Raw genomic sequence first — 72,089 nt, forward strand, 5'->3', positions numbered from 1 at the left:
TCACTGACTGACGTGACAACGACACTGCCAGTGATTGGCTAAGTGGGCTGGAGGCAGTTGTGATTATCGGGGGAGCATGAACAGGTGAGCATGCCCTTTTTTTTATGTGCTTTAATTTGTGTGCCCACCATGTTTACGAACTTGTAAGGTGCGGAACAAAATTTGGTTCATATTTGGTTTGCTCATCTCTACTCTACATATTTAATTATGTATTAATATAAGCAATTACACACACTTTGGAGTAAAAATTTATTATTAAAAAAGATACTTTGCAAGACATTCCTCAGACATACGACAGGTTTAGACTTGTAGGTAGGATGTGGGTATCAGGACACTGCAAAATGTCAACTCTGTCCAACGTCAATAAATTATAATGCCATAGGGTGCAACCAGGACCCAAGCTTGTCAGCTGCCGATGGGCTAAGCTTCAGTGTCAGGCAGTGTGAACGTTCTGGGTGTTGTCAGATATCAGCTTCCTGCACATCCATTATACAAGTCCATTATAGGACTATTTTATGTCGCTTTAAGTGTAACCAGATGAGGACTTGGTTTCATCTGAGGAAACTTGTGAAAACGGGAATCCTAAAAACATGAAATTGGGCATAAATTAGAATATATACAGCAAGAGTCAATAAATCCAGTCATGTCTATGTCAAGTGCAAGATATCTTCAAATAGTTTAAGATAGTTTATGGATGGGTGGGGGAAGCAGGACTCACAGGCTTTCTCTATGGATGGGTGGGAAGCAGGACCCACAGGCTTTCTCTATAAGTGGTGTGGGAAGCAGGACTCACATGCTTTGTCTATAAGTGGTGGGGGAAGCAGGACTCACAGGCTTTCTCTATGAGTGGTGTGGAAGCAGGACTCACAGGCTTTCTCTATGAGTGGTGGGGGGCAGGACTCACAGGCTTTCTCTATGAGTGGTGGTGGGGGAAGCAGGACTCACAGGCTTTCTCTATGAGTGGTGGGGGGCAGGACTCACAGGCTTTCTCTATGAGTGGTGGGGGGCAGGACTCACAGGCTTTCTCTATGAGTGTTGTGGGAAGCAGGACTCACAGGCTTTCTCTATGAGTGGTGGGGGAAGCAGGACTCACAGGCTTTCTCTATGAGTGTTGTGGGAAGCAGGACTCACAGGCTTTCTCTGAGTGTTGTGGGAAGCAGGACTCACAGGCTTTCTCTATGAGTGGTGGGGGAAGCAGGACTCACAGGCTTTCTCTATGAGTGGTGGGGGAAGCAGGACTCACAGGCTTTCTCTATGAGTGGTGGGGGAAGCAGGACTCACAGGCTTTCTCTATGAGTGGTGTGGGAAGCAGGACTCACAGGCTTTCTCTATGAGTGTTGTGGCAAGCAGGACTCACAGGCTTTCTCTATGAGTGGTGGGGGAAGGGCTCACAGGCTTTCTCTATGAGCGTTGTGGGAAGCAGGACTCACATGCTTTGTCTATGAGTGGTGGTGGAAGCAGGACTCACAGGCTTTCTCTATAAGTGGTCAGGAAAAACAGGACTTACAGAGCTCGGTACTTACTAAAAATACTAAAGAAGACTCCCAGTTTTAAAGCAGCAGAAAGGATGACTGAAAGGCACAGAAAACCAATCCGGGACGGTTCTAGTTCCAGGATTTGATCTAAAATAAGAACAGCAACACGTAGATATTTAGACTGTGAGCCCCTCGCAGGTATTCAACAGAACTTTTACCTTAAAAATGTGATCAATTATGAGGGAGATGTGAGGTCTTCTCCGGACACTGTACAGCAGCCTTGAGAGCCTCAAACATCAAGGTTCCCTAAGAGGTAATGGACTATTTCCCAATAAACCAAAGGCCGTCCTGACTAGTAACATAACATCGGCCCATTGTGGATCTGACAACAACCACATTAGATAATTGTGACTCACCGAACGTATTGTACAGGAGTCCTACAAAGACTGCAAACAAGATCTGGATGAGCAATAGGATGGTCTTCCACATCGTCTTACATCCGGCATCCATGTTGTTCACTAAAAAGGAGGAAGCAAATGCATAAACCTTGCTGTGAGGCCCAGCATGTTGTAGTTACTCCCCTGGCTGGGTTACAACCTTTATGGAAGCCATAACAACGGCCAGAGCAGGATGTGTAGCACAGACCTTTACTTATAACTTACCAATCTGAAGAGCATTTAGAACACGTTCAGGTAGCTGCTCTGTAGAAACACAGTAATGGAAGTTCTCAGTCATTTATTACAACAATCCATGAAATAATGATGTGTTGGCCCAGTGTAGGATCTGCAGGGGCGGAGCATAACACAGGCACTCACAGAACCTCTGTAACATTCTCCGCCCCTGCAGATCTTGCGCTAGATGTAACCAAGCATCAATTCTACCCAGAGCGTTCCCTTAAAGTGAATTGTGACTCTTTGACACACCTTGAACAAGCAAAATAATGAGCATGTATCCTACTGTGGATAACTTACCAAAGTGTTTCAGTATGTGGACCAAGAGACTGATAGGAACCAACAGAAGGAGCCAACCATAAGCGTTTCCTGATAACCAAAAGATTTCTCATATGATTGATCATAACGGGAGATTCTGCTCTTATGTAAATAACTTTACAGTATACTATATGTACTGTTTCCTTATCTATTTTATTATATCTTTTCGCTCCCAGTGAATAGGAACATAGGAACAGGTATAGGAATAGGTATTTTTAGTGTGAGGGGGCACAAATATTCTAAAAGTGTTGGTCACATTTCAAAGAGGAGACCAGGAAGTGATCAGAGTGATGGGGATTAAAACACGAGGGATGTAAGCTATTATAGTTTAATACAGCATATATATATATATATATATATATATATATATATATAAATCCAAGAATTTTGCGGCACATCCGTATAGTGAAAAAAGTTGTGGTATTTATTGGTACATCAAAAAGCAAGTGCAACGCTTTAGTCTCATCTCGAGAACTTTCTCAAGCATGCTTGAGAAAGTTCTCGAGATGAGACTGAAACGTTGCACTTGCTTTTTGATGTACCAATAAATACCACAACTTTTTTCACTATACGGATGTGCCGTAAAATTCTTGGATTTATTTAGTGGAGATTTTTATCCAATCTCCGTTGCTTGGCACTCCAGCACTGGAACTGGGAGTGCGCTGTATTGTGGACATTATATATATATATATATATATATATATATATATATATATATATATATATATATATATATATATATATATATACACACATTTCACATCTGATTTTACCAACTTTGCTTTATAGGACAACCACTTTAAGGAAAAAGAGGAGGAATATCAGTAGAGAGAAAGTAGGAAGCCAAGGAGCCTGGACAGAAAACTCTGAAGAGATGAGCCATAGCTGGGAGAAGCCAACATGATGGTCTGAGCTGCATGAAGAAGAAGTGTACGATCAGAGAAGATGCCCACCTGTAGTCACTGGACATGCCTGCACTGTAATCACTCATATGGTCAGCTGAAGCATGCAGTTAGGCTATACATGGTGTTTTTTCTGCTTTTGTAAGGAATTTTATTTCATTTAGGGGTGTCAGTTGTAATAGATATTACAAACCTAGTGTGGGTATAGCCATCTACTGTACATGTATGGTGTATTAGGTGGACAAAAAGATGGAAAATGGAATAATGAATAAAAGATGGGAAAAGATAGAGGATGATACCACACATGATACAAAGCAGAAAGTAAAGACTTTAGAGCAATGTATATAGGCGCTATGAGGTAATATCTGCTAAACATGATACATAATGTGTTATATATCACATATTTACCAATTGACATGAAGACGATACTGAAGACTTGAAATGCGATGGTGAAACAAGAGTTGACGTGACCGGCCAAATCCATGGAGTCTCCATCCAGATTGTTATACTTTCCTGGCAATAATAAAATATGTGAAAATGCTGAAACCTTTAACATATAGATTTGTTGTGATGTCATGAATACAATGGGCAGTGACATTAAAGGACTGATCCAGACCTCCGTGTGTCTGTATGAGTGGTGATAGCCGAACTTATGGCTCTGACTATTTGAGTGGTCATGACCATGGATGGCCTTAAGGCCCTATTACACCAAACGATTATCGGCCGCACTTGTAGAATTATTGGCCATACTTGTACGATTATTGGCTGTAATAAGGCCTTTAGACTGTGTGTGTATGTGTGTATGTGTTGGGTGGGGAAAGGGTGCAGAGGGTTGGGCGCCCATACTATATGCACTACCCTCCGACCTAGTGTCCTCTGCTGTTGACAAGGAGACCCAGCATCTGGTCTTATCTCCTAGTTATGGCTATATGGTCCAAGATGGGGCAGACACACCAAGAAGATGATCTCTCCCCCAGTAGGAAACCCTGATGTGTGGCGGCCTTGGAGCAGATGGCAGGAGACATCCCAGGTGCACATCGGTGTGTATCACATACAGACACCTGTCAGATGAATAAGCGCAGAGATGGCACACCAGCCCTTTTTGTTATTATGCAAATGAGGCCCAGAAGCCCAGATTTTGGGTTGGGAAGGGGGTAATAATATTAGATTCCTGTATACAAGTTACTCACCTTGTATTAGCCAACACACCAATAAGGCTATGGTGTTAACAGGAGAGTCCAGCGATAGGCAGAATGAGACAAATGTGAGGACGCCATCAGTAGAGGACGAGGTCACGTTTTTTATGGAATGCTCTGAAACAAAGCAGAGAGATGTCGAGAAGACTATACAACAGAACCATAAAACTCTCCCAGAAGCACACCTCTTGTCATGTATTATTGTAGTCATGAGGGGGTACTGTTACTGCTTATGGAGACCACCAGCGGACAAAGCTCTCTGGGAAAAGAGTATGCAAATGAGCTCTACTCCAGAAGGAAGAAAACTGTCTCTTTAACACCACATGTTGAAAGAAATCTCCTTGTAAGTCACCATCTTGTAAATCTCCTTGTAAGTCACCACCTTGTAAGTCTTAAATCTAGAAGAAGAGGGAAAGGGTAATGCATGTAGTGATGGGGGTCGATCCATGATGACAGAAGAGATGAGCAAACCTGTAAACCCAAGTTCGATTTGCATAAACTTGAACCTTGGGTTCTTAGTCTTAGCCTTGTATTTAAAGGAGAAGGCTGGCTTTTTCTAAAAGCCTTCAGGGGAGGGGGGAAATTGATTACAAGTAACAACTTACCTGTCCTTGTGCCCGCGGTGAGCATTGGCAGCAACCGCATGACCCTCGCCAGGCTCCGGGATCCCCATGTCATGACCCAGCCAATGGACTGGCCGCTCCGCCAGTAGTGACTGGGGAGGGATGCTGATTGGCTGAGTGGCCAGTCAATCAGCCAGGACAGGCATTTCCCCCACGAGTCCTGACTTCATCACAACTTGGGGGAAAATTACTTCTGGCGGGGGTCCAGTGGCCACTCCAGCCACTTACCGCGGCCACAGGGAGAGGTAAGTTCCTACTTGTAATCAATTTCCCACCTCCCCCTGAAGGCTGCCGGTTTTTTGAAAATGCTGGACTTCCCCTTTTCATGCACTTTTCATAGTAGCACCCCCTATTGTTGCATCAGAAAAGAGCTAGATTTATGCCTTGGACAACAATTGTTTAGCTGTTTCAATGAGCTGCAGCCAGTGATTGGCTCAGCAGGTTGTCACTCTCAAGGCAAGAGTGACAGCCTGCTCAGCCAATCACTGGCCATGGAGCTGTCCTATCTCAGTTAGTAATTGCCTGACTAGTCTGGAGGCCCGAGGACATGGAAGAGGACATTCACTTCGCTCATCCCTAATCCCCAACAATCGTTAGTGAATGGGTAGAAGTGAAGCCCTTCTCTCCCCCTCTCTTTCCATAAGACAGACTACATGGACTTTCTATGCAACAAACACATCTCCTGTCTCATTGTGCCAACAGAAAACAGGCATCCAATAGGGACAGGGAGGTCTGGAGGAGGATAGAGGAGACAAAGAGGGCTGGAGAAGGATAGAGGGGTCTGGGGGGGGGGGGAGACATGTGCCTGGAGGAGGATAGAGGGTTCTGGAGGAGGATAGAGGGGTCTGGAGGGGAGAGATGTGCCTGGAGGAGGATAGAGGGGTCTGGAGGGGAAAGATGTGCCTGGAGGAGGATAGAGGGGTCTGGAGGGGAGAGATGTGCCTGGAGGAGGATAGAGGGGTCTGGAGGGGAGAGATGTGCCTGGAGGAGGATAGAGGGGTCTGGGGGGGAGAGATGTGCCTGGAGAAGGATAGAGGGGTCTGGAGAGGAGAGATGTGCCTGGAGGAGGATAGAGGGGTCTGGAGAAGGATAGAGGGGTCTGGAGAGGAGAGATGTGCCTGGAGGAGGATAGAGGGGTCTGGAGGGGAGAGATGTGCCTGGAGGAGGATAGAGGGGTCTGGAGGGGAGAGATGTGCCTGGAGGAGGATAGAGGGGTCTGGAGGGGAGAGATGTGCCTGGAGGAGGATAGAGGGGTCTGGAGGGGAGAGATGTGCCTGGAGGAGGATAGAGGGGTCTGGAGGGGAGAGATGTGCCTGGAGGAGGATAGAGGGGTCTGGAGGGGAGAGATGTGCCTGGAGGAGGATAGAGGGGTCTGGAGGGGAGAGATGTGCCTGGAGGAGGATAGAGGGGTCTGGAGGGGAGAGATGTGCCTGGAGGAAGATAGAGGGGTCTGGAGGGGAGAGATGTGCCTGGAGGAGGATAGAGGGGTCTGGAGGAGGATACAGGGGTCTGGAGGGGAGAGATGTGCCTGGAGGAGGATAGAGGGGTCTGGAGGAGGATAGAGGGGTCTGGAGGGGAGAGATGTGCCTGGAGGAGGATAGAGGGGTCTGGAGGGGAGAGATGTGCCTGGAGGAGGATAGAGGGGTCTGGAGGGGAGAGATGTGCCTGGAGGAGGATAGAGGGGTCTGGAGGAGGATACAGGGGTCTGGAGGGGAGAGATGTGCCTGGAGGAGGATAGAGGGGTCTGGAGGGGAGAGATGTGCCTGGAGGAGGATAGAGGGGTCTGGGGGGGAGAGATGTACCTGGAGGAGGATGGAGGGCTCTGGAGGAGTATTGAAGGGTCTGCAGGGGACAGAGAGGCCTGGAGGAGGATAGATGGGTGTGCATGGGGAAGAGGGAGGAGAATACACCAGCGGACATTTGCCACCAAAAAGTAGTAATTATTGGATTTTTTTTTTTTTTTAAGTTTAAAAGTACTTGACTACACTGCTAGATGATGCACCAGGGCTATTAATTCTCGTAATTCTGCCTGCCTCACTTTTTTAATGTAATGTCTCCTGCCCAGTGGCGTAGCTATAGGGGTCGCCGGGGTCGCCATGGCGACCGGGCCCCTACGCTAGGGGGGCCCGCACGGCCCCCCTTGCCACTTGTTTTTGAGCATCCAGAGAAGCTGCGGCCGCGCAGCTTCTCGGGATGCACAGATCGCTTTGATGTTCCACCCGCACAGTGAGCACAGTGAGCGGGCGGAACATTAAAGCGATCAGAATACAGGAGCAGGACCTGTCAGCGTCCTCCTCCTGTATTCTCTCCCATAGGCTGCCGGCACTTCATACCAGCAGCCTATGGGAGGCCGGGACGTGACCTCTCCGGCAGGCGTGATCATGTGACGTCATCACGCCTGCCGGAAGTCCCGTCCCTGCGGCTCGCAAGATGGAGCCCGAAGAGGAGGAGGAGAGCTGCTGCCTGCAGCTACACAGCGCGGATTAGGTGAGTAGGATGTTTGTTTTTTTAGTGGCACCTCTGGGGGCATTATTATTGTATGGGGGCACCTCTGGGGGCATTATTAGTTCTTGGGGGCACCTCTGGGGGCATTATTATTGTATGGGGGCACCTCTGTGGGCATTATTAGTATATGGGGGCACCTCTGGGGGCATTATTAGTGTATGGGCGCACCTCTGGGGGCATTATTAGTATCTGGGGGCACCTCTGGGGGCATTATTATTGTATGGGGGCACCTCTGGGGGCATTATTAGCTCATGTGGGCACCTCTGGGGGCATTATTAGTATATGGGGGCACCTCTGGGGGCATTATTAGTATATGGGGGCACCTCTGGGGGCATTATTATTGTATGGGGGCACCTCTGGGGGCATTATTAGTTCATGGGGGCAACTCTGTGGGCGTTATTAGTTCATGGGGGCACCTCTGGGGGCATTATTAGTATATGGGGGCACCTCTGGGGGCATTATTAGCTCATGGGGGCACCTCTGGGGGCATTATTAGCTCATGGGGGAACCTCTGGGGGCATTATTAGTTGATGGGGGCAACTCTGGGGGCATTATTAGCTCATGGGGGCACCTCTGGGGGCATTATTAGTTCATGGGGGCACCTCTGGAGGCATTATTAGTTCATGGGGGCACCTCTGGGGGCATTATTAGTTCATGGGGGCACCTCTGGGGGCATTATTAGTTCATGGGGGCACCTCTGGGGGCACTATTAGCTCATGGGGGCACCTCTGGGGGGCGTTATTAGTTCATAGGGGGCAACTCTGGGGGCATTATTAATTCATGGGGGCACCTCTGGAGGCATTATTAGTTCATGGGGGCATTATTAGTTCATGGGGGCACCTCTGGGGGCATTTTTAGCTCAAGGGGGTAACCTCTGGGGGCATTATTAGCTCATGGGGGCACCTCTGGGGCCATTATTTGTTCATGGGGGCACCTCTGGGGACATTATTAGTCCATGGGGGCACCTCTGGGGGCATTATTAGTCCATGGGGGCACCTCTGGGGGCATTATTAGCTCATGGGGGCACAGCAGGGGATCCTACATACAGGGGGCATCCCACATTCCTACTCGCTTCACTGCACATTACACCACACAGCGCAGTTACTATGGGAGCCTACAGGAGGGAGAAAGGAAAGGAAGCTGCTAGAAATGTGCGGAGCCTAAATTGTTTGTCTCGCAGGTTCTAAGGGGATGAAACGTATCTGGAAGGACTCATCATGGAGGTCTGGGCCGGATGGAGAGGAAAAGGGAAAGTGACGCCTCAGATCAAAGAAGACATCACCGGTGAGTCACTGTATGACGGTTTTCTTATTTTGTAGAACATCATTTAGTAGGGGCGCCCCGAGGTGGAAAAGGTTGGGAAGCACTGCGCTAATCTGTCCCGCTGCGCCCGCTGGCACATGCTGTCATCTGATTGGGCCTCTTACCTAATCAGATGACAGCAAGTACCAGCGCCCCCTCCTCCAGACATCTGCCTTGGCGGCCCAAGCTATGTCCTATGGCCGTATCTTTACCGCGCTGAGCTCCAGCTTGTGCTGCATCTACATTATCTGTACTCAGAGATATCACTGTGTTATCTGTGGTGTTCCATAGGACTGCAGGGGACATCTACTACATTATCTGTACTCAGAGATATCACTGTGTTATCTGTGGTGTTACATAGGACTGCAGGGGACATCTACATTATCTGTACTCAGAGATATCACTGTGTTATCTGTGGTGTTACATAGGACTGCAGGGGACATCTACTACATGATCTGTACTCAGAGATACCACTGTGTTATCTGTGGTGTTCCATAGGACTGCAGGGGACATCTACTACATTATCTGTACTCAGAGATATCACTGCGTTATCTGTGGTGTTACATAGGACTGCAGGTGACATCTACTACATGATCTGTACTCAGAGATACCACTGTGTTATCTGTGGTGTTCCATAGGACTGCAGGGGACATCTACTACATTATCTGTACTCAGAGATATCACTGCGTTATCTGTGGTGTTACATAGGACTGCAGGTGACTATTACATCATCTGTACTCAGAGGGATATCACTGTTATCTGTGGTGTTACATAGGACTGCAGGTGATATCAGGTGACTTCTCCAGGTTGCAGAAGTTCAAACTTCATCATGCCCTGCTGACAGTTTATAATGGGAGTTGTAGTTTTCCAGCATGTGGCTCTTCAGGTTGCAGCACTACAACCCCCATCGTTTCCAACTGGCAGTTCATGATGAGAGTTGTAGTTTTTCAGCTGTAGAGTCAAAGATTGGAATACAATGATTAGACAATGACACAGTACAGTCCATTAATTATAGGGGGCAGTAGTGCAGTACATGAGGTGGAGGCAGTGACAGGGCATTAGAACATGGTGGCACATTAGAGTAATTGGATATAACGTTAGATAGGACTTTGCCTGATCGGGGGGGGAGATGGGGGGGCCCCAAGCTAAAATTTTGCACCAGGGCCCATCAGCCTTTAGCTACGCCCCTGCTCCTGCCCCTCCGCTCAGAAAATTGACATGTCACACGAGACATCACAATGAGACAGTGAGGCAGGCGGGATTACGAGCGGAGTCCGCGGCGCGGGTTCCATTCATAATTCCGTCTATTTTGCTCAGTGTGAATAGGCCCTAAGTCATAATTTATTGAATGAAATCTCAGATTTGTCCATGCCTAGGAGTCCAGTGAGCGGTCCTATCATTGAGTGACACAAGACTCCTTAGGATAAAAATATAAGTTACAAGTTATCCTAAATCTTCCCCCCTCATAGATATCTATCAATCGGCTCGGCTCTTCCTGCTCTATAACCTGATACCGAGAGATCAGAGAGCATTTCATGGTGCAGGTTCCCTTTAAGATAACCAATAGTTGGCACTAAGGATTAGTTTTAGTAAATTTGGCCCAGTTTTTCCTAGTGTACACGTGACAATATAAATAGGGTCAGTGTCAGGCACCTTCAGTTCACCCCCTTATGTAGTTGGTCACATATTGTTCCTCCTCTACAGTACCACTAGTGTATCCATCATGGTGACCACATAATCGTTGTCACTAAGCGCATTAGATAGACAATAGTAAGAGCACGAGACCCCAAAATAATCATGTGCAGTAACTGTAGGATTGACCCCGAGAATTAATCCCATAGGTCGGACCCGGTCCGTCACTGCCCTCCCATCGTACTCATAGTTCCTGCTCTTATCCCCAACGACTGAGCTGGATACGAAGATTGTGAGCAATGACCAGGTATTACTGACCGCCCTGTAACACATACTGACCTGCTTGTGTTTCCGCCTCTTCTTCTGTGTTTGGAGGAGATGAAAAAAAGAAATAAAAAACAAGCGTTGAAACAAGCAAATGAAACATAAATCTAGGCACAATGTGTACCATTTAGTTCAACTCCCCCTCCAGGCCTGGTAAGTATTCAAGGGTTAGGCCCCGTTCCCACTGAGGAAAGGTAGCGGAATTCCGCGACGGAATTGTCCGCCGCGGAATGCCGTTAGCCTCCCGCTCATAATGGGAGTCTATGGGAGGCGCGCGCTCCTGCTCTGTACGCGCTGAAGAATGAACATGTTCATTCTTCAGCGCGGACAGGGCAGGAGCGCGCGCCTCCCATAGACTCCCATTATGAGCGGGAGGCTAACGGCATTCCGCGGCGGACAATTCCGTTGCGGAATTCCGCTACCTTTCCTCAGTGGGAACGGGGCCTTAAAGGGGCACGCCAGCAAAATCTTTGTTTATTTCATATCAACTGGTGTCAGAAGTAATTTTCACATCTATATAACTAATCTGTTTCCAGTTTTTCAGTACTTATCAGCTGCCGGAAGTGGTGTGGAAACAGTCTGACACAGTGCTCTCTGCTGCCACCTCTGTCCATGTCAGGAACTGTCCAGAGCAGGAGAGCTTTTACTATGGGGATTTGCTGCTGCTCTGGACAGTTCCTGGCATGGACAGAGGTGGCAGCAGGGAGCACTATGTCAGACTAGAAAGAATACACCACTTCCTGCAGGACATACAGCAGCTGATAAGTACTAGCAGATTAGATATTTTTAAATAGAAGTAAATTACAAATCTATATAACTTTCAGACACCGGTAGATTAGAAAGGAGGGGAAAAATAGCTGAAGTCCCCCTTTAAGTAAATTGTATCTATTCACTATTATGTGTGGACTTATATTTGCACATCTTACAGTCTTCTATAAAACTCTTCCTCTCCTCCTTTCTCAGTCTCTGATGGGATTTTCCTGGTGACCGTCTTGCCCTTGAACCCTATAATATCTGCTGTTCATTTCTATGGATTTATATGCGGATTTTATACTACAGTATAATTATATACTGTATATACTATATGTATAATAGGAATGGCCGTACCCTTACTGTTTAGCACCACGGCCCACCTGCCTTTACACCCCAGCTTTCTCAGTTACCTTCAGTCTCGGCAGACAGTATCGGGCAGGCTGGGCTTAGATACAGAATGTATCACACAGGCCAGGCTTAGATACAGTGCCTGAGCAGAGTGAATCACACAGGCCAGGCTTAGATACAGTGCCTGAGCAGAGTGTATCACACAGGCTTACATATAGCGGCCCCCTGTCTCTAGGATGTTTGGGGTGCTCACCATTGATGTTGATCAGGTAATGTAGGATCTGTGACCTTAGTTGGTTGTTGATGCTCCTTTGCAAGGTGACATTGAATGTGATCCCGTCCCCCTCGGTCAGCCTGTCCAGGGTGATGGTGCCGTTCTCCTTATTATATGACAGGCGGCCATTGTATCCATTCAGCCCCTGTATTCCGTCATCATAGGAGCCGATCCGACTGCTGCTGGAACTGAGGTCGAATCTATAGGAAGCCTGGGACCGGTAGGCCTCACCTATAGGAAGGTGCAGGGGGAGGCCCAGGTGTCCAGTTATATTTATGGGGTCCTCGGCTATAACAAGACCTGAGGGAGCGAGAAGAACACAAAAAGACATGAGATATATTAATATAATATCTAAGCCTATATCTATATGATACGGTCTTCTTAGCCATGTATCTAAGCCTATAATATGTGATACTGCCTGCTAAGGTGTGTATCTAAGTCTATCCTGTGTGATACAGTCTTCTGAGCCATGAATCTAATGCTGCGTTTACACGTAACGATTATTGTGCGAATTTGTGCGATAACGATCGAATTCGAACGATAATCGTACGTGTAAACGCCCGAACGATCAAACGACGAACGAGAAATCGTTCATTCTGATCTTACAACATGTTCTCAAATCGTCGCTCGCAAAACATTAGCATATAGTTCTGTGTAAACAGTCGTTCGCCGATTTAACCAATGTGTGAGATAGGCTTAAGCGATCGCAAATGATCGCAAAACAAATTTCCGTCTAAACGCTGATCGTTATGAAAAAAATAAAACGTTACTCCGACATCGTTAATCGTACGATCGGGCCAATTATCGTTTCGTGTAAACGCAGCATTAGCCTATGCTGTGTGATACTGCCTCCTGAGCCATGTATCTAAGCCTAACCTGTTTGATACTGGCTGCTGAGCCATGTATGTATCTAAGCCTGTAATGTGTGATTATGCCTGCTTAGCCATTTATCTAAGCCTAACCAGTTTGATACTGTCTGCTGAGCCATGTATCTAAGCCTGTAATGTGTTAGGGTGGGTTCACACTACGGAATTCTCGCGGATAAACTCCGCAGAATTCCGTCGTGTGTCCGCGCACACGGCCGCGCGCCTTTCCGCCGGCTCCATAGACACCATTCTATGGGCCGGCGTATTCCACTATCCGCCGAAAGAAGTGACATGGAGCCGGCGGAAAGACGTGCGGCCGTGCACGCGGACACAAGACGGAATTCCGCGGAGTTTATCTGCGAGAATTCCGTAGTGTGAACCCACCCTTATACTGCCTGCTTAGCTATGTATCTAAGCCTATCCTGTGTGATACTGCCTGCTGAGCCATGTATCTAAGCTTGTCATGTTTGATACTGCCTGCTGAACCTTGTATCTAAGCTTATCATGTGTGATACTGTATCTAAGCTGCCTGGCACTTATCCCTATAGATGCGGTTCCTGACCACCAATACCCCAGTCCTCCCAGCAGCAGTGTTACCTGTGGATTATTATTTAGCAGTCATGCACCTGGTTATAGTCTGCCCTGTTGGCCTCTATGGGGTTGTACATTATATCCTGGGCTGTCTCTCACTTTCTAGCAGGGTTACAGGAAGTTTGGTCAGCACATTCTTGATGCTATATCTGGCTCTGGGAGGGTCCTGAGGAGCGCTGCGTCCTCTCTCACATACTATTCTACCGCTGCTACAGAAAGAGGGATCCCACCCTGGACTGCTTGTTTCTTTGACATTTTTGACAGTTTTTTTCCCCCTCACAATGTTTCATGTCAGTAGCTATGGATTTTCTGGTTGCTATGGATTCTCTGGTTGCTTTCCTCTATGGTTGCTATGGATTCTCTGGTCGCTATAGAGTTTCTGGTCCCTATGGATTCTCTGGTCGCTATGGATTCTCTGGTCACTATGGATTCTCTGGTCACTATGGATTCTATGGTTGCTATGGATTCTATGGTTGCTATGGATTCTCTGGTCACTATGGATTCTCTGGTCGCTATGGATTCTCTGGTCACTATGGATTCTCTGGTCGCTATGGATTCTCTGGTCACTATAGAGTTTCTGGTCACTATGGATTCTATGGTCGCTATGGATTTACTGTTCTCCTGGGAGTACGGAGACTCTGTGTTATACGTGTGTAGACATAGCGCACTTCTTCTTTCTTAGCCGCACACTCAGGATTTCTCGACTACACGATGTTTCTACCTATAATGCCTCCTTCCTGGTAGCTGTAAAGCAGAGATAGGGAACCTTCGGCCCTCCAGCTTTTGCGAAACTACAATTCCCATCGTGCCTGGACAGCCAAAACTAAAGCAAAACTTTTATTTGTCCAGGCATGATGGGAATTGTAGTTTCACAACAGCTGGAGGGCCGAAGGTTCCCCGTCCCTGCTTTACAGAATCTCAGCAAAAAAAAACAGCAAAGGGCGATACTTCCTTCCTTTCTTGGATAAAGAAGGATATGAAGAAAGGAGGCCGAAGCCTGATGAAGATGGCGGCAAGGTCATTGAAACACATTGGGGGAGATTTATCAAACATGGTGTCAAGTGAAACTGGCTCAGTTGCCCCTAGCAACCAATCAGATTCCACCTTTCATTCCTCACAGACTCTTTGGAAAATGAAAGATGGAATCTGATTGGTTGCTAGGGGCCACTGAGCCAGTTTCACTTGACACCATGTTTGATAAATCTCCCCCATTGCCTTTGTGTAATTTAGAACTCACCCCCTGTGAAATATGGGGGGGGGGGTCATTCTCTTTTGATTTCTAGGGGGGGATAGATGGTCCCCCTCACTCCTGGGGAATAGTGCTGGTGATATCCACTGTTCTTCATATCCATTGTTCACTGGGTCTCCTTGGGATATCACCATCCCTATAAGTAGTGTTGTGCCTATGATGTACGACCACTATAGGTAAGTACGCATGTCAGTAGGATTTGCCCTGAATCTTTCACCTTTAGTGTTGGGCAGACTTACCAAACTGTTCTCCGAACCCGAATGAGAAGCCGGAGAAGTTGGATGTCCTCTTAGTGAAACCTGGAAAACATGGCTACAGCCTATGTAACTTTGTCCATGTTATCCTGGCAGCCCTAGGGCGACATCCAACTTCCCCAGCCGCCAAGAGTCAGATGTCCAGCGGAGAACATGGCTGAACCCCAACAGTTACTGAGTGACAGAGTTACTGAGCACATCCAGAGTGTTCTCTTTTCTTCTATATCTTATCGCTTCCTTTGTATGAAGGCAGCTAATAAATCTGACTGTATATAAGGAAATACATACGGTTCTGCTTGTACAGTCATTTCCCAGATGATGGGCTGATCAGCTCTTATTACGCTGTCAGCTTGTCATGTAATGAGTTCTAAACATACAGATATAGCAGAGCTGAGTTTGTCGTTCGTCTGTACTTTACCATGTATATATATACAACACGCATGTAGGTCAGGATCACTCTATGACTTTGTATATTGCTATTCTACCTATGTGGTCACGGCTGCGTTCTACATGTATACATACAGCTCAGTGTATTGCTGCGCCCTGCAGCTTAATAACTATCACTCTTACAACAGTATATAGGCTACAAAGTCTATATACCATAGTAACAGAGGGAATAGGGGGAGCACTTACCGATCCCCGTCAGGAGCAGCACTGGCAGCAGCAGCATCTCCTCAGCATACATGTGTTTGATGTGCCGGGCCAGTAGATGGCACAATACCGGTATGACAGGAGGGGAGGGGATTAGACCAGCCTCCATGTGGGTGAGTGGTCTGAGGTGGGTGACATCATATTGTGTTGTCACTAGGGCCGTACTTCCCACTGGGGGGTCAGGGGTGTGTGGCATCACATTGTGTACTTCCCACTAGGCACACATGGTGCGGTGACTAAGGCAGCAGCACCACCTTGCAGGGGGAAGGAAACAACTTTTTTTAATTGTTTTTATTTTTTTGAGTCTCCCACCTACTGTTCAGTACTGGGCAGTAAATCTGGTGTCTTTCTGGTGGTATTGGTCCGGTCTGCAGACCGCTGTAATAGCAGCAATAGGGAGAAGCGTTAGGAGGAGGAGGGATGATGATGATGATGATGATAATGAGTAATAATAATATTGTAGTATTTTATTAGTAATAGATGATGATGATGAGTAATAATAATATTGTAGTATTTTATTAGTAATAGATGATGATGATGAGTAATAATAATATTGTAGTATTTTATTAGTAATAGATGATGATGATGATTATTAGTAGTAGTTGTTGTAGTAGTAGTAGTAATAATATTGTAGTATTTTATTAGTAATAGATGATGATGATGATGATGATGATGAGTAGTAATAATAATATTGTAGTATTTTATTAGTAATAGATGATGATGATGATGAGTAGTAATAATAATATTGTAGTATTTTAACAGCATTATTTCCAGTAACTTTGGCTATTATTAATGGTATTAGTAGGGGGAGACATAATAGCAGGAGACAGTAATGTGGTCTTATAACAATGTATATTAGACGCAGTAATAATTCTTATTTTGATAGAATAGTATGACCACAGGTAATATCAGTAGTAGAAATATTACTACTAGCAGTAAGACTATGGTCACACATGGTAAAATAAAGGATAAATATGGACGTATTTTCAATATAATAACCCACTCCATTGAAGTTAAAGGGGTTGTCCAGCGAAAATCTTTTTCTTTCGAATCAACTGCTGTCAGAAAGTTATATAGATTTGTATTTTACTTCTATTAAAAAAATCTCAAGTCTTCCCATACTTATTAGCTTCTGTATGTCCTGCAGGAAGTGTTGTTTTATTTTCAGTCAGAAATACTGCTCTCTGCTGACATCTCTGGCCGAGACAGGAACTGTCCAAAGCAGGAGAGGAATCCCTAGACAGTTCTGGACAGTTCCTTTCTCGGCCAGAGATGTCAGCAGAGAGCAGTGTGTCTGACTGAGAATAAAACAACATTTCCTGCATGACATACACTAGCTGATACTTATGGGAAGACTTGAGATTTTTTTAATAGTCCCGCCCCCAGTGCACCAAAACACCTCATTACAATAAGAAATAGACGGATAATATCATGAAAAAAAAAATGCTGAGGGGGAAAGTAAGTAAATTACCCTTATCCCCATTTCCCTGCGCCCTATAGGAAGATGGCAGCAGGTTATATACAGATATATACAGAGGGGTCAGACTGATATACAGATATATACAGATTTATACAGAGGGGTCAGACTAATATACAGATATATACAGAGGAGTCAGACTGATATACAGATATATACAGAGGAGTCAGACTGATGTCATTATCGTATGGGCACCGCTACATTGATGAAGCCATTATCGTATGGGCACCGCTACACTGATGAAGCCATTATCGTATGGGCACCGCTACATTGATGATGTCATTATCGTATGGGCACCGCTACATTGATGATGTCACTATAATTTGAGCACCACTACATTAATGATGTTATTATCTGGATGAAGTTGCATAGAGCAATGCAATGCGTTGGGCCAATTCTCCATCTCTGTCCGATTCTATTACTCAGTGGTGCAGGTTATATATACTTAATACCTAATTTAGCACCTGGTTTAGTGTGTTTCTTTACAGGTTGGGTTGCAGCCAGGAGTCACATTTGTATTGTTACCTGTTACTCTCTGCATCAACCTGTGTTCCCACTCATCAACCTCTTTTTTCTCCCCTATCCGGGATGTAGTTCGCTGGGCTCAGCTGCTGGGACAGGGATATTAGCAGTTTGTTTTTGGTTTTAATTGTTTTTAAAATGTTTTTTTCTGTGCTATAATAAAAATGTATATTTTTTTATTACAAGGTGTGCTGGTTTCCAGTGCTTTCTTTTTATTTTAGTGTATTGATTTTTTTTTTTTTTTTGCAGTTATTATCATATGGGCACTGCTACATGGATGATGTCATTATCGTATGGGCACCACTATATTGCTGATGTCATAATCGTCTGGGGACCCAATGTGGTTCAGTATGGCTGCTACATAGATGATGTCATTATCGTATGGGCACCGCTATATTGCTGATGTCATTATCATATGGGCACCCAATTTGGTCCTCTATGGCCACTACATGGATGATGTCATTATCGTATGGGCACCCAGTGTGGTCCTGTCCATCTGCCACATTGATGATGATGATGATGATGTTATTATTGTGTGGACGATCCGGGTGAGCTCTGTCCATGAGTCGTATCCCGATTCTACCTGACTTCAGGCCACAGTGAAATGGGACGTTTTATTGGATGGGACGTTTTATTAGAGCTTTGGGCCGGGAACCAGCAGGCAAAACCAGGAGTCAAACAAACACTGATTAACATTATAATGGAAAGATCAGCGGTTTCTCTGTGTTCTGGAGCCGTTCATGGTTGTGGCCAAAAATACTGGTCAAATATTATGTGTGATAATAATAACTAACAGCACTATACCGTATCTAGCGTCTGCACAGGATAGGGTATAACTACAGGGGCTCCGCTGATCACGAGAACGAGGACTACGAAATCCCCGCAGAATAGAGCTCCGGGCCTCACATCCATCCATTCTTTTCAGTCTGGGGAGCAGAAGAGGTTTTCTATGGGGATTTGCTGCTGCTCTGGATAGTTCCTGACATGGACAGAGGTGGCAGCAGAGAGCACAGTGTAAGACTGGAGAGAATACACCACTTCCTGCAGGACATACAGCAGCTGATAAGTATTAGAAGGCTGGAGATGTTTTAATAGAAGTAAAATACAAATCTCTGTCACTTTCTGGCACCAGTTAATTTGGAAAAAAAAAAAAAAAACTATTTTGGTGAACTACCCCATGAAGTCTGCACATACCGGAGCTCTAGTGGGTTCAGCCTATAATACCATCACCAGCTGCACATCCTGACACATAGAGAGTGAAGAGTGCGTCGCCCTATACTGTCCCCACAGGCAATAGACCACAAGTGTCTACTGGGAACAATGTCCCTGGGGACAGAAAGACAAACTTCACTGATACTATTCTCAGAATCGAGATTATTTTGAACAAGAATAAGGACCTATGTGAATTCTTAGAAAGTACAGAAACCATGACTTGCATCTCCCTGGTGGGTTATGTAGATGTTATTAGACCATAAACACGTCCCGAGTGTCACATCTGTTACCGTAACACTTGGGGGTTGTAGCTCCGGCACAGGGACACAGTCAGCAGAGGTTTCTTTGGGTTCTCCAGTGTATGGAGGACATTAGCCTGGAGGACAGTGACCATCCACCCGTGTCCAACACCCGATGGCCATCTATCCATACATCAGTGTGCTGGGAATCTCCTTAGTTCAGTAGTAGGTTTATAGGATTGACTAATGCTGACCGACATCTGACATTACAGTCCCTGGCTCCTCAGGATGAGATACGTCCAACCTCATGGAGATCTCCAACAACAAAGCTCAGGAAGGTGTTTGGGTGAGACGACCCCGGGCCGAGGCCTCATATATAGGATGGGAAACATGTGGGGCAGCTAATCAGGGCAGCCATCAGGAATTTCAGGGCCCCATACAGCTGAAGTGTCTGGGCCCCCCATTAACAAAACAATCTGAAACGTATCTTTGACTGACGTCTCCGGAGCGGTGTGCAGAGGCAGATGCCACTGGAAGATTGCTTTTTTTCGGATATGTCTCACACCAGCCAATTTCCATGCACAAGCCCTATTATATAAGCACGGATATGCACATATTAGAGCTGCCAGTTTCCAGTTACCTGCATTGCATTTTCTAGGTGACTAGGAATGAGGCGGATCTATGACACTGTTCACACCCGCCCAGTTCTTGGACCACTGCTCTGCCTCCAGACCACCCTCCAAGAATGATTGGCAGCTGGCTGTGCAGCAGTAGCGTAATTTGGTGGGGGCAGAAGGGGCGGCTGCTCCCGGGCCCACACAGGGAGGGGGCCCACTGAAGATTTGGCCAGTTAATGCTGTCCACAAAAGCTATTGCTTTTGCAGACAGACTTAACAAATGTCTATTGGCTGTAGGTGGCCCCTGGCCAGCAACCAGTGCTCCTGTTAGGCCCACACGGCTACCGATTGTTGTGTCTGACCATTTAGCTGCATGCGCTTGTATGCGAGGAGAACATACAGTTGAATGCAGCAGGGTGATTGACAAGGCGAGGAGAGCATCGGCTCTCTACCCTGCCAATCACTGTTGTGGCCACAAGAGGCCGTTCCCTCCTTTAGAGCTGTGGAACATGAGTGTGCTCACAGAGTGGTGAGAGAGTTGACATACATTGACTACAGTACTGCAACCGCACAGCAGGTAAGTATGTTTTTTTCTCTTAGTTATAGAGGGGGAGACCTATGTTGGTGCAGCTAATACCTGGGAAGGATGATATCTATGGGGGTTGGGGTATGGGATGTGCTGGCTAACTGAAACTGTGGTAATGAGCTGCACTACCACATCCAAGCTTTGGAGGAGAGTGGCGCTGTTTCTGGAAAAAGGCAGCTAGGTTTTTGCAATTCTGGATAACCCCTTTAATTTTTACATGGTTATATATGTGAAATGTAGAAAGTCTTTTCCACTGTTCTCAGTCCCTGTTTACTATGAATAATGTAGTAGAAAATACCCTTTACTATTCGGAAAGCATTGTCATCTACTGAGGTTCCCTATGGGTAACATAATCGGTTGGGGGCCCACTGAGACTCACTCGCCCCCCCAGGCTGGACACCTAGCTACACCCCTGCTGTGCAGGATTTCAATATAGAGATGATATATTTCAATATAAAGATGAGCTGGCTGTCAATCGTTTTCGGAAGCAGCAGCATAATGACAGCGCCATAGTTGAAGAGCAGGGTGGGCACAGTACCACAGACCCACCTGACACTGTCACAAACAATGATAGAGGTCCCTACACTGACCAGATATCAGAGACTGCCAGTTACCATGTGACTCAGGCATCTGCAGGACAAGTACATGGAGTTACATTGCCATGAGTGGATGAGACTCCACACGTATCGTCTCACTAAGTCATAAACTAAATTGGGTCCATTATTTACACAGTACCGCAATAATAATTTACAATGATTCTACAAACCTGTGTGCGGTCAGTGTACGAGCACCATGGGGGAGATTTATCAGACATGGTGTAAAGTGAGACTGGCTCAGTGACACAACTACTCCCAGCATACCTCCTTGTGCACTACAACTCCCAGCATACCCTCTTGTGCACTACAACTTCTAGCATAACTCCTTGTGCACCACAACAGTTGTAGTGCACAAGAAGGTATGCTGGGAGTTTTAGTGCAAGTGAAGGTATGCTGGGAGTTTTAGTGCATGTGAAGGTATGCTGGGAGTTGTAATGCACAAGTAGGTATGCTGGGAGTAGCAGTTGTGCAGCAGCAGCCGCCCAACACACCTCCTGGCATACCTCTTTGTGCACTACAACTCCCAGCATACCTCCATGATATGCTAGGAGTTGTTGGGCTGGTAGTTGTTGAGTTGTTTTGGGGGGTGGGTGGGCCTGGAGGTGCGAGGGACAGCAGGCTACTGTGACGGTTCCAGGGGAGGATGGGAGTGGACCTGGGGTGCCAGCGGCAGATCCAAGAGGGAGATGATAGGGGACGGGACCGCAATGATTAGATGATCGTGGGCCACAGTCATCAGCAGTGGTGGGTGCTTCATATGCAGCAGACCCTTGCTGCATATGAAGCTGCTCAGGAGCGGTTAGATGCCGCTGTCAGTTGTGATAGCCGCATGCACACTGTAAAAGGATCCTGGATGCGGAATTTGGTCATTGGGGTCTTTTGTTTGTTATGGAACCAAGTATCAGACTTATAGTGAGTTTTCTGTATGTATAATAAAGCTATACATGTTTTCCTGAGTTTGCTTGGATGTACATTCTTTGCTGTGTGCTTGTGTATACACATGTGTATCATCCATCCATCATACACACACATACACATGTATATCATCCATCCATCATACACACACATACACATGTATATCATCCATCCATCATACCCACACATGTACATGTATATCATCCATCCATCATACCCACACATGTACATGTATATCATCCATCCATCATACACACACATACACATGTATATCATCCATCCATCATACACACACATACACATGTATATCATCCATCCATCATACCCACACATGTACATGTATATCATCCATCCATCATACCCACACATGTACATGTATATCATACATCCATCATACACACACATACACATGTATATCATCCATCCATCATACACACACAACACACATACACATGTATATCATCCATCCATCATACACACACAACACACATACACATGTATATCATCCATCCATCATACACACACATACACATGTATATCATCCATCCATCATACCCACACATGTACATGTATATCATCCATCCATCATACCCACACATGTACATGTATATCATACATCCATCATACACACACATACACATGTATATCATCCATCCATCATACACACACAACACACATACACATGTATATCATCCATCCATCATACACACACAACACACATACACATGTATATCATCCATCCATCATACACACACATACACATGTATATCATCCATCCATCATACCCACACATGTACATGTATATCATCCATCCATCATACACACACATACACATGTATATCATCCATCCATCATACACACACATACACATGTATATCATCCATCCATCATACACACACATACACATGTATATCATCCATCCATCATACACACACATACACATGTATATCATCCATCCATCATACACACACATACACATGTATATCATCCATCCATCATACACACACATACACATGTATATCATCCATCCATCATACCCACACATGTACATGTATATCATCCATCCATCATACACACATACACATGTATATCATCCATCCATCATACCCACACATGTACATGTATATCATACATCCATCATACACACACATACACATGTATATCATACACCCATCATACACACCCAACACGTGCTGTATACACTACAGTCACACTTTACACAGATTTATGCACTTATGCACAATACATATCCATGATCCATACTACTGACACACACACACACACACTATACTTACTCAGCAGGGAAGCTACAGGGGGTCCATGTGGTGCAGGTCTCAGCTTCAGCTCTTCTCCTCACAGCCGCTCCGGGCCCCTCCCCCTCTTCTCTCCCGGCATCATAGAGAGCAGGAAGCTAGCAGAGAAAGTAGTGAGTGTGTGGGGGAGGGGCCCGGGGGAGTGAGGAGGGGGCCCTGCTTGTGTCTACACCTCCCTGTCACCCTTCTTTCCTGTCTCTTTATAGTACGATTACTGTATAGAGACAGTGAGCAGGCTGACAGGGAGCTGCAGTGTGCGGTACAGCTGGCAGGAGTCTCTATGCAGGGAGGCTGAATGGCCGGGCCCCCCTGATTCCAGCTTTGCCTCGGGCCCCTGACAGCTGTACCGCCAATACTGCCCTGATGGCGGCCCTGCAGCTAATTGTGGACTCCTAAGGTTCTCGGCTGTGGTTCCCGAGCTTCAGTGCACCTATATTTGTCACAGCTCAATAGTTCCTTGTTCTGAGTATTACTCTGTCTTACGCAGTATTGTAACTCTCTGGAGAGAGCAGGAACAGGCGAACCGTGACCACCCCATCAACCACGTCCCATACAGACAACATTTCTGGTTTAAGTCATTTAGCAACCAAATATATCAGCCATGAACTTGAGACCTCACAGTCTTTCTGGTGGCATACTGCCATTGTGTACCCTCTGAGTACAGACAGCCAAGGTGCCCTCACCCCCTGACCACCAGCATCATCAGCACCACCATCATTATTACTATCATCACCACCATTATCATCACCACCAAAACCATCATCACCACCATCATTATTACTATCATCACCACCATTATCATCACCACCACCACCATCATCACCACCATCATTATTACTATCATCACCACCATTATCACCACCACCACCATCATCAGCACCACCATCATTATTACTATCATCACCACCATTATCATCACCACCAAAACCATCATCACCACCATCATTATTACTATCATCACCACCATTATCATCACCACCACCACCATCACCACCACCATCATTATTACTATCATCACCAGCATCATCATCACCACCACCACCATCATCACCACCATCATTATTACTATCATCACCAGCATCATCATCACCACCACCACCATCATCACCACCATCATTATTACTATCATCACCAGCATCATCATCACCACCACCACCATCATCACCACCATCATTATTACTATCATCACCAGCATCATCATCACCACCACCACCATCATCACCACCATCATTATTACTATCATCACCAGCATCATCATCACCACCATCATCATCACATCACCCCCTCACCATCCTCACCACCACCATCGCTGTACATGTATCTCTGCTTGCTAAAGCAAGGTGAGCCTCAGCATCCTCTCCTTTCACAATCTGATACATTACTCTTTGAAACCAACTTTTTTGGGTTTCCCTGGAGGAAGTAGAGAAAACTGCTCACAGCGACCACAAGTAAGAATTGAAGAAGGTGTTCTTCAATCCATCTATACTGCATAAAACACGATTCAGATGTCACAACCACTGCGTTTTGGGTACACTTAACTCTAAATCATGGGCAATATGTATGTATGTATGAGAAGGTGAAGCCATCTTAAGGCTATGTTCCCACACAGTATTTTGGTCAGCATTTTTGTCAGTATTTTGCAACCAAAACCAGGAGTGGATTGAAAACCCAGAAAGGCTATGTTCACACACTGCTGTAATTTAGTTGATGGCCGTCATTTAAAGACAAATAACGTCCGTTGTTTTAAAATAAAAGTAATTATTTGCCATGAATAGCGGCCATCCACTAAATTTCAACAATGTGTGAACATAGCCTTTATGTGTTTTCAATCCACTCCTGGTTTGATTTGCAAAATACTGTGTGAACATAGCCTGAAAGTGAATCTGTCAGGAGCAAATCCCATTCCCAACTGCTGGCCTTATTAGATAGCTGTTCCATCAGGGAGACACATGGTAGCTTTCATATACACGTCTCTGCTTTCAGAATGTAAAAACATGCTTATATTTCCTAGGGCTTTATCAAAGGTCATGTAACACCTACTGTACATCTCCCAAAAACACCCTCCAAGAGACTATCCTCAGGTACTCAGAAACAAGAAAAGCAGTATTATACAACTATAATGGAATATGGAAATTACACCACCCATTTATCATATTATATAATAGTGACACATATCTAACAAACAAGATACAAACATCTAGAATGTATCATCTATTGGAGGTCAGAGGTCAGCTCCGTACTGGGCTAAGTGCTCAAACATCATTATGTGCAAAAGTAGTATGATTACTTTTTCAAGTACAGGGGTGTGTACAAGTGTTTAAACAGGGGCGTGTACAGGGGTGTGTATAGGGGCGTGTGCAGGGGTGTATACAGGAGTGAGTACAGGGGTGTGTATGGCTGATAGCCAATCAGCATTCATCTTCACTCGGCCAGTCTGTGCAGAGCAGAGGGACAGCTGACATCACTTCCTGCGTTTGGTCTCTTTTCTGCTGTTACTTAAGTCCAAATGTCCTTAGTGACATAACCTGAACAGCAGATTTCCAGTAAGTGAGACACCTAGTGGCTGATATTATAGCACTGAATTTCACATAGAAAACAGGCAGTAAAGTGAATTGAAACAATGCAGAATATCCCCTCCCCTGCTGATGTAACAATATGTATTGGTGGCGTCGGTTAAAGGGGTAGTGCACCAAAAAAAAATTTCTTTAAAATCAACTGCTGCCATGAAGTGCCAGAGATTTGTTATTTACTTCTATAAAAAATCTCAAGCCTTCCAGTACTTATCAGCTGCTGTGTGTCCAGCAGGAAGTGGTGTTTTCTTTCCTGTCTGACACAGTGCTCTCTGCTGCCACCTATGTCCATGTCAGGAACTGTCCAGAGAAGGAGCAAATCCCCATAGAAAACCTCTCCTGCTCTCCAGACTGAAAATAATACCACTTCCTGCTGGGCATACAGCAGCTGATAAGTACTGGAAGGCTTGAGATTTTTTTAATAGAAGTAAATTACAAATCTCTGGCCCTTCATGGCAGCAGTTAATTTGAAAGAATTTTTTTTTGGGTGCACTACCCCTTTAAGGCCGTCTTGTGGCTAAAAAGTTTCCCTTTTCAACTGCCTAAACCTTTATCAGGGTTTTGTGAGTCTAATATGTATAACCTGCCATATTTTTGTGTCACTGCTATCTCTGTCATAAAGATATATAAAGGACAATACAATATAACGATACAGAAGGAGATAGATACCGCATAAAACCCCACAACACCAAAATAAAGAGAGTTCCTTCTAAAAGGGTAAAATAACAAGCGGTCCGCACCTACTGTACCTTATAAGATCGAGCCATCAAACATCCACCGGATAAGAACAGTCTTGTTGGCACCACATCAGGCACTGCACCCAGGAGACGTTTGTCTGGAAAAAATACATTTCTGTAAAAAAAGAGGAACTTTTATTACTGTAGAGTATATATTACACAATGACATGACCGCAAAATCACATTTAGTAATAGTCTAACCGGAAGAAGATCTGGATCAAGAACATGGCAACGTACGATAATCACTGTACAATGTAAGGGAAGGAGTCTCGTGAGCAGCGAAGTGGGAACATTAAAGGGTTATCTGGCATGAAATACTGCTGCTATATAGCTGCCGTTTTATAGAAAATAATAAGGAGGCGGTACTAACCTCTCCAGGTCAATATACAAACAATTTATAAAGGAACCAAGGGGTCCAAGATGTAGTCTGATGTGGTCCTATACGGCCATTACATTGATGACGTCCTTATCGTGTTGGTGTCCAATGTATTCCTATACGACCATTACAATAATGACGTCCTTGTTGTGTACTTTCCCCAATGTAACAGAGGATGTGCAGCCAATAAGTGGGGGCAGCTAAGGAGCCACATTTACTCTCTATTAGGGCCCTGTGATTGGTTGAGCAGATAGTTCCTGCATCCACAAAACATCATTGGAAGCAAGAAAAAGAGGAAAGTAGCAAAGACCAGGCAGCGCCAGCAGCCAGGGATCGGGGGCAGGTGAGTACACGGGCCAGGGATCGGGGGCAGGAGAGTACATGGGGCAGGGATTGGAGGCAGGCGAGTACATGGGTCAGGGATCGGGGGCAGGTGAGTACACGGGCCAGGGATCCGGGGCAGGGGAGTACATGGGTCAGGGATTGGGGGCAGGAGAGTACACGGGCCAGGGATTGGGGGCAGGGGAGTACATGGGTCAGGGTTTGGGGGCAGGAGAGTACATGGGGCAGGGATTGGAGGCAGGGGTGTACATGGGGCAGGGATTGGGGGCAGGAGAGTACATGGGGCAGGGATTGGAGGCAGGGGTGTACATGGGGCAGGGATGGGGGCAGGTGAGTACACGGGCCAGGGATCGGGGGCAGGGGAGTACATGGGTCAGGGATCGGGGGCAGGTGAGTACACGGGCCAGGGATCGGGGGCAGGGGAATACATGGGTCAGGGATTGGGGGCAGGGGAGTACATGGGTCAGGGATTGGGGGCAGGAGAGTACACGGGCCAGGGATCGGGGGCAGGGGAGTACAAAGACTAAGAATTATTATCAGGAAGGTTTGTTACCTACTGGAGAGAACCGATCCCAGGCTCATTGGAAAAACAAAGAGTAGTAATACAATTCCTAGTATGTCGTACAATATATGGAAGATGTCATATTGACGCTGACAAATCCATCTCGATCTCTAGAAGAAACCATGTCCATCATCTTCTTTTATGGCTCCCTATCACATTATCGATTAAACAAAACCAAAACTCAAGCATTAGGCTTCGTTCCCACTGAGCAAAACTAGCGGAATGCCGTTGTTATGGATAAAATGCCGATTTTCTTTAGATTTATATATATATATATACACACTTTGATAAGCTTACACCTATACACTTTTGTATGCTTACCCCTATATACTGTGTAAGCTTACACCTATACACTTTTGTATGCTTACCCCTATATACTGTGTAAGCTTACACCTATACACTTTGCCTGTTGAAGACACCACCAGGTGTAGAAAGATGGCACCTTCACCGGAGACTACACCCAAGATAATTTCATCTAAGTCCAAGAGGAAGAACGGCCATATGAAGAAACAACCAATCCTGAAGTGACCCGTCCACTATGGATGTTTATGCTTTGCACACAACACAGACCCAGCCACCTATATAAACAAGTGTAACCCACAATAACGGAGAGAAGTCAGTGTGGGATTCTTCCAGTGCATGCACCAATCTTCACCTATTTGGACGGGGGCAGACATTTGCAGTGTAGTACATTAAAGTACTGATCCAAAACAGCTGGCGCCCGAACAGGGACTTCGGGTTGTGGACCAGGAGACAGCCGAACCAGGAGGCACTGGGACTGGCCAACACGGACACGGACGGAGACGTAGTACGGTAGGAAAATTTTATAATCTTACCCGAAAAGTCCTGTCTCCGCTGTTGGTCTATCCCTGTGACTTATACGGCTGCCTTGTGGCCATCAAAGACAGGTAATACTTGCCCAAAGTCTCTTAGAACCTGTCCTTATGACAACTGTCTGCCGCCCGGTGTGTGATAATTGTTGATCACCTGAGAGAGGGGGAGGTAGAGACGTGACAAAGGGGTATTGACACCGGTTCCCTGCAGTCGCAGCGCGGTGTGCGCGTGGCTGGCAGGGAGGTGTTGGAATTTGACGCTGGTTCCCTGTGGCCCCAGGGAGGCGTTGACACCTGTTTCCTTGGTCGTAGCGCGGTGTGTGCACGGCAGGAAGGGAGGTGTCGGGTGCGCAGGTTACGGAACAAGTAACGCGCAGAGAAACAAATTATTTTGTCACGGTAAACTCCAATGTGGTCCTTTGGTGGTCAGATGTCATGTCCAAAGTATGTCTGTGGGTTAATGTTCAGGATTCATGAGGACGGCCAGGGTTTATTAAACATGAAACAAGGAGGTTCAGTCAGGAAGAGTCAGTGGTTAGGGTGCCGTCCTATTATTTTAGGGGAGCCCCGATGTCTTGTTTTCCGCCTTACCACACACTTTCCGGTAGAGTGAGTGGTCCCTAGCTGATATCGAGGGGAAAAGTAGAGCGGTGTCCTGATAGAAAACAGAACTGTCCATTAGAGCAGTGTAGTGGAAAATGACGAATATGTTTGCTGATTGTGAATCCAGCAAACAATGGAAGCTTGAATGTAATTGTGAGCCGCAATGTTGAGAAAGCTTAGCTCCTTGGAAAGCTGGGTTGCTGGATGGAGTGATGTCTTTTGTTCTCTGTGTGTTTTGTTCGTCGCAGGGTCTGAGGCTGATTCATTGCCTATGTCTGTAGCATGGAGTTTGTGGGGTAATACTATTGTATAGCAAATATTGAACCTACTGAAGGAAATGATCAGGGATCTGTTGGTAAGACAAAATTAATATGTCATAGATGGCATTGGATTTGTTTGTACTTTGTTTTGAGCAGTATGCCGTCCTGCAGAAGCCGGGGTCAGACAGATGGGGGGATCTCAGCAGGGGGGCTCAGTGATATCTCTGTTGTCTGAGGACTGCACTTGATAGTGATATTTTGGGGTAGTGAAGTTGTGTGTTATTTCTAATAGTTGTAATTAGATTGTGTAAGATTTGTACAATTGTAGGTTTAGAAGATTTTGAGAATTAAAAAAAAAACAAATAGAGTGACTGCTGTTTTATTTCAGTGATGCAACTGAGTTGGGAAAAAGAGGGAGGTATATGTACAAAGTCTAGAGTTGTGGCCTAGTGATTATTGTATTGTAGTGACTATTGTATTGTAGTGACTATTGTATTGTAGTGACTGTTGCCTGTTTGCCTTCTGATTGGAAGCCTGCTGTTAGGACATAAGCGATTGAGCATAGTGTAACTGGGACCTTGCATGTGTTTGTCAGTATGTTCTCAGAGATGATCTCTGTCCTTGGGTGACAGGTTGTAAATTGAATTGTTTGTTGAGCATCTAAGCTATCATGGTCCATGGTAGTAAAACTGTTTTCTCAGCAAACATCAAACCACTACTATGGAGTGGTACAAAGTATCATGTGGAACTGGTTATTGAAAGTTTAAGGAAAAGAAGGACCTAAGGTTTAGCCGGGTGAAGAAACATAGGTGTATTGTTCTGTTGTTATCTGTGCAGGAGATTGAGGATTTATGGATCTCAGAAAGAAAGGAATTGGTGTATTTGGTCTAGAGGAAGGGTTAATTGTCTTGTGTGAAGACGGATGTATGATCTGTCCAATGGGAAGCACAGAGATTCCACCAGTGGGATACATAGCAGCCAATCCTCTGTATCTGTTAGTAGTGAGGACGTTAATGTTCCTAAGGGTTGTTATCTTATGATAGAAATAATATGTTTGTGTTTTCTCTGCAGGTCATTGAAGGAGTTTTGCTATATATACAGTCTGTGTATGTAACATGTGATGTAATGGATCCAGTTAAATTGGTAAATGTAAACTGTGGTATAGAAACAGAACAATCCACGTGGTGATGATACTGATTGTATCTTGTTTGATTTGAAAAATAATAATGTTCCTAACAATGAGTTCTGTTTGTTCCCACAGCTGTAGGAGAGTTTTGCGCTAATAAAATGTTAATTTTTTCCCCCACAGTTCTGCGGGATGGAAACGGAAAACTGAAATTATGTGAAAATGCCATTAACCCCTTAAGGTCAAAGCCAATTTTAATTTTTGCACTTTTTGCTTTTTCCATTTTATGTTTAAAAGTCCATAGCGCTTGCATTTTTTCACCTAGAGACTTATTTGAGCGCTTATTTTTTGCGAAACCAATTGTACTTTGCAATGACATGCATTATTTTTCCATAAAATATGCAGCGAAACCGGAAAAAAATCATTTGCTCTGTCAAATTGAAAAAAAAAAAAGAATTTGTTTTGAGTTCGGGGAGTTTTGCATTTACGCTGTTCGCCCTATGGTAAAACTGACTTGTTATGCATGTTCCTCAAGTTGTTACGATTACAACTATATGTAACATGTATAACTTTTATATTATCTGATGGCCTGTAAAAAATTCAAACCATTGTTAACCAATATACGTTCCTTAAAATCGCTCTATTCCCAGGCTTATAGCGCTTTTATCCTTTGGTCTATGGGGCTGTGTCAGGTGTCATTCTTTGCGCCATGATGTGTTCTTTCTATCGGTACCTTGATTGCGCATATACAACTTTTTGATCACTTTTTATTACATTTTTTCTAGATTTGATGCGACCAAAATTGCGCAATTTTGCACAAAATGTTTATTTATTTATTTGTTTATTTAATAATTTATATTTATAAAATGGGAAAAGGGGGGGGATTTGGACTTTTATTAGGGGAGGGGATTTTTTATTAATAAAAACACTTTTTTACTTTTATTTTTACATAAACTAGAAGTCCCCCTGGGGGACTTGTATATACACAGCAATGATCCATCATATCGGTGATAGATTGCTATGGCCTGCTGCAGGCCACAGCAATCTATTGCCGAGCCGGGATCAGCGTCATTCCGAAACCTGAAGGAAAATAATATTAGGATTGAGAAATCAGAATTGTCTTCAGATACCTACTGGGTGCTCCACAAGTGATGTACCTGGACGATGATTTGAATGTATTTTATGGAATTTGGTTTTGGGGATAAATAGTAATCAATAATGAGGTGATAAATAGCAAACATTCCAAGGGTTAAAGAGACTCTACAAACTAGAAGGATAAAAGATCATATTGAAGATTGGTGGATTGTGCTTATATTATTGGTTGACAACTTGGGTAATTGCAAATATGTATGGGTAACCATTACTGAGAAACTGCCTGCATTGTATAATCTGGAGGAAAGGAGAGAAAGGGGGATATAATGGAAATATATATGTGTTACAGGACTAAATAAGGGTCAGGAGGGAAGTGGTTAGGAAAAAAAACAACTAAATAACAAGAGGAAACAGTGAGAGGTTAATGAGGGAAAAAACTAAAGCAATGTGAGAAAATATTACTTTACTGAAAGAGTAGTAGATGCTTGGAGGAAGGCTGGTGGGGAGAGACAGGAGGACAGCGCTGGGAGCCGGCTTCTTTACAGCCTGTCCCCGCAGTGAGAGGCAGGAGCGGGCGGCTATTTAAACTTGCTGCCGGGGACACCCTGTAAAGAAGTGGGGAATCCCGATGGGATTCCCCACTTCTTTACAGGGTGTCCCCCGCAGCTGAATGGAGCAGGAGCACGGCGGCAAGTTTAAATAGCCGCCCGCTCCTGCCTCTCACTGTTCCCCTGGTTTTGTTCGGATACCGAGCAAAACGTCAGGGGGAAATTTAGTTCGAAAACCAAATTGTTTGAACTCCGAGGTGTTGGGGAACCAAGGTTCTACTGTATATACAGTATATATTACTCTTTTCTACTTTCTAATGTTCAGTTCGGAAGGGTTACAAGTCACAGCTGGCGGAGAAAACCTGCTTTGCAGTATTGGGGAATAGCGGTTGTTCGTGTACGGCGGGAGTCCGCCGGCGGCACATCGAGGCTACCCCACTGGTGAGTTGACACTCTCGTGCCTTGGTTAATTAACGGTTAAGAATGGTTAATAAAAGCTGTGGCCGGCCATCACCCAGCAAAGAAAATCACTGATGTCTGTCGTTATTCCTGGCGGCGGTGGGGATTTATTTAATAAATGTTTGGTCATGGAGCTCTATACAGTCTGTAGGATTATTTATCAGGGTAACATGATCCATGAGTGAGGGCCGTATTACACAGGGGGTATTGCTGCAGACCATTACTGCCAGTGTCTTTGCCATTATTTTTTTTTTTATAAATGACATTTTTTTTAGATCAGTTACTCAACTGCGCACAGGAGTGTGTATAGGGGTGTGAAGAGGGTGTGTGTACAGGGGGCATGTACAGGGTGTGTGTAAAGGGTGTGTGTACAGAGGTGTATATAGGGGTGTGAAGAGGGTGTGTGTAAAGGGTGTGTGTACAGGGGTGTATATAGGGGTGTGAAGAGGGTGTGTGTAAAGGGTGTGTGTACAGGGGTGTATATAGGGGTCTAAAGAGGGGGGGTGTACAGTGGTGTGTAAAGGGTGTGTGTTCAGAGGTGTATATAGGGGTGTGAAGAGGGTGTGTGTACAGGGGTGTATATAGGGGTGTAAAGAGGGGGTGTGTACAGTGGTGTGTAAAGGGTGTGTGTACAGAGGTGTATATAGGGGTGTGAAGAGGGGCTGTGTAAAGGGTGTGTCATGAATGCAACTTTGGCGCAGTCCTCGGTGCGTAAGGTATGACCGAGACTGCGCTTTTGGCCATAATCTTCCATTTATTCTGTGTTTTGTTTGCCTTTTGTTTTTGCCAGTCTGAACTGTGTCTTATTTCTTCTGGTCTGCTAATTGTTTTCCCTGCCCCACCCATGTCTGTTCTTCTAAACTTCCCTGGTCATGTAATGGTTAACCTGCCTTTGTCTCAGTGATTGACAGCTGGTCCCTCCAATCATCTTCTGTATTTGGTTCCTGGTGTCCTATTTAAGTTAGCTGTTTCTGCCTGTGCCTGGCCGGTTATTACTTAGTCTCTGCCTGCTTGTGGTTCTGTTTCTTTGCTTCTCCTGATTTCTGCCTTGTATCTTTTGACCTCGCTTGCTTGCCGCCTGCCCCCGACCATATTGCCTGTTTTCTGACTACTCTTTTGGATCCTGATTTTGTACCTTTGCTGCCAGACTGTTGTGACCCGGATTGCTGACTATTCTTATTGTGTTTGTTCGTTTTGTCTTGTCTATTGTATCACGTATCCAGGCCAGGGATCGCCGCCAAGTTGTCCGCTGCCATTTTAGGGCAGATTGCGGCAATTAGGTAGGGACAGTGGGCGGGGCTGAGCTCAGGGCTCACTGTCTCTGTGTGTTTGGTGTGACGGGTCCTGACATAATAACCGGCCCAAAAATCTACTGCCCCCTCTGGTGCCATGACTACGGTAGAGGATCTTGCTACCCAGGTGGAGGGGGTGTCAGGCCTGGTAGTCAATATGCTGATAGACATGGACCTAGTCACCCAAGTGAAGGGTTTGGCAGTACTGGTAGCTGAGTTGGCTGATAAGGTTCGTGTCCTTACAACTAATCAGCCTGGGGCTGTGGCGCCCCCAGTGGTAGTGCAATCTGCTAAGGCCACAATGTTGCTTCCAGACAGGTTTTTGGGGAATAGAGACAAGTTTGAGACCTTTAAGAATTCTTGTTTGCTGTATTTCCGTGTCAATCACTTCCCTACAGAGCAGGAAAAAGTGGCTATTGTTGTCTCATTGTTGCAGGGAGATCCCCAGGCCTGGGCTCTTAAACTCCCTCCTGAGGCTGAGGAGTGGAGCGATTTAGAGCACTTTTTTCTTTCTCTGGGAGCCATCTATGCCCAACCAGATCATGTGGGTCTAGCTGAGACACAGTTACTGACCATTCGCCAGGGCAAGAGACCAGTCGAGGATTACTGTGCCGAATTTAGACGTCATAGTGTGACCACCGGGTGGTGTGAGGCTGCGCTTAAAGCATTGTTTAAGCAGGGGTTGTCGGATGGCATTAAAGATGCCTGGACAGGTCATCCAGATCCCCTTACCCTGAAGCAGGCCATGGCTTTGGCAGTACGCATAGACCGCAGGCTCAGGGATAGGCAAAAGGAGAAAGCAGGTCCTGACTTTCCTGACCCTTCTGTCCGTTCATCTGTCTTTTTGAAAAAACCTATTTCTCCGCCTGCTATCTCGGAGGTCGAGCCTATGCAACTGGGAGTTATGGATATCAGGACCAGACATGAACATCGGAGATTATATGGACTCTGTTTCTACTGTGGTGATGGCGGACACTTCATTTTCCACTGTCCCAAGCGTCCCCTGCGGCCAGAACATCAGCGTCCAGGTGACAACCAGGAGAGTCACCTGGGCGCACAGGTACCTCAAAGTGGTGTGGGTGTGCATTGTTGCTCTGCTGAACCTAATGTGAAATCTATGTGTCCAGCCAAAAATGACACTGTAATCTTGAATAATTGCAACATGGAAGCTGAGTCTGTGTCAGATGCCAGTAGTATAATTGGTGATATCGAACCTGTCAGTGAACCTTTAGTTAGTCATCTGGATGCCTCTGCTGATGAGTGGGAGACGGACAGTGACATCTCCAGTGACATTGAAACATGTGTTGTAAGGGGTCATTTTCCACCCACTCCTGGTATGTCTAATGAGGATCCGGTGGCCCCTCATAAAAGGGGGGGTACTGTCATGAATGCAACTTTGGCGCAGTCCTCGGTGCGTAAGGTACTACCGAGACTGCGATTTTGGCCATAATCTTCTATTTATTCTGTGTTTTGTTTGCCTTTTGTTTTTGCCAGTCTGAACTGTGTCTTTTTCCTTCTGGTCTGCTAATTGTTTTCCCTGCCCCACCCATGTCTGTTCTTCTAAACTTCCCTGGCATGTAATGGTTAACCTGCCTTTGCCTCAGTGATTGACAGCTGGTCCCTCCTATCATCTTCTGGACTTGGTTCCTGGTGTCCTATTTAAGATTTCTGTTTCTGCCTGTGCCTGGCCGGTTATTGACTAAGGGCCCTATTCCACCGGACGATTATCGTTTGCATAATCGTTAACGATTAACGATCTCAAACGACCGCTATTGCAAAAGACCTGAAAACGTTCACTCATTTCCATGGAACGATAATCGTTACTTATGATCGTAATTGCGATCGTTTTTCTTCGCTATTTATTCGCTATTGCGTTCATATCTATTGCGAACGACCGAACGATGTCTTATTCAATGCGAACGAGCAACGATAAAAATAGGTCCAGGTCTTATAAAGCGATCAACGATTTCTTGTTCGGTCGTTAATCGTTAACTGCATTTCAACCGAACGATTATCGTTCAGATTCGAACGATTTAACGATAATCTGAACGATAATCGTCCGGTGGAATAGGGCCCTAAGTCTCTGCCTGCTTGTGGTTCTGTTTCTTTGCTTCTCCTGATTTCTGCCTTGTTTTCTGACTACCCTTGCTTGCCGCCTGCCCCCGACCATATTGCCTGTTATTCGACTACTCTTTTGGATCCTGATTTTGTACCTTTGCTGCCAGACTGTTGTGACCCGGATTGCTGACCATTCTTATTGTGTTTGTTTGTTTTGTCTTGTCTATTGTTTCACGTATCCAGGCCAGGGATCGCCGCCAAGTTGTCCGCTGCCATTTTAGGGCAGATTGCGGCAATTAGGTAGGGACAGTGGGCGGGGCTGAGCTCAGGGCTCACTGTCCCTGTGTGTTTCGTGTGACTGGTCCTGACAGGGTGTGTGTACAGGGGTGTATATAGTGGTGTAAAGAGGGTGTGTGTACAGGGGTGTGTAAAGGGTGGGTGTATATAAGGGTGTTAAGAGGGTTTGTGTACAGGGGTGTAAAAGAGGTGTGTAGAGCTGCTGTCCATAGTCACTGGACAGCTGACATCACTTCCTGTGTTTGGTCTCTTTTCTGCTGTTACTAAATGGCCTTTATTGATGGAGTCTCAACAGCAGGTTTCCAGTGAGACACCTAATGATGATTGATTTTTTTTTTAGCAATATATTTCATATAGAAAACAGGCAGTAAAGTAAATTGAAAAGCTGTAGTTTATCCCCTCCCCTGCTGATGTAACAATATTTATTGGTAGCGACGGTGCCCCCTTGTTATGGCTATTTAGTCCCTTTGGTCCATTCCTAGTCCGGTATCCTTGTTTCCTGTTCTGCTCGCTTACTCCTTATCCTATAGGACATAACCACATTGCCGTCCTTCATACATCTCCTAGTTACAATAGGTATATGCATTCACAGGGGGAGCTCCAGCTACAAAGCCATGTGTGACTACAATAGAGACTACTGAGTGGACTACTCCACCCATCCTCCTGGCGGGCAACACGGATAGATTCCAGCTATCATTTATACCTGTTAGCAGATATACACAGCTCACTGGATAAATTCCCCCAATAGAGCCTGAGGGGACGGACGGGAAATCCCAGGTGAGACGTGAGGCAGAACAAATGCGAGTAATGAGAGGTACAAAGGTCGCCGGATGCATTCCTCCATAGTACAGCATAGCATGCATTCCTCCATAGTACAGCATAGCATACATTCCTCCATAGTATAGCATAGCATACATTCCTCCATACCGGAGGTCCCTGAGGACTAGGAGAATGCTGCAATGTAATGTGTCGGTATAACCCCCTCCTCCGGCCATATTACCATTCACCACACATCACAGGGGTTTACAAAACCAATTGCATGTCCTACAGTATGTGGTTAATACTGAGCTGTGGTGATAGTAGCTGTCATGTCTGTGCTGAACTCCGTGCGCCCCTGGGCTCGTGCTGTGCGCTCATATTCTGGGTTTTTTATGTATTTTTTTTAATGTATTTTGTGCATTGAACACGGCTCTGTCTTTGTCTGGGTCTATTCAGTTACACCCGCTTTGCCTGTGATGCTTCTGGTAACCTCGGAGTTAACACTGCTGCTGGTTAACACTGACAGTAGAGTAGCTGCCGGTCAGGATCCTTTCTGCTGCAAGTGTTTTGCTGTCCGGTCCAGTCAGCTCCGGGACTTCTGGCTTCCTATAAGTTGTTCCTTGGCTCTGCAACAAGTGCTGGTTATTGGGTTGTGCACCCTCCACAGCGTATTCCTGTTCCCTATTTTGCTTGACTTCTGGCTAGTTTTTGGACATCTCCTGGTTACAGCCCGCCCTGACCTTCTGCTTGTTATTGACTTCTGACTGCAGCCTGCCCTGACCTTCTACTTGTCTTTGTACCACTGCTACCTGTCAGTGTATGACCCGGACGGTTTACCTCACTCTATTGTGTTTGTCTGTCTTGTTTTGTTCTGTGTACCACCTATACAATGTAGGGTCTGTCTCAACCCGCTGTCGTTTAAGTAGGCAGGGACACGGGTTTAGGTCTCAGCTCAGGGCTCACTTGTCCGTGTCTCCCTTCTTGTTATACTGACAGATAATTACAGTAATCACTGGTTTTCTTGTAGATTATTAACAGAATACACTGAGGAAGAAGGTGGTGGCTCCACTGAAACATGCCAGGCCAATCTTCATCTCACCATATGGACTCTATATTCCTTACACTTTATCAGGAATGGTGATATGATATATACTGTATACTGTACGCTGTAGGCTGGGGCTTAGAATATAAAGCACAGGGTGAGTGAGGGTCCTGTTCACAAGATCTTACATCATCGGGAAGAAGCTGCAACAGGATGTTACAGCTTTAGTATCTACAAGCCGGATATGCTACCTACAGGCCGGCTATATTACCTACAGGCCGGCTATATTACCTACAGGACGGCTATATTACCTACAGGCCGGCTATATTACCTACAGGCCGGCTATATTACCTACAGGCCGGCTATAGTATCTACAGGCTGCTATACCACCTACAGGCCGGCTATACCACCTACAGGCCGGCTATATTACCTACAGGCCGGCTATACCACCTACAGGCCGGCTATATTACCTACAGGCCAGCTATAGTATCTACAGGCCGGCTTTATTATCTACAGGACGGATATGCTATCTACAGGCCGGCTATAGTATCTACAGGCCGGCTATAGTATCTACAGGCCGGCTATTTATCTACAGGACGGATATGCTATCTACAGGCCGGCTATAGTATCTACAGGCCGGCTATTTATCTACAGGACGGATATGCTATCTACAGGCCGGCTATATTACCTACAGGCCGGCTATAGTATCTACAGGCCGCCTATAGTATCTACAGGCCGGCTATATTATCTACAGGCTGCTATACTATCTACAGGCCGACTATATTACCTACAGGCTGGCTATAGTATCTACAGGCCGGCTATAGTATCTACAGGCTGCTATACTATCTACAGGCCGACTATATTACCTACAGGCCGGCTATAGTATCTACAGGACGGATATGCTATCTCCAGGCCGGCTATATTACCTACAGGACGGCTATACTACCTACAGGCCGGCTATATTACCTACAGGCCGGCTATATTACCTACAGGCCAGATATATTACCTACAGGCCGGCTATATTACCTACAAGCCGGATATGCTATCTACAGGCCGGCTATATTACTTACAAGCCGGCTATATTACCTACAGGCCGGCTATATTATCTACAGGCCGGCTATAGTATCTACAGGCTGCTATACTATCTACAGGCCGGCTATATTACCTACAGGCCGGCTATATTACCTACAGGCCAGCTATAGTATCTACAGGCCGGCTATATTACCTACAGGCCGGCTATATTACCTAAAGGCCGGATATATTACCTACAGGCCGGCTATATTACCTACAGGCCAGCTATATTACCTACAGGCCGGCTATATTATCTACAGGCCGGCTATAGTATCTACAGGCTGCTATATTACCTACAGGCCGGCTATATTACCTACAGGCCGGCTATAGTATCTACAGGCCGGCTATAGTATCTACAGGCCGGCTATATTATCTACAGGACGGATATGCTATCTACAGGCCGGCTATACTACCTACAGGCCGGCTATATTACCTACAGGCCGGCTATAGTATCTACAGGCCGGCTATATTACCTACAGGCCGGCTATATTACCTACAGGCCGGCTATATTACCTACAGGCCGGATATATTACCTACAGGCCGGCTATAGTATCTACAGGCCGGCTATATTACCTACAGGCCGGCTATAGTATCTACAGGCCGGCTATAAAACTAATAACTTGTAACCTCATCTATAACATTTAACCTTATTAATGGCTGAATGGATCATATTATCTTTGGCATTAGTGGAATCAAATTATCATCATCCCAGATAATACAAACACTGTATTCCAGTCTCATTCTCTTCTCTACTCTCATATTGAGTATAGGGCTGAACTCTCACCTAATAATTTCTTGACCTCCAAAATGGTGGATGACTGGAAATCCTAATATGGTTGTGTCTAAATGGTCACGTGGGTAATGTATGGATCATAGTGAGATATAGCTACGTGTCCAGCTTGACTAATCCACTTGGAGCTTTGCCAGACTTAGGAGGTTAGTTGGTTGGGTTTTTTTTTGTATACCATCTTTCAAGAGAAGCCCCCACGCACATCTGGGGTTTGTTAGCCCCCACCTCAGGAATTCACCCAAGGAAGTTCTTTGTTCTATTCAAACATCCCCCATGAGGATGGCATTGCTGCCTGCTAAAACTTCCTTCAGAAACACAAACACTTGCTTGTAACATCCCTAAAATGTTGTGCTGTTTCTGTAAGTCATTCATTTGTGAACTTGTCTGACGAAGGGATCTTGTGAATCCCGAAAGCTCACAGCTCTAAAAAAAATGTTGTTGGCCAATAAAGGTATCACTCCGAAAATACTTTGATTTCAAGTATTTACCACGATTCAGAAACACAACAAAGCCATGGAACCGACAACACAACTCATCAGGTTTGTGCTTAACCAGAACTATTTTTGTTTTGGGGAAGACATGTATCTGCAATGTATGGGAAGTGCTATGGGAAGCAAAATGGTCTCCTCAATATGCCAATCTCTTCATGGCCAAATTGGAGGAGGAGTTCCTAAATACTTGTATGATCAAACCTCTAGCTTATTTCCGGTACATTGATGATTTACTCATAATTTGGACAGCATCGGAAGAGGAACTGCTCACCTTCCACAGCAACTTTAATAATTTCCATCCCACCATCAAACTGACACTCAGCTACTCCGAATCCAAAATCCATTACCTGGACACAACCATATCTATAGAGAACAACACCATACAAACATCAATCTACAAAAAACCTACAGGCCACCCAGCATACCTGAAATGGAACAGCTTTCATCCAAACCACACAAAGAAGTCCATCATCTATAGCCAAGCCCTCAGATACATTAGGATTTGTTCTGATAGATAGATAGATAGAGAACACCACCTATCATCTTTAAGAGAGACATTCCTAAAACAAGGCTACCACCCAATAACCATTGATGAACAGATCCACAGAGCCAAAAGAATTCCAAGACAAAGCCTCCTGGAATATAAGCAGAAGGAGGAGAACAGCCGGGTGCAATTGGTGGTCACCTATAACCCTAATATGAAGATCCTAAAAAAGATTGCTGCTAAACTACAACCAATATTCCAGAGGGACAACAGACTGAAAGAGATTTTCCCAGAATTACCTCTTCTTTCATTCAAACAACCCCCGAATTTAAGAAACCTCCTTGTAAAAAGCGCTCTGACATCAACACCAGAGACTGGCACCTTCCCCGGCAACAACAGAGACTGGCACTTCCCCGGCAACAACAGAGACTGGCACTTCCCCGGCAACAACAGAGACTGGCACCTTCCCCGGCAACAACAGAAAATGCAGCACATGTCCCCACATATTGCAAACAAACACAATCCGCATCCCCAACACACAGCGAGACTACACAATCACCAATGCTTTCTCATGTACATCCTCCAATGTGGTCTACATGATAAAGTGTACACGATGCCCCACTGGGATTTACATTGGGGAAACAAAACAGAAACTACAAACTAACATAGTAAATAAGGTTGAAAGAAGACAAGAGTCCATCAGGTTCAACCTAGCGAAATCCTACTGTGTTGATCCAGGGAAGGCAAAAACCCCTATGGGGCAGAAGACAACCGCCCCCACCACAGGGAGAAAACTCCCCCCGACTGCAATGGCAACCAGAACAATTCCCGGACCAACGTATCTCCGGAAATCTAATGCCCATAACTTGTAATATTATATTGTTCAAGAAAAGCATCCAGGCCTCCCTTGAACTTATTTAATGAATCGGCCATGACAAACTCATGTGGCAGAGAGTTCCACAGTCTTACCGCTCGTACATCCTTGCATACATTTTATCATTTGTACACACTAATTTATTTGTGTTGCTTTATTGTTATTTTTGCATGATGTACCTTACACTTTATGTATATATGTGAGGGTTGCTAGACTCTCAGGCATGCTATATTTATTCATGTGGAGGATCCCGGTTGGTGGGGTGATTTATTGTATTCTCCCCCCTTAGAGTTAGGTTTTATTGCTGTATACAGCCTTTCTTTTTTTCTCTGTGCGTCTTCTTATAATTTTTTGTATAATAAAATTCTTTTTGTATATTATTGGATGTGCAGACATTCTTTATCCTCAGACCTTTCTTTGTTTTACGTCACTGCAGAAGTCAACTCAGGGGGCATCCCATTTTGTAGCCGCTGCCAACAAGAGTGAAACAGAAGAAAAGAAATTCACATGAGATAAAAGATTTCACTTCGAATTTAGTCACGAACATAAACGAGTGCTGTAACCACATAGATAATCTATGTAGCTGGAATTTTTCTTTTTGTATGTTTTTTTCCCCCTATGTATTTTACTTCTTACTTTTTTAATGACTTAGTTTCAGGCACAGCAGATGTATTATTTTTAAGGTCACATTTTTTTCTTTCCAAAAGTCCATAGTAAATTTATTTTTTAACAAAAACGGGTTAGGGTTAGCATACAAATCAGTCAGTCATTAGTCCTTACCAGAAAACTCTTCTCATTTCTGTCTTTAGAGTGCGTTCACATAGTACAGTGTGAACACACCCTTAAAGAGGATGTACCACCAGGTACATCCTCTTTAAGCTGAACCCACAGATCGAACGGCGCCGTCATGGGGAAGTGGGTCCAGCGGTCCGTTTTTCGGACCGCGGCCTGGTTCCCGCTTACGGCGCCATCTTATGCACTGAAACCGGCCGGTGCTCAGACACTGGAGGTAGGCCGAGCCACCCCCAGTGGGAGGGAATTTCCTCCCCTGTATGATGCGGCTCCATTCATTCTAAGGGGGCTCTAGGCCCATTGTAGGCCAGGCAGTGGGTATACAGCTAGGGCTCTGGGCCCATTGTAGGCCAGGCAGAGGTTATATACAGCGAGGGCTCTGGGCCCATTGTAGGCCGAGCAGAGGGTATAGACAGCTAGGGCTCTGGGCCCATTGTAGGCCGGGCAGAGGGTATATACAGCTAGGGCTCTGGGCCTATTGTAGGCCTGGCAGAGGGTATATACAGCGAGGGCTCTGGGCCCATTGTAGGCTGGGCAGAGGGTATATATATACAGCGAGGGTTCTGGGCCCATTGTAGGCCAGGCAGAGGGTATATACAGCGAGGGTTCTAGGCCCATTGTAGGCCGGGCAGAGGGTATATACAGCGAGGGCTCTGGGCCCATTGTAGGCCGAGCAGAGGGTATAGACAGCTAGGGCTCTGGGCCCATTGTAGGCCGAGCAGAGGGTATAGACAGCTAGGGCTCTGGGCCCATTGTAGGCCGGGCAGAGGGTATAGACAGCTAGGGCTCTGGGCCCATTGTAGGCCGGGCAGAGGGTATATACAGCTAGGGCTCTGGGCCCATTGTAGGCCGGGCAGAGGGTATATACAGCTAGGGCTCTGGGCCCATTGTAGGCTGGGAAGAGGGTATATACAGCGAGGGTTCTGGGCCCATTGTAGGCCAGGCAGAGGGTATATACAGCGAAGGTTCTAGGCCCATTGTAGGCCGGGCAGAGGGTATATACAGCGAGGGCTCTGGGCCCTTTGTAGGCCAGGCAGAGGGTATATACAGCGAGGGTTCTAGGCCCATTGTAGGCCGGGCAGAGGGTATATACAGCGAGGGCTCTGGGCCCATTGTAGGCTGGGCAGAGGGTATATACAGCGAGGGTTCTGGGCCCATTGTAGGCCGGTCAGAGGGTATATACAGCTAGGGCTCTGGGCCCATTGTAGGCCGGGCAGAGGGTATATACAGCGAGGGCTCTGGGCCCATTGTAGGCCAGGCAGAGGGTATATACAGCTAGGGCTCTGGGCCCATTGTAGGCCAGGCAGAGGGTATATACAGCGAGGGCTCTGGGCCCATTGTAGGCCGGGCAGAGGGTATATACAGCGAGGGCTCTGGGCCCATTGTAGGCTGGGCAAAGGGTCCCTAGCTGTTGCAGCGAAAACCGTCATTTCAGTTTTGTGCGGCCGCTATTCATTAAATAGTGACCGCACATCCCTGACATCCCTTTCCATTCATTCATTCATGAATGAACTTGCAGCATGAAAACCGTTGCGGATCAGTTACGTGTGAATCTAGCCCAAGCAGTAAAACAAAGAAACCTAAGAAATACTCATAAATGTATCAGAATGACAAAATGAAGAAATGATAAAATAGTGAAGAAAAAAAAGCTGGAAAAACCGGTTGCCTAATGATGTAATATACTCAGACACATATCATATTATAGGATTTTCCGGAGCCGTCAGAGCAGTTTATTCACATTTTGAGGAGCTGTCAAGCATATGCAAAAAGTAAGTAGAGTAACTGTATGGCATATATTGTGTTACACAACTGCAGCATAGGGAATTACCCAGCATACAGCAACCTAAGGGCCCATTTACACAGAAAGATTATCTGACAGATTATCTGCCAAAAATTTGAAGCCAAAGCCAGGAATGGATTTGAAAAGAGGAGAAATCTCAGGCTTTCCTTTATGACCTGATCTCTGTTTATAGTCTGTTTCTGGCTTTGGCTTCAAATCTTTGACAGATAATCTGTGAGATAATCTTAGAGTACTATTACATGGAACGATAATCGGCCGAATTGGCCCGATTCGGCCTATTATCGCTCCGTGTAATAAATGCAACGATCAGCCGAAGACAACGATCATCGGCTGATGGTTGATATAGGTTAGAACCTATTTTTGGTCGGGTGCCGACCGCGCACCGCTGCGTGTAATAGCGGTGCACAGGTGGCGACTAACGATATACATTACCTATCCACGTTCCAGGGCTGCTCCTGCCGTCTGCTTCTCCCGGGATCCCGCGTGCGCTCTAGCTTCACAGCGGCCTGTCAGCTGATAGGCCTCTCAGCCAATCACAGGCCGCGGCGGTCCCGGCCTGTGATTGGCTGAGCGGCCTATCAGCTGACAGGCCGCTGTGAAGCTAGAGTGCGCGGGATCTGGGGACAAGGGGACAGCAGGAGCAGCCCTGGAACGTGGATAGGTAATATGCCAGTTAAGCAAGGGCTGCAAGGACATCGGTAACGATGTCCTTGCAGCCCTTGTTAAACGATTATCGGGCCGTGTAATAGGTTCAGTAAACGAGCAACGATCTAGCAGATCGACGCACGTTTACTGGTATTATCGGGCCCTGCTCGGCCTGTGTAATACCACCCTAAGAGAACTGGGCATTAGGGCCCTATTACATAGAGCGATAATCACCCCGAATCAGGCCGATTCAGCAGATTATCGCTCCATCTAATAAAGACAATGATCAGCGGCTGATCGTTTCTTTAGGTCCAGGCGTCAGGAGTGCATCACTACATGTAATAACAATGCACGGCCGATGGCTGATGGTTGCAGTGTAAAATAATAAAGTATTTACTTACCTTACCACATTCCCCTGTGTCCTCTGGCCTTCCCCAGTCTCTGCAGCTGCACTGACAGGCCGCTCAGCCAATCACTGGCAAAGACAAGACTGCGGCCAGTGATTGGCTGATCGGCCTGTCAGTGCAGAAACTGGACCAGAAAGGAACAGAAGGCCGAGCTGCAGACACCGGGCCCGAGGACACCGGGGAACGTGGTAAGGTAAGTAAATACAGTGGTGCCTTGGATTACGAGCATAATTCATTCCAGGACGGCGCTTGTAATCCAAATCCACTCTTACACCAAAGCAAATTTTAAGAAATCATAGAAATGCAGACAATTGGTTCCACACCCCAAAATTAATGACTTATTATTCTGAATAACATGTAAAACAAACATTCAGAAACAGCAGAATCTGTGATATTATAAGTTACTGTACAGTTATGGAGAGGATGGGAAACACAAGGACTGACAGAGACTGCAGGGGGCATGAAGGAATGAGCAGGACAGATGTGGGCACATACATGCAGCACTCTCTGTCCGGGGAGAGAGGGGTTACAGCTATGGAGAGATTACCCCCACAGTCCTGTCCCCTAATGTAAGCCCCAGCCTGAAGTGGATCTGCCATGATTTGGAAGGTGAGGGAGACTTTCTAGGTCAGGGTACATTGCTGTAGACCCCGCTATGCAGACCATCCCCTCCCCCACTCCCGCTCCCACCCAGTACAGGGAGCTCTTACACCAAAGCAATGCTCCTAAACCAAGTCACAATTTTGAAAAACTGTGAGCTCTTAAACCAAAACGCTCTTAAACCAAGTTACTCTTAAACCAAGGTACCACTGTACTTTATTATTTTACACTAAAAGCAAGGGCTGCACGGACATCACTAATGATGTCCGTGCAGCCCTTGCTGCCCGATAGTCGACCCGTGTAATTGCATAAACGGTAAAGTAAACGGGCACTGATCTAGCTGACTGGTGTTCGTTTGCACTTTATTATTGGACCGTGTAATAGGAGCCTTGGAAGGGGGAGATATTTAGACCACTCACTGCCAATATTATATGACTGACCACTATTTCTGCTGGTGGGAATTAGGCAGAACCACCACATGTGAAGCTAAGTACTTTTTAGGCCACAACCTCTCCAAGACTGCAAACAGCAATACAGATGAGCGAAACGGGTTCGGGTTGGAGTCCATCCGAACCCGAACTTTCAGGATTTGATTAGCGGTGGCTGCTGAAGTTGGATAAAGCCCTAAGGCTATGTGGAAAACATGGATATAGTCATTGGCTGTATCCATGTTTTCCAGACAACCTTAGAGCTTTATCCAAGTTCAGCAGCCCCAGCTAATCAAATGCCAAACGTTCGGGTTCGGATGGACTCCAACCCGAACCCGTTTGGCTCATCTCTAAACAGCAACCATAACCAATAAGCACCCGCTGCCAGGAATAAAAACACGGACACCAGTATAACGTTTATGCCGGGTGGTGATCGGCCACAGCTTTCAATTATTAATTCTTTAACCAAACCAATAACTGGGCACATAGTGCCAAACTCTAAGGGTCCATTTACACCGAAAGATTATCTGACAGATTATCTGCCAAAGATTTGAAGCCAAAGCCAGAAACAGACTATAAACAGAGATCAGGTCATAAAGGAAAGCCTGGGATTTCTCTTCTTTTCTAATCCATTCCAGAGATAAGAATGCTCAAGTCCGAAGAAGTTGGATGCTGTCCTGGGGAGTATGGGAACCATGGGTACAGCCTATGGCCTCCAGCTGGCATGCTTGGGTTGCACTCATCTCTCATCGGGCCCAGCCAATGATAAGTGACCAGCCAGGCGTATAATAGTGTCAGCAGCTTCCTGACATGTGCTTCATGACCTTGTGGGATCCACCTTGCTGTTCCTTACACACATTGTTGGTTTTATAACTGTGAATATTCTCCCTTTCTCTTACACAACGGCCCTTATCATCCTACTGAATGAAACTCGTAAACGTCTTGTTCTTTCACAAGTTTTGAGACCGAGCAAAGAATTTTTTGCTCTGTCTTATTACAGACGGTTGCATCATGCTCACACGCAGTGTATACAGGATGGAGGGGCAGGGAGAAGCTCATTGTCCTGAAGTAACACAGCGCCCGAGCAACTTCCACTCCTCAACTCCTCTCATTATTTACAGAGAGAAGAATTTCCACACTTAGCAAAGCCCCAAAATTATCTCCAACCACCCCTTAACCCAGATGGTGACATATGGGCTCATACAAAGGCCTCCTCACACTCAGGGACTCGAGCCTATATTAGGCTAGGGTTCAAAGGTGACAGTCACATGCTTATTATTTGTGGTTTTATTGTGGCTTTACTACGCTTAATACTTAAAGGGATAGTCCAGAAAATATAAATAATTTAAAAAAAATTATCTATACTGTCTCTTACATTACTTTTATAACTGTATGTAAGAAAATAGAGTTATTCTTTTTTTTAATTATTCTTTTTTTTACATTGAATAGTAGTACTAAGAAGTTACACAGCCCCTCTACTGCCATCAATGGCCATGTCGGGAACTGCAGGGTTGCTCAAGCTCTGGTCCTGGCACTGTCACATATCACTAGCGTTGTTGCATGTAGATACTGAACCTCCCCTGATGTGGATATTATACATGTTAGCATTAAAATAGATATCACACGGGGGGAGCTGTCTGTATCACTAGTGCTTTAGCCTCCCCTGATGTCTATAAGATACATGTTACTATTAGAATAGATATTACACTGGGGGAAGCTGTCTGTGTCACTAGTACTGCAGCCTCCCCTGATGTCTATATACTGTAATACATATTAGCATTAGAATAGACATTACACTTGGGGAAAGCTGTCTGTGTCACTAGTGCTGCAGCCTCCTCTGATGTCTATATAATACATGTTAGCATTAGAATAGACATTACATTGGGGGGAAGCTGTGTGTGTTAGTAGTGCTGCAGCCTCCCCTGATGTCAATATAATACATGTTAGCATTAGAATAGATATTGCATGTGGGGAAAGCTGTCTGTGTTACTAGTTCTGCATCCTCCTCTGATATCTATATAATACATGTTAGCATTAGAATAGACATTACACTGGGGGAAGCTGTGTAACTAGTGCTGCAGCCTCCTCTGATGTCTATATAATACATGTTACCATTAGAATAGACATTACACTGGGGGAAGCTGTCTGTGTCACTAGCGCTGCAGCCTCCCCTAATGTCTATATATAACATGTAACTGTTAGAATAGACATTACACTTGAGAAAGCTGTCTGTGTTACTAGTGCTGCAGCCTCCCCTGATGTCTATATATTACATGTAACCATTAGAATAGACATTACACTTGGGAAAGCTGTCTGTGTTACTAGTGCTGCGGCCTCCTCTGATGTCTATATAATACATGTTTCCATTAGAATAGACATTACATTGGGGGTAGATGTCTGTGTAACTAGTGCTGCAGCTGTCCCTGATGTCTATATAATACATGTTACCATTAGAATAGACATTACACTGGGGGGAGCTGTCTGTGTCACTAGTGCTGCAGTCTCTCCTGATGTCTATATAATACATGTTACTATTAAAATAGACATTACACTGGGGGGAGCTGTCTGTGTCACTAGTTGTGCAGTCTCTCCTGATGTCTATATAATACATGTTACCATTAGAATAGACATTACACTGGGGGAAGCTGTCTGTCTTATTAGTGCTGCAGCCTCTCCCGATATCTATATAATATTAGCACCAGAATAGACATTACACTTGGACAAGCCACAGCACAGTGCAGTAGAGTGAGTGGTGATTGACAGCTGTCCCCGCTTGCTTTGTAACATTAGAAAGAAAGTATAATACATGTATAATATCCCTAGCTGCGGGATGCAGGAGCTTTTCACCATCACAAATCACTGTACACACTCCTAAGTGTGAGTCACTGTGTAAGTAAGTACTCACAACAATGGGAGAACACACGGCTCCTGAAATGCGTCGCCACAGGTGATATATAAGAGATTGTATAAGCCCGTATACTGAGAAAGCCAGTATACTGAGAAACCCGTCTGATCTCTGACCCGTGATTGGGTCCCATTCACAAGAGGAAATCAGTCTTTATGCCAATCCTACATCCTTACCTATATAGAAAGAGTGGTCCTGGGCCTCAAGCCCCAAATCTCCCCACCCCCCACCCCGAATGTCATCTAGCCAGTTACCTAGGTCCCGATTCCCCATGGTCCATGCTGGATTACTTTGAAGGCTGGTAGACTTTAAGAAGAGGTTACGTTGGGGAGGACGTTGGGTGACGCTGTGGCTGTATTAGACCCCAGGGATATACATGTCGGAGGTTGGACAGCCTTACCCCTGTATATTCCGAGAAAACAGGGACGGGGACAAGTAAGGCAGGGAACGGAACGTCCATGTCCGTTTTGTGTGGGGGAGCGGTAAGAGGTGGCTCCAGTGTGCAAGACGCCAGTTAGTGTGAGGGAGGATGGCAGCCAAGGAGCCGTGAGGAGAACAGGGCTGAAGCCTCCTACCAGACACAAGGAGACACTTAAAGACGAGTCTGCGAGAAGCCACAGCCAGGATCTATACTGTAGATTTGCCAAGTTCTAAACAACGATTGCAGCCACAGCCACTGGCCATGGTTGTCTGTGACAGCAGAAGAAGATGGTGGTAGCTCTGAGGTTTCTCATCTCAGCTCTGGTGAAACTAGATGCTATTTCGGACTACCATCTTTGAAGGAAACATTCTTTATTCTGACGTGTTTCGAGAGGACAAGTGCCTCTCTTCATCAGATTTTTGTATTCTATGAGGTAATGGAGACCCCCTTCATGATCCACAGAGACACATAGGTTTCCATGACAACCAAGGACTCCTGCATGGTGGGGTTTCTTATGCTATGGATAGAAATGACCCCGAGTAATAGAAGAATGTAATGTAAGACATGAGACTATGTGATGGTCGTTCATCCATCTTTGGCCGCAGAGTAAATAAGGAAATATCCCGAACTAAGGAAAATTCCTGTAACAAAGGAGACAATGGTCTTTAGGTCCGGCACTGTCGTGTGGGCCATTGGGAGCCCTTGTGCTGTGATTGACAGCTGCTGCTTTGTGGCAAGAAAGATCCCTCAGCTTCTGATTCATGATTCTGATTCATTGATCCCTGACGAATATGCATTGGCCATCAAAAGGCGGTGTGACACATACTGTATATACATATCAGAACAGGCTCCACACTTATTCACATGTGGCAGAATTGTTGCTTCTTAACCTCCGTTCTCTGCAATAGTCCTGTGTCTATAGACTATAGGTGTTGTTACAGTGTATCAGGTATAAATCCTCAGCACAACCGCCCCACCTCCTGTGGTGACACCAGACATGTGATATACCCATCTATGACTATACCACAACACAGTCTATGCCTATCACTGCATCTGCAGCGGTTTCTTTACAGCAGGGCCTACATCTGTTCACTTCCTAAACCAGATCACTCTGGTTCTGCGAATAATAAGGTGTGTGTGTGTGAGGGGGGGGGGGGGGGGTTCTGAGAATCCTGGGCATTCCAGCATCTAAATATAGCCTGACATTGTGATTCACTGTGTATTCTCCCTCATGTATCCTGGATATTACAGGACGTTGTACACAGGTGCAGATGTACAGGGGGGTAATGCAGACAGGGGGCGCTGTTACCTTACCCTGTGTGGCTCTCCATTACTGGGCGGCTGCAGGGGGTCTCTGTGATCAGCCGCTGAGAGGTCCATGTACTGTTCCTTCTCAGGAGCTGACCCGGATTATATGATTTATGGACATGAGGGCCATGGAGGGCACATAGGCCATAGATGTGAATGGGCCTGTAATGGCCGATGTGCAGGAATCTTATAGTGTTACTAGTGATTGTGGCAGCAACCATAGGAGCGGACATAACAATATCCCATATACTCACAATGGTCCTCAGGGTCGTCTTGGGATATTTCTTGTTAATGTGATGTACAGGTTATGGCCGGTTTATGTCCTCTGATGGACGTGTCTCTGCGGTATTATCTCATGTGCTGTATATACAATGTCCTGTCTCCCGGCTGTGGTTTATCAGCGAGATGTTGAGAGACGAGGAATGTGGCGACTAGGGAAATCCCCCGGGACATGGGGAGCGGCCATGAAATGAGATTAATGATTTACAGTACTTTCTACAGTCAGGACATAAGGGACTCCTTTGTTCTCGCAGAGATAAGCCAATGCCAAAGCTGTCTGGTTGTCTCTTTACCTCTCCCCATAGAGAACACGGGAACGCTCAGCCGTGCCGAACACTTATGTGTAAGGGGAGGGCCAGTAGCAAGTCTGGGCCCCCTCAGTGCTGGGCCCTGTAGCAGTGGCGTGGTCTGCCTTCATGGTAATTATGCCACTGAATCCACACCATTAATTTAGTCCTTTAGGTCTTTATGAAGTTTATTTGACCTTTCAGACACTTTGGTGGTGTTTGTTATGTTTGGTGTTTGTTGGTTTATGTGTTGGTCTCCATTCTATGAATGATGGCCGGGTCATCACCATTGTGCCACTGATTTACCCCTCTCTGTCTCTTTCTTCAGGTCACCTATAACATGGTGTATAGAATCCTGCAGCTTCGGTTCTGCACTGTAATAGGCTGGGTTCACACTACGTATATTTCAGTCAGTATTGTGGTCCTCATATTGCAACCAAAACCAGGAGTGGATTAAAAACACAGAAAGGATCTGTTCACACAATGTTGAAATTGAGTGGATGGCCGCCATATACAGTAACAGTAAATAACGGCCGTTGTTTTAAAATAACAGCAAATATTTGCCATTAAATGGCGGCCATCCACTCAATTACACCATTGTGTGAACAGATCCTTTCTGTGTTTTTAATCCACTCCTGGTTTTGGTTGCAATATGAGGACCACAATACTGACTGAAATATACGTAGTGTGAACCCAGCCCAATGGTAGAAATCGCTGTCCGCAGAGACACCATATAGATTTCTGTGCACAATATGTGGAATCTTCCCCAAATAACTGATTTCCTAAAGAAACAGCTCCATCCCTGTCCTCAGGTTATGTGTGGTATTACAAGTCAATGGAACTGAGCTGCAATACCACACACAACCTTAGGGCAGGAGTGGCGCCATGTCTGGAAGCTCTGTTCTTCTCATACAAGAAACACAAGGATTGCAGCGCTTCTCAGACTTTTTCTACTGGAGCCTCACTCAACAGACAAAACGATGCCAGGGCCTCACCAGACTGACCAGGAGGATGCCGGGCCTCACTAGACTGTCCAAGAGGAGGCCGGGGACTCACCAACAACTGGGGGCACCTCACAGTATGAGGGGTAGAGGAAAGGAGTGGGGGTGTTACTTCAGAATCTAACCACAATAATATATATATATGACAGCTCCAGATACAGGATGAGTCAGACCTGTTGTGTTACAGCCGGGCGTCTCCCTCAGGACGGGACACAGGATAATTTATGCATATTTCTTCCCGCTGACGGTGCTATAGTCACAGCTCTGTACAGGGATATATAAGGGGTTGTGTTTGTGTAATATCATCTCTACTTTGTGCTGACACCGTATACTGTATGTTACCAGGAAGTATACGGCAAAGATGAAAACATTATATATTTAGCAAGTAAAATTGAAAAAAATTCCATTCAAGTTTGTCATGGGGTAAAAGTGACAGGGATAGCCGGATAGCTGCACTGCGTGTATAACATGTAGTATAACTTGTATATGTATAAAATATACCAAACGTTGCAAAAATAATCACATAATCGTCCTTTCCAAACCGTGTGACTATTCCCTGTAGGTATCCAGACAGGTTCACTCCGGTCCTTTATTAGAACCACAATGTACCGTGTACCACAGTGTCACATATGGACCTTCTAGCATGAACCTGCTAGTCCTGCAGTGCCCATACTATATCAGTGCCCGTACTATATCAGTGCCCATACTATATCAGTGCCCATATATCACCAGTGCCCATACTATATCAGTGCCCATACTATATCAGTGCCCATACTATATCAGTGCCCATATATCACCAGTGCCCATACTATATCAGTGCCCATACTATATCAGTGCCCATACTATATCAGTGCCCATATATCACCAGTGCCCATACTATATCAGTGCCCATACTATATCAGTGCCCATATATCACCAGTGCCCATACTATATCAGTGCCCATATATTACCAGTGTCCATACTATATCAGTGCCCATATATTACCAGTGTCCATATAATACAAAATATATATTTCTACACCTCATGTTATAGATGTTGGAGAGATATATACAGAGAGGGGGACAGCAGCGCCCTCAGTGGTGGAAGGGAGACTGACACATAAACCAACTGACTAAACCAATAGATACAATAACCAGGAGAAGAGAGCTGAGGAAAAAGCGGTCACAGTGCAGAGGAGAGAGCGGTCACAGTGCGGAGGAAAAAGCGGTCACAGTGCAGAGGAGAGAGCGGTCACAGTGCGGAGGAAAAAGCGGTCACAGTGCAGAGGAGAGAGCGGTCACAGTGCGGAGGAGAGAGCGGTCACAGTGCGGAGGAGAGAGGTGTCACAGTGCGGAGGAGAGATCGGCCACAGTGCGGAGGAGAGAGCGGTCACAGTGCGGAGGAGAGAGCGGTCACAGTGCGGAGGAGAGAGCGGTCACAGTGCAGAGGAGAGAGCGGTCACAGTGCAGAGGAGAGAGCGGTCACAGTGCAGAGGAGAGAGCGGTCACAGTGCGGAGGAAAGAGCGGTCACAGTGCAGAGGAGAGAGCGGTCACAGTGCGGAGGAGAGAGCGGTCACAGTGCGGAGGAGAGAGCGGTCACAGTGCGGAGGAGAGAGCGGTCACAGTGCGGAGGAGAGAGCGGTCACAGTGCGGAGGAGAGAGCGGTCACAGTGCGGAGGAGAGAGCGGTCACAGTGCGGAGGAGAGAGCGGTCACAGTGCGGAGGAGAGAGCGGTCACAGTGCGGAGGAGAGAGGTGTCACAGTGCGGAGGAGAGATCGGCCACAGTGCGGAGGAGAGAGCGGTCACAGTGCGGAGGAGAGAGCGGTCACAGTGCGGAGGAGAGAGCAGTCACAGTGCGGAGGAGAGAGCGGTCACAGTGCGGAGGAGAGAGCGGTCACAGTGCGGAGGAGAGAGCGGTCACTGCGGAGGAGAGAGCGGTCACTGCGGGGGAGAGAGCGGCCAGAGTGCGAGAGAGATTTCTGGTACAATGTATGGGGGAGGCAGCTCAGACTTCTCTTATCCCGGGTAATAACTCAGTCTGGAATCCCCCCAATGTAATATACAGGACGGACTCCTCGGGGAGCTCACTCTCAGCTTTGTTGTTCACTCTCAGCTTTTGTATGTTCACACTACGTAAAACTACGGTCGTTGTTGCCGATGGCAACACATCGTATGCGCTCCGGCCGTGATCCCATACGGGGCTGCAAATAACTGACATGTCAGTTTTCTGCGGCCGGAATTCAGCGAATTGCGGCCGCAAAAAAAAACCCTTCAGTTCACACAGTGAAGCGAGCGGCTCCGGCCACTTGCTTCACTATGTGCCATGGGACGCTCTGATGCGGGCGCGCGCTGAGGCGCCCGCATCGGAGCTCCGCGGCCGGAAAGAGACCGGCCGGTACGGGGGTCACGGAACGGCCGGTCTCTTACTTGTGTGAACATAGCCTTATACTGTTTGTATCATGGTTTATGCTGTCTGTCCGGGTTTGGCTACAGCATATATAGTTACTCACCGCTTGTTCTCTTATTAGCTGGGTAATAGTGTGATAATAAGCAGCTATTACCCTGACTGATCATCTGCCAAAACAAGTCAGTAGTAGAGCCAGCGAACAAGGCAATACATGTCTGCCAGCTGCTCAGCATTACCACATGTTACAGGGAATCCTGGGCTAAGGAAAGTAAAAGGCTGCGATTCCTGAGCCGTGTGACAGCTTCAATAGATTATCAGTAAGAGGGCCAGGTAATACAGCCTTAGGCTAAGTTCACACAACGTAAATTTTTTTATTAATTATGGCCGTTGTCGCAAATTGCAACACCGGCTGTGATTAATTGAAAATCTACATTGCACTGAAGTCAATGTAATCCCAGCCGGAGTGTATACACACTGTATATACTCCGGATGGGATTCCAAGTGGACATGTCAGCATTGAATAGTGGCCACACAACACGGACACTTCACACAATGTAGAGTGCGGCTCTGGCCATACTCTACATTGTCGGCTATGGTGAATTGGAATGCGGGCGGACTGGAATGCGCTGTATCCCAATTCTAAAGAAACAAAGTTCATCTGTTCGGTACTGCAGTAACGGCCAGGAGGAACTTCACTGACACCGACCATTATGTGACACGGCCGGGTCAAGAAATGGCTGGTGTCATCTGACAGGACGCATGGCATTTGCCAGAAAACACCAGGATTGGCAAATTTGCCACTGGTGCCCTGTGCTCTTCACAGATGAAAGCAAGTTCACACTGATCACATGGGACAGACATGACAGAGTCTGGAGACGCCATAGAGAGCGATCCGCTGCCTGCAACATCCTTCAGCATGACCGGGCTGGCAGGGGGTCAGTAATGGAGTGGGGTGGCATTTCTTTGGAGGGCGGCACAGCCCTCCATGTGCTCACCAGAGGTAGCCTGACTGCCATTAGGTACCGAGATGAGACCTTTGTGAGACCATATGCTGGTGCGGTTGGCCCTGGGTTCCTCATAATATCCTCATAGTATCATCATTATATCCTCATAGGATGTAGTCACAGGGGCCAGGATCTTACCTTGAGGCAGATCTCACTGCAAAAGATTTCCGCTGCGAGTTGTTATGTGTAAAGGCACCCTTAACAGCTAAAGCTTTGGCTGTCCAGGCATGATGGGAGTTGTAGTTTTGCAACAACTAGAGAGCCAATGTTTCCTACTAGAGATGAGTGAACCTACATCCAAACCCGAACTTTCGGCATTTGATTAGCGGTGGCTGCTGAACTTGGATAAAGCCCTAAGGCTATGTGGAAATCATGGATATAGTCATTGGCTGTATCCATGTTTTCCAGACAACCTTAGAGCTTTATCCAAGTTTAGCAGTCGCCGCTAATTAAATACTGAACGTTCGGGTTCGGATCGACTCGAACCCGAACCCGGTTCGCTCATCTCTATGCCCTACCCCTGTCCTAGAGGTTGCCTTGATGGCTACCTTTACCCACCAGGCTGGGCCAATGTTCCTGGATCGGTGTCACTCAGATATTCGGCCTACAGACAGCAATAGGCGGATGATCATAGACGGGTTTGGATAAGCACCCACTCCATACAAGTAGCCCACTCTCAAGTCAAGTCTTAGTACCAAACTAAAGCATTCCAAGTGTTCCCAGTATTCAGAGTATCACCTGGATGTCAGTCAGCAAGTTCATTACTGTATTCCAGCACCGCATATTGAAGAGGACTGCCATAACGTGTACTGTGCCTTTAAGAAGTTACAAGTAAAAGCTTGCACCTGTTTAAGTACTTTCTGTACTCTGTAATTCTACACAGCCCCGATCCTGCAGATTCTGCATGGTGTGCACTGGGACAGACCCTCTAGTGGAGGCCATGATACAGAGGTCTGCTAGCCTCTATGGGAGGTTGGATGATACGTGAGGTAACATGTAGCTAGTACATTGAGTAGCAGGATTTGTTGGGTCAGTGTCCCTGCTGTTTATTGGTTGTATACTGTTTCTCATTTCCAAGAAACCCCCCCTCCCCCCACACTATATACCTCAGATACACAGGGAGGGTCTACCTTAGGTTCCAGTAACTTTTGGCAGGTGTCTACATGACAAAATCCCCCTCTGGCAACCACCCAGCCCCGGACCATGTATGAGATCATATCAGACCATTAATGCCAAGTCACTGTGAGCATGGGAAATCATGAAGTAAATGTAAGAAAAAGTGACTGCAGTCTGGCAGGAAATGCTCCATCAGATGTAATATTGTGGAGGTATCATGCAGTGGTAGGTGGGTTGTCTCTCCGCTGGTTCTCTTGACTGTTCGGGGTCTGAACAAACACAGTGTTTCCATGACAGGTGAGCTTTAAAGAGTTGTAAAGCTATCTGTCATGGTTGGTTATCTTACTGTTTCTTTTTCCAGTGCTGATAACACTTAATTGCTGCAAATCATTAAAGTTACGACCCAGACGGGGCTCTCCATCCTCCCAACAAGAACAAATATCACAAATAACCTGGAACCAAGACAGATCACTATAAGAACGCCGCCACGGCTCATGGTGCCCAGTGCACGTCTCATATGCACAATGAGTTTTCCTTCATGCCCAGAGTAACTTACATAGATATAGTAATAAAAAAAATAAAATATATATATATGGGCTTCCTTCTCTGGAGAGAGGGATATCTGGCTATTCCTGTGTTTTGAGACTCGTAACTGAGGCTCCACGGACCCCTTTTTTGCATGAGTACTCCATTGGAATTTTTCACTGTTCTCCCTGAGTTTAGTGATTGTTGTGTTTTTTTTTGTTTTTTTTTTAAATTCTAAATTTTATTTCAATTTTACAATTTACAGTAGAAGAAAATGAAGGACATCAGGCATCCGTACAGGTGCGAAATTAGTCATACAACTGAAACAGCAAAAATGCAAACAACTGTTGGACCATGCCCGGTAGAGCGGGCTGAACAGCACAAACCACGGCTCCCATATGAAATCAGCTGGTATCATCAGTAAGGGTAGGGAGTGAGCTAACGCTCAGAACACGCACAGGGGGAGGGGGGGTGCAACGAGGAGAAATATGGGGGGGGGAAGAAGGGAAGGGAGTAGAGAGTGTGAAGAAAAAAGGAGGGGGGGGAGAAGAGAGCAGAAGGGGGGGGAGGTGGACAGCTGCTCACTGCGACAGTAGGGATCTGTATTCGGTGGAGTCGGTGAATTGATCCCAATAAAACCATGTCCGGTAGAATCGGGAGTTCCGACCGTGCAGTTGAGCCGTGAGGTCCTCCATACGTTTGATCTCTTCAACTTTTCGGAACCACATGGAGAGACTGGGTGGGTTGGATTGGCGCCACAGTGCGGGAATACACGCCCGGGCAGCGTTGATCAGGTGGCGGAGAACTGAGAGACGGTAGCTCCGTAGCGGAATGTCGGACACGTGTAGGAGGAACAGCGCAGGAGAGAGAGGGAGCTGGCGATCCGTGAAGATGGAGGTAATACGCCACACTTCCCTCCAGAAGGGGGTTAATACGGGGCAGCTCCAGAAAATATGTAAAAGAGATCCCTCTCCACCGCAATTCCTCCAACACAATGGGGATACTTCGGGAAAAATCCGATGCAGGCGGGTAGGAACCCGATACCATCGAGAGAGCAGCTTATACCCGGCTTCCTGGAGACGGGAAGCGATCGAGGAGGAGTGCGTGCAAGTGAGCACACGGTCCACCTGCGCCGCGGAGAAGGAGGTAGTCAGGTCCTCTTCCCAAGCAGCGAGGAAGGGAGGAGGAGGCAGGTCCGGGGGGGAACCCAACATGGCATATAGTAGAGAAAGTGTGTGCCTGTGAGGGCCAGAGCTCAGGCAAAGAGATTCGAATTGCGTAAGCGTCCGAGTAAAGCAGGCCGGCCGTGGGAGGGTAAGCAGGTAGTGGTGGAGCTGCAGAGATCTCCAGAAACCTAGAGGGGCGGGATCCGTTACGTTGTGAAGATCCGTAAGCGACAGCCACTCCGAGCCTCGCGTGAAGGAGCGGGCCCGAAAGTCACCTGACCTAAACCATGTGCGGAAAACGGGGTCATCCATTCCCGGACGGAAGGCCGGATTTCCCAGTATGGGAAATAGGGGGGACGGGTGTGGGGCCAAGAAGCCAGAGGATAGATGTTTATGGCAGACACGGAGCGTCGGGGTAATGGTGGGGTGAGCGTTTGCGAGACGCGCTGAGGCCGGCAGCCATGATGCCGCGATCAGGGGCAGTGGCGCAAGCGCCACTTCTAGGTTTACCCACAACTTAGTGGGGGCATGACAGTGCCAATCTAGGACTCTAGAAAGGTGGGCCGCCACATAATATTGATGGAGGTTGGGAAAGGCCTAGGCCGCCCCGCGACTTGGGTCGGCACAAGATATCTTTCCTTAGTCGGGGTTGCTTATGTGCCCATATAAATTTAGTGAGGAGCGAGGTAAGCTGCCGAAAGTACGACATGGGTACCGCCACTGGGAGGGCCTGGAAGAGGTACAATAGGCGGGGCAATACATTCATTTTAAAGATTGAGCATCGGCCAAACCAAGAAAAGGTACCTTTGTGCCACCGAAGCAGGTCTTTCTCAACCGTCTTAAGCATAGGCAGGAAATTAGCTTTAAATAAGTCCGAGGCGGCCGGAGTGAGTTGGACCCCTAAATACTGAAGAGAAGAGCGAGACCAGCGAAAAGGGAAAGAAGACTCTAGAGATGCCACCGTAGAAGGAGAAAGAGAAATGTTAAGAGCCTCAGACTTTTGAAGGTTAATTTTATAATTAGAAAGGGTCCGGAAGCGTGATAGTTCCGAGAGGAGATTGGGAAGAGATACAGTAGGTTGGGTAAGAAAGAACAGAAGGTCATCCGCGTACACGGCAACCCTTTGTTCCACCGACCCCACCTGAACCCCCGAGATGTTCGGGCTGTTTCTCACGTGACGAAGAAAGGGTTCCAGTGTTAGTATAAAGATGAGGGGTGAAAGAGGGCAGCCCTGACGCGTTCCATTGGAGATGGGGAATGATGCCGAGAGGAGGCCATTGACCGAGACCTGAGCCGAGGGATGGGAGTATAAGGAGCCAATCCACTCCAGCATACGCGGGCCAAGACCGATATGACGGAGAGTGGCAAAGAGGAAGGGCCAGCCGACTCGGTCAAAGGCCTTCTCCGCATCAGTAGACAGGAACATAGTGGGAAGACACGAGACACGGGCATAATGAGCTATATTAATGGCCCTGATGGTGTTATCCCGGGCCTCTCGTAGGGGCATGAATCCCACCTGGTCCGGGTGTATAATGGTTTGCAATAGGGGGGTGAGGCGAGCCGCTAGGATTTTAGAGAAGAGTTTAAGGTCAAGGTTAAGAAAGGAGATGGGGCGATAGTTTTGACACTGTGAGGGGTCTTTACCGTCTTTAGGGATGACCGTTATGTGGGCGCGTAGGGTGTCAGCAGGAAGGATGGAGCCAGTGGAAACCGAGTTGAAGGCAGAAAGAAAGTGATCTCGGAGTAGGGGGCCGAAAGTCTTGTAGTAGGGCAAAGTGAATCCGTCTGGCCCCGGGGCCTTACCCGAAGGTGACGTCTTGAGCGCCCACTCCCATTCAGTAGTCGTAATGGGAGCTTCAAGCGTCGACACACTCTCCTCAGGCAGGACCGGGAGGCAAGAGTCAGCAAAATAAGAGGCAACAGCGGAGGGGAGGGGCAATTGGGCAGTTGAGGGGGAAGCAGGCGCTAAGCCATAGAGATTGACATAATACTCCCGAAAGGAGTCCGCGATTTGGGAATTGAGAGTCAACTTGGAGCCTGAGGGCGATGTGACATGGGGGATGAAGGAACGGGCCCTTTGCAGACGCAGGGCTCGAGCTAGGGTCTTGCCCGGCTTGTTGCCAAACTCATAGTAATGACGGCGACAACGCGCCAAAGACGCCTTGGCGTCCGCGAATGTAAGGTCGCGGAGTTTGCCACGCAAGGCCGCTAGCTCCGCCCCCGTGGCCAGAGCGAGGGTACGCTTATGTTGCCTATCAAGGTTCGCAATCTGCGCAATTAGTGCTACAATCTTAGCCGACCGTGCTTTCTTGAGACGAGACGCCATTTTGATAAATGTGCCTCGTATGAAACATTTATGTGCTTCCCACACTGTCATGGGGGACAATTCCTGGGTGACGTTAGAGGAGAAGTAGTGAGCCAGGTCCTAACGAATTTCGGCCAGGACACCCTGATCCCTAAGTAGGGACTCGTTCAAGCGCCAGCGCCATGACCTAGGCTGAGGAGGGGCAAATTGCACTGAGAGGGAGACTACTGCATGATCTGAGAATGATATCGGGTCGATAGAGGCCGCGCTCACCTGGTCTAGGTGCGCATGGGAAACCATAAAATAGTCAATGCGAGAGTATACTTTGTGTGGGTGTGAGAAGAAGGTATAGTCCTTATCTCGGGGGTGAAGGAGCCGCCAGGCGTCCATGAGTTGATAGGAGTGAAAAGTGTGCTTTGCTCGTCGCAGAGAGGCGAAGGATAAAGGAGAGTGACCGGAGGAAGAGTCAAGAAGAGGGTCAAGAACCATATTGAAGTCCCCCCCAAGAACAATCATGCCTTCTAAGAAGTCTTCCACCTCTGAGAGGCAGCGCTCCAAAAATGCCGTTTGGCCTACGTTGGGAAAATATGCCGTGCCAAAGGTGCACAGAGTGCCCGCCATTTTCCCCTTCACAAAGAGAAACCGTCCCTCAGAGTCCGACCTCCGATCCAGAAATTCCCATGGGGCCGAGCGGGCAAACAAAAGCGACACCCCCTTAGTTTTAGACTCGGGGGAGCAGCAATGATATGCTTCCGGGAAGTTGCGATCTGATATTCTCTGCATCTGGTCTTCGCGGAAATGGGTTTCCTGGATAAATACCACCGAGGCCCTTTTTGCCCACAGCAGGCGCAACAGAGTGGTGCGCTTTTCCGGGATATTCAGACCTTGTGCGTTTATAGATAAGCACAGTACCGAAGACATGTCGCAGTGAGGACCCACCACAGGGGGGGAAGGAGAAGGAAGAAGAAAGAAAAAGGGAGGGGGGGGGAGAGGGGAACAAGGCAGAGAAGGCTAGGAGGGAAGACTGAGGGGTAGAGAGGAAGAAAAAGAAGGAGTACAGGCGGAAGCGGGGGGAGAGGGAAAAAAAACACAAAAAACACAAAACAAAAAACAGGGTGCAAACACCCCTAACTGTAGGGGGAGCGGGAGTCTATCAGACAACCGTCCGTAAACCTACGTGTCACAATGTGGGGAGACACAGAAGAGCAGAGAGACACAGTCCGGGCCCGGTAGAGCCTGTGTGAAGAGGTCAGCGTGGGGACTTTGGCTGAGGGATAGGAAGGGAGGGTAGGGTAATGACAGAGGACTGTGAACGGAAAGAATAGGGGGAAGGAGACACCCTTCAAGGTATCGGCACCCTGCCCTTACTGATGAAAACTCCGGACTCCGGCTGCAATACGGCCAGGTACGGGGACCTATTGCCCAAAAAAGGGGGGAGGTGGGCGCGTAAGCGGCCGTTGTGTAGAGTCCCCCTAGAGAAAAAGGCCCGTTAATCGGGTACATCATATAACGGTTACACCATATGAAGGCGCAGACTGAACAGCAAGGGGAAAGGGGGAGGAGGGGCGGGGGGAGGGTGAGCAGTGGGTATCTGGGGAGGGGTAGGGAAAAGGAAGAGAGGAGAGGAAGAGGGGCGGGGAAGGGAGAGGAAGGAGGGTGGGGGGGAGGGAGAGGGAGGGGGCTGGGGGAGAGGAGGGGGGTGGGGGAGAGGAAGAGGTGGGGGGTGGAGGGGGAAGAGAGAGGTGGGGGGTGGAGAGGGGAGGGTGGGGGGGGGGGTTGGGTAAAGGAAGGAGAAGAGCTGGGGATGGCGGAGGCAAGGGTAGGGAAGAAAGGAACTGGGAAGTTTGAAGGGTCGGGGAGAGGGGTGGGGTAGGGGGGGGGGGGTAGGGGGATGGGTTAAGTAGCATATGGACTCATAACAGTGCATGTATAGCCCATCCACACCCGCCCCTTAACCAAACATGCTCGACACATTATCTAGCGCGGCGTTTAACAGTTACACAATATGAAGGCGCAAACTGAACAGCAAGGGGGAAAGGGGAGGAGGGGCGGGGGGGAGGGTGAGCGGTGAGTATCCGGGGAGGGGTAGGGAAAAGGAAGAGGGGAGAGGAAAGGGGGCGGGGAAGGGAGAGGAAGGAGGGTGGGGGGGGAGGGAGAGGGAGGGGGGTGGGGGGGAGGAAGAGGGGGGGGTGGAGGGGGGAGGGAGAGGTGGGGGGTGGAGAGGGGAGGGCGGGGGGGGGGGTCGGGTAAAGGAAGGAAAAGAGCTGGGGATGGCGGAGGCAAGGGTAGGGAAGAAATGAACCGGGAGGCGGGAAGGGTCAGGGAGAAGGATGGGGTAGCGGGGGGTAGGGGTGGGGGTTAAGTAGCATAAGGACTCATAACAGTGCATATATAGCCCCTCCACACCCGCCCCTTAACCAAACATGCTCGTCCCATTGTCTAGCGCAGAATCCTTGCGCTCTACTGAGGGGTGTAGAGCGGACGAGGGAGGGGAGGGGATGAGACAATGCTGTCAGGGGGGTGACGAAGGTGACCCCGGGGAGCTAAAGATAATCATCAGCACCAGGCAGGGAGGCCTCAGGGGGAGGGGGGCAATAGAGGAGGGGGGGGGGGGGTTGGTCAGGCCAGTGTCCTGGGGGGGGGAGTGGAAGGATGAAGCCGCTCGATCTCCGTCCTCGGCAGTACCGGCGTCAACATGGCTCCAGGCACAGGCGCTGCTGGCCGTCCAGAATATGGACAGGAGTCACAAGCCTCGAACGAGGGTAAGACCGGTACCTCCAGATGTGGCCGAGCGCGCACAATAGTCACAATTCATCCGTCCGGACCATATCGGCAGGAACAGGGCCGGATTCAGCCAAGGCAGGCCAACGGTAACTGGGTAGCGAAGATCAGCGGGTCTCCGTCGGGTGACTGGGAGGAGAGCGGCTCCCACGTGTGCGGGGACCTCGCCGGATAGGGGAGCGGGATCTGCGCCGATCGGAGCGAGGTGACCGGCTTCCAGGGACCGTGCCGGTGGGTGCGGGCAGGAGGTTCGGCGACGTCCAGTCCGGGACCTGCAGGGAGGACAGGCCGAGTAACTGCAGCGCTCCGGGTAAGTCGGCCGGCGTTCTGAGGATGTACGTGGTTCCCGTCTGGCGGATGATGAGATGAAAGGGGTAGCCCCATCTATAAGAGCCCCCTGCATCTTTTATGGCTTCCAGAAGGGGGCGAAGCAGGCGGCGCATAGCAAGCGTACGCCTGGACAGGTCTGGGAGGAGTGTTATCTCAGAGCCTTCAAAGGCCAAGGGGCCCTTTTCCCATGCAGGTTGAAGGAGTGTCTCCTTTTGTTGATAATAATGCACCCGACACAGGACATCTCTCGGGCGGTTCCGGTCGGGGGGACGCGCACCTGCAACCCTGTGTGTGCGGTCCAGCTCAATGTGTGTGTCGGTGGGGTCCCCCAAGTATCGGTTAAAAATGTAGCGGACGGCTCTGGCGAGACGGTCCGGGCCGACATCCTCTGACAGACCACGGATCTTCACATTGTTGCGGCGACCCCGGTTCTCGAGGTCGTCCACGTGGAAGATCAGGTCCCTCAGTACGGCTTCCTGAGCGTCCACTCTGGGGGTCAGGGAGGAGAGTACCTGATCTGTGGCCACTTGACGGCTTTCAAGCCCCGGCATGGCAGTGGAGATGGAGGAGATAGAGGATTTGAGCTCTGCCATATCTCCCGCATGCCGTTCCTCCATGCGGGTCAGCTGTGCCGAAAGTTCCTCTCTGGTAGGGAGGGCATGTAAAAGGTGCCTAACCTCGGCAAGCAGCCCCTCTGGGGCCGGGGTGCCCGGAGGATCCGGTGTCTGGGTCATCGGGGGCGTCTGTACCGTCTCAGGCTGGGTTCTTAAGATCTCCGGCAGCGATTGACTGAGCTCTAGGAGAGCCGGGATGGTCTTCTGCGTGGTGCGCCGCGTGGCCGGTGCGGCCGCCATCTTCACTTGTGGTGGTGAAGTCGGGGACAAACCTGGCTGAAGGCGGGCAAAACGCGCCGACGGGGCTCGGGGGGTGATCAGCGGTGTAGCGGGTGCCTTCCTGCCCCCGGTGGGCATAACGGAACAAAGGTTAGTGTGGGTAAAGTCCCGGTAATGTTGAGTGAGGCCCGGAGCTGTGCTCGGGTGCGTCCTCACACAGCCATGCTCAAGCCACGCCCCCCGATTGTTGTGTTTTGTATGTATATATAAATATATACTTTTGCAGCTCTCTAGGCACTTAAGATAGTGAGATAGTGACTGGTATATATGTAACATGTGACACCTACAAATTTCTCCTACACAAAAAATACTAGAGTGACAATGAAGCAAAACATGAAATAAAAAATAAAAAAGAAATAAAATCTCTGAATGACTCAATTCTGTCGGGAATCTCAGTTCGTAGCTGTACACGGGGCCAGAATAATATATATATATATATATACCTACTACAGAGTAATTACTTATGGTTTACATGCACAATATGAATAAAAGAGTAAACAAAAGCTTCAAAGGAATTTATTGGCAGCTTAGTCACTATTGTAAAGATCTTCAACCTGAATCCAGCCGTGATGTGTAAAAAAAAAAAAAACCTTTTCCTATTGTGAGGTGTATGGCAGATGCGTCATATATTCTAGATTGTACGTGTTTTTCTATGTTATTTGGTTTTAGGGCCTGTTCACACTACAAATTCGGTGGAGATTCTGCTCAGAACACCCGCCCGAGGACTCTGTGACGAATCCTGCCTGTTATGTCTTTAAATGGGAGGGCTTGTGCACGTGAGCCCTACCATTCAAAGACATAGCAGGCAGGATGTTGTTATTATATTGGGCAGAGCTGGTGCTCTATAATAGTGTCATATGGTTTTCTTTGTTTGTGTATTAACAATAGGTGTTTAGTTCTATAAAGCTTACCTACATTTTATACTGGCACATGAACGAGTACTATATAGTTTATAGTCTTTTTGGTGATATATGATTTTGCCAAATATGCCATTATGTCTTTCTTTTGGTTGGTACTTATATAGCTTTGTTGTTTTTTCAGTCATGCACTTTATGAATGGCCATTATGTGATGTCATCCATTCTGGTATGCGATGTATTATTTTATAATTTAGTCTATTGTACAGGAGTAAGAACACAACGCGTTCATCAGGCAGATGCGGCCACAGCCGTCTTTGATTGCACAAAGCGTCATTGTGTTTCTTCCCTACCAAGTGGTAAGTGGATTCCTTATTTATGATTGTAGTTACAGTTTCTTAAACCCTTACACTCTTACCCCTGATGAAGTCACATTGTAAAAAAGCGACATGAAAACTGCAGAGCATACGTGGCGGTGATGTGAGAAGGGAAAAATGGCTACAGAGGTGTGCAAGGATGAGCCTACTCACTAGAGGAACACTAAAAAGCCCCAGGAGGCTACCAGATATGTGTCACATAACAGATCGATGATCCCTACTGTCTATGAGGCTCCAGAGCAGATGGATGGTCACTGTATAGGCAGAAAAGGCTCCAGTACTTCCTGCAGTATCGGGATTGGACTCCACTAGTTGGTAAAGGGCTGTCTTCTCCGACGATTGGTAAAGGATTGTCTTCTCCGACGATTGGTAAAGGGTTGTCTTCTCTAAAGATTGGTAAAGGGTTGTCTTCTCCGATGATTGGTAAAGGGTTGTCTTCTCCGAAGATTGGTAAAGGATTGTCTTCTCCGAAGATTGGTAAAGGGTTGTCTTCTCTGAAGATTGGTAAAGGATTGTCTTCTCCGAACATTGGTAAAGGGTTGTCTTCTCCGAAGATTGGTAAAGGGTTGTCTTCTCCGAAGATTGGTAAAGGGTTGTCTTCTCCAGTGATTGGTAATGGGTTATCTTCTCCGGTGATTGGTAAAAGAGTTGTCTTCTCTGAAGATTGGTAAAGGATTGTCTTCTCCGGTGATTGGTGATGGGTTGTCTTCTTTGATGATTGGTAAAGGGTTGTCTTCTCCAGTGATTGGTAATGGGTTATCTTCTCCGGTGATTGGTAAAAGAGTTGTCTTCTCTGAAGATTGGTAAAGGATTGTCTTCTCCAGTGATTGGTGATGGGTTGTCTTCTTTGATGATTGGTAATGGGTTGTCTTCTCCGGTGATTGGTAAAAGAGTTGTCTTCCACTTAATGGAACTTTATGGATACTTGTCAGGAGGGAAACATCAGAGAACAAACACCCCGCAGCCATTGATGGAAGAACACAAGCTGGTTGGGGCAGCTTTATGGTCGGAGGGGGGGGGGGGGGGCAGTTATCTGGGTCACTCAACCATGTCTCAGCTGATATGGGTATGAAACCATTCTTGAAGATCAGATACACTCATACATGCTGGGTGTCTTCCCTGGGGGGTGTCTCCCCAAGAGCAACTATGGGACCACCTTGCTGGTGTTAGCATGGCTCCAGATACCCGTGAGACCTACCAGGACCTTATAGAGTCACTTTTGGCCAATCCAGCTTCTCTCTGTGCTGCACACGATGGGTACTCTGGATACTAGCTGCCTATCATAATAATAGTACTTCACTTTGTATGCTTGTAGTATGGTATAGTGTCATCTCCAGGCCATTATTTTGTAAAGAGAGTAAGTGAGAAAAAAGATAGTGGTCCCATACTTTAAGATACAGTTGACATGTTTTATGGGAGTCCTGAGCCAATGACTGACGACGTGAGGGAACCACCTTTCTTGCTTTAGTCAATCATTGACACATTGAGGAAACGTGAAGAACAGATGAGACTCTCAGATTACAGCAAATGGAAACAAACAAGCTGTAAAGGGATTATAAAGAACACATATCTGATGGGTTATTGCATATTAAAACCTTTATAAACTGCGGCTTAGCCATACTGAATATAGTGACGGCCCAGACCACCTTCTGGTAATGCAGCAGAATTCACAACATGCACCACATTTACTATGAATTTTATTACTAGGTATACTAAGTGGGTGCCCAAAAGGTAAGGCATTGTTACTGATTGGGGGTGGGGGTGGGTAGGAGGGCATTGTTACTGAGTGGGGGCAGTATTACTAAGCAGGGGAGCAAAGGGGACACTCATTACTGCTAAATGGGACAATGTTACTGAATAGGACCCTAAAGGGGGCAATATTACTGGAGGGGGGCACAAATGGAGACAATTTATTTAGTGGGAGCACTTATATTGATTAGCGACACAGTGGATAGAAGGGCAGAAGGGATAATACTCTAGATACTCTAGAAAAGCTTTAGTATAAGTACATAGTGTAAAAGTGGGGAGGTTGAAGAAACTGTAGGGCCGATTCTAGGTTTTCTGCTGCCTGAGGCGAAACCTGAAATGCCCCCCCCCCCCCGCCCCTCGTGCCCACACCGCCCTATCACCCCCCCCCCCCAAAGCCTATTGAAAATCATAAGTAAGGTGTGCGTGCCCAAAATCTGCAGCTTATAAAAAATAAGTGCATACTGTATACACAATCCAGCTCCGCCATAAGTCACCCTGTCCCAGCACTACCTTCCATCCTTGGGGAGGACAGGACAGAAAAAGTAGCAAAGTTTCCAATTCTTTAGCGACAGTGATCACTTGTAGTGATGTGTGAAGCATATAACAATACCTGCACAGTGTCTGCAGTACTAACTGTGTCTGTGTACAGCTATCATCTGCAGGTCATGGGGTCAATGAACTCAATGGTGTATAGCAGACAATATAATTTATAGCCACTCCATAAAACATGCTGCCCCTGCAAAGGACTACAAACCTGCTGCCCTAAGCAATAAACTCATCTCGCCTCATGGCAGAAGCAGCCCTGAGAAACTGACTCCAATGAGAGAAGATGTCCCCTGTAGGTACTGGATGTAACTGCACAATAATCACTTACTGGTATTTGCCCCTATATGGTCACTGTATAAGAGCTCTTTGTCTGTGTGTAGTGTTTTTTATTCAAATACAACATGGTGATATTATTAATTTACTATGTGGTGGTAATTGGAGGTCATAATGTGGCTGTATTATTTAGCCTTTATATAGTGGTATATCTATAGTGGTATAGCTATTCTACTATCAATCTGTGTATTTAGTTTTTTATTCCTACACTACATAGTAAGATTATGTTGTTATGGTGTAGCGGTATTGCCTGCCTGTATGGGTAATGGTATAGTAGTATTTCAGCATGATGCTGATATGTATAGGGAGTTGAGCAATGTTAATGTATCATATATATGTTTTTGCTAATTATTATAAGCAAAAATAATAGTGAATAATATCACATAACAAGGTCATTGTACCAGCTATATCCGTTCAGTCTCTCACATTTCGCCCTGTCCGGTTTACACTCTCCTCTATGGATTGTTTCCTCCCTTGGGAACACTTGTGGTTTTACAATATACAGATTGAGGTTTGTACGTTTTCACCTTGTAAGTGAGGAGAGTCCCGGAGGGAAGACGCAACAAAATGGACAGTGGTCATCATGGAAAATCAGCTCTATGACTAATACAGTGATTGTACCCTGAGGAGGAATATTACAGAACTTAGAAGACTTCGAACCACATGGAGAGTTACTTCCTATGACTATTTTATATATGTGAGGGGTAATTGTTATTGGGCCGTGACCTGACGTCTTAGTAGCTTTTATTTCTCCATATACAGGGCCTCTTGGGAGGTGTATTGTACTCCGGGGTTCTCAGCCAATCACTGGGCAGGACAGGCAGCGCTCTGATTGGCTGATCATTGAGCAGCAGTGTGACAAGGGAGGGCAGGCAGGTAAGTATTATTACCAGCATGGCAGCAATAGTTAAACAAGATGGTGACTACATAATTAACTCTCTACGTGTGTAGGCATCGTAACGCTGGTTTCCTGTCACTATCCTTGTTTAACACATGTCAGGACTGATACAACAAAAGACCTTCGAATATTTCACCATAAACACTGGGATTTCAGCTCTGAGGGTGAGGTAAGATAACCAGCATTTAGAGAACACAGGACAAACTATTTATAGAACACACGCTAATATGCATATAAAAAGCTGTCTATCCGGCTGACTTCACACTGGCTTAAAATCTGGGAAAAACGCCAATAAACAGCCAGATAGTAGCTGGAAGTCAAGGAAAGTTTTGTCGGGAAACTTGTCACGGCTGAAGCAGCATCACGTGCTTCTGATCCCCCACTGCACCAGCTCCCCCCCCCCCCCCAGTCTGCGGATACCAAAGCCCAGGCCGCCGCCCCATTAGCCCCTCAGGCACCTCACCGCTCCACACTCCAGCATTGTCTCTCCCTGGCCGGCACATATACCCTCCTAGGGTGCACAACTCTCACTGATTTAAAGGGGCAGTATGCCCTTAATTGGTTGTTGCACCAAACACTTCCCTTATAAATGTCTGCACCTGCCCTGACCCCCGCTTGGTGTATTGCTACCCTAAGCATTGTGGTCCCAGTGAAGACCAGCAACCCCTTAGAGTCCGCTGCCTGCTGCGGCTTATGCCATTGCTGGTTCGCTGATCCAAGACTCAAGTCATTATAGCGTTTTTCTTTCCTTTATGTCATGGGTCTCCAAACTGCGGCCCTCCAGCTGTTGCAAAACCACAATTCCCATCATGCCCGGACAGCTAAAGCTTTGGATTTGGCTGACCAGGCATGATGGGAAATGTAGTTTTGCAACAGCTGGAGGGCCGCAGTTTGGAAACCCATGCTTTATGGCGTTTTTGAGGATCTTTGGCAGTTTTACCACAACCCAGCATGGCTCTTTTTTGCAAACTGGCATTTTCCTCCTATAGACTCCAATAGGAATGTTCTGGTCATCTCAAAAACGCCATTGCTGTTTGTATGGCGTTCATATTTTGCCATTTTTGTATCCTTTTGGTCCAGCAACTATGTCACATGATGGCAGAGGAAAAGAAAATTCAACTATCTTGGTGCACACAAAAATGCCTAAAACACAAAAAAAGATTATTCACTCATAAAGTAAAAAACACCAGAAAAAAATGCAAACTTGTGAAAAAAAAAAACATGCGCTGCATTTGCACTTTTTTTTGGAGGCCTCTTAGGAAGTATAATTTATAGATATAAAAGAGCGATGAAAATCATGACAAAGGGATAGTCTTGTTATCCGTACCACCCAACCTAACCCTTACCCCTTTCTTAATAAAGACCGTGACATTATGTTGGGTGTGCAGTGGGCAACGTGTTGGTGTACCGACTAGGCAAGTGTCCCAGTGGCCAGGAGTGGTATGCCGACCCCCGAGTATACTATCACTAGGGTTGCTAAAGGCCGGACAGGTGTAGGTGCGAGGACGGAGTAATCACAGAGTTCAAGCTCTTTAACAAGTCGAACAGTTGACTAAGCAAATCTTCAGTGCGATACACAAAGATAGTACTTTTGGCAGTAAGGTGCAGTATAATAACAATTGTCCTTCTCCTTGTGGACAACACAGAATTAGCAGGCTGAGTACTTAAAGTATATAGTAGAGATGAGCGAATTTGCCTAAGTTCGGGTTCGTATGAACCTGAACTGTCGGCTTCTGATTCCCGCTGTCTGCAGCCTCCGTGAACAGGGTGGATACAGCTGGAGGACCGCCTGGAAAACTGGGATACAGCCTATGGCTATGGCTGTATCCCAGTTTTCCAGGCGGTCTTCCCGCTGTATCCACCCTGTTCACG

The 72,089-nt window shown here is 46.8% G+C and overlaps 1 protein-coding gene across 2 annotated transcripts; it reads right to left on the reverse strand.

The window, feature by feature from the left end:
- Positions 1 to 273: 273 nt before the first annotated feature.
- Positions 274 to 16,065, reverse strand: LOC138796667 (uncharacterized). Of its 2 annotated transcripts, XM_069976293.1 has the most exons (10): positions 15,917 to 16,065; positions 12,303 to 12,623; positions 10,964 to 10,987; positions 4,557 to 4,679; positions 3,775 to 3,879; positions 2,447 to 2,515; positions 2,138 to 2,176; positions 1,892 to 1,993; positions 1,524 to 1,622; positions 274 to 582 (listed from the first exon to the last, which is right to left on the reverse strand). In XM_069976293.1, exons 1-10 carry the CDS (start codon positions 16,041 to 16,043, stop codon positions 524 to 526), a joined length of 1,068 nt encoding a protein of 355 aa, XP_069832394.1. In that variant the 5' UTR covers positions 16,044 to 16,065; the 3' UTR covers positions 274 to 523. The 2 variants fall into 2 exon arrangements, with proteins under 2 accessions (XP_069832394.1, XP_069832395.1); XM_069976294.1 differs by lacking the exon at positions 10,964 to 10,987.
- Positions 16,066 to 72,089: the final 56,024 nt, after the last annotated feature.

Source organism: Dendropsophus ebraccatus, chromosome 7, assembly GCF_027789765.1.
Source record: "Dendropsophus ebraccatus isolate aDenEbr1 chromosome 7, aDenEbr1.pat, whole genome shotgun sequence".
Taxonomy (NCBI): Eukaryota; Metazoa; Chordata; class Amphibia; order Anura; family Hylidae; genus Dendropsophus; species Dendropsophus ebraccatus.

What these genes read in the sequence shown, in the direction of transcription:
- LOC138796667 (XM_069976293.1), bottom strand. Translation starts at nt 16,043, where the DNA reads ATGGAGGCTGGTCTAATCCCCTCCCCTCCTGTCATACCGGTATTGTGC. An exon ending in AGAGGCGGAAACACAAGCAG is followed by an intron (nt 4,680 to 10,963) that starts GTCAGTATGTGT and finishes GCTTTGTTTCAG; the next exon opens with AGCATTCCATAAAAAACGTG. An exon ending in ACTCCTGTACAATACGTTCG is followed by an intron (nt 1,623 to 1,891) that starts GTGAGTCACAAT and finishes TTCTTATTTTAG; the next exon opens with ATCAAATCCTGGAACTAGAA.